Genomic DNA, 72,089 nt, shown 5'->3' on the forward strand with positions numbered 1-72,089 from the left:
ACTCAAAGAGAATGTATGAATTTTCGAAATATAAGAATGGAAGGAGGAACAATTCATGTTATTTATCGAGATGCATGTTTCGTTCTTGAACTCTTGCAAGATGACAGAGAATTCTTGGATATCATTAAAGAAGTAAGCTCGTGGGACACAAGATCATACGTCAGGAGGTTGTTCATCATTCTACTAATATTCAACAATATCTCAAGACTAGAATATGTCTGAGATAGATGTTGACATGAACTCTCAAATATAATTGTATGGACAAAGAACTATGTTGAATATGAGGGGTAAGTTTTTATTAATTGCAATTATAAAATTCTTTTTATTATTGATAATTTTTAAATTGATTGAATTTTTACAATATTGTATAACATGCAGAGTTAATCACTAATAATTTTTAAATTGATTGGATTTTTACAGTATCATATAATATGAAGAGTTAACCATGTCAGATGACGAGATTAAGCTGTTGTGCTTAATGGGTATAGATGAGATCTTATATTTCTATGGTAAAACTCTAAAAAACTATTCTCCTATGTCTTTAGCAACTGAAGTTAATAGTTCTTTGTTAACAAAAAAGATTATTAAGGAAGAACTAAACTTTAATAGAGATGGGTTAAAGAAAAAGACCTCAAACATGTTGGCCACCACAACACTTGAGCAGAAATATACATTTGATAAAATTGCTACAGTTGTGTATTATAAGGAGGGAATTTTTTCTTTGTGTATGGTTATGGGAGTACTGAAAAATTATTTCTTTAGAACCTTACATATGCTGAAATTCACTTAAGGGGAGATATTGTATTAAATGTTGTTTCAAGTAACATTACATCTTTATTCTTTCCCAATAGAAGAACGACACACTTAGTTCAATACAACTGAGGATTCTATATATATACAACGTCAAACTTGGTTCTCCTTAAGCAATGCTGCTGTTGAAAGCCAAACTTATAATTTAGGATTCTCCAATAGTTAGTAAGTACTATTATGAAGCATTTGATAAATACTTGAATGATATCAAAAGATTTTTTTCAACACATAACAAAGATTTGCCTTTTGGAAGAAAAGTGATTATACTAAGTGGAGACTTTAGATAAATTCTTCTTATCATTTCACGAGGGTGGAGACAATATATTGTTCATTCAATCGTGAATTCGTCTTATCTTTAAAAGTTTTGTCAAGTACTTAAACTAATAAAAAATATGAGACTTTTTGTAGGAACAACTACTTTAGATTAAGATGAGACAAAAAAATTTGGTGAGTGATTATTAAAAGTTGGTAACAGTCTAATATGTGACAATATAGATGTGAATCTAAGACATGTCTTTCAGAAGATATTGTTATTCTTTTTTCAAACCAGACATTTGATGAGTTGATTTATTTTTCTTATTCAAATATTTTGAAAAATATGTTTAGGATTTTTTTTAAAGCAAGAACCATATTAAATATGATGCTGGACATTGTTGAAGATGTTAACAACCATTTAATGATTATCATCTTTGGAGAAAAAAATTATATCTTAATTTGAATTTAATTTGTATAGATGATGGAAATATAAAGAGTAAACTAGATCTCTATGGTCCTGAATTATTAAATAGCATAAATTATTCTGGTTTATCTTTACATAAATTAATACTCAAAATGGGTGTTTCAGTGATGAATATTACTGATGAATATTGGCCAATTCAATGGTCTTTGTAATGATATAAAATTACAAATTAGAGAGCGTAAAAATCATGTTAAAGAATGTGAAGTCATAACTGATAAGAATGGTTTAAAAGTTTTACTCATGAATCACGTAGAAATATTTGCAAATTCAATTATCAATGTTGTTTATAAAAAAGTCTTTTTGAAAAGATAAGATCTTAATATAAATATTTTAATTTTATTTTAAATTATGTATTGAAATTAATGAATAATTATTTTATTTCGAAAGAATGTAAAATAATAATTACTCACAATTCTCAAGTTAAAACTTTTAACTTTTTAGTGATGTTGTAAATTTTTTTAGGATAGTAATTGTTTTGTATTTTTTTAAATATTTAAAAATATAAATACTTTATGTATTTTTATGAATTTTTTCATATAGGACGCAAATACATATATTTATATAATTTAAATTAGTAGAGTTAATTTTTGAGTTAATTTTTTTTATTTAATTTTAAATTTTATTATTTTATTCTAAGAAGATTTGACTTACTTTTATGCTGACTTGTTAGAAGTTTATTTAAACACCTTTTGTGAGATAATTTGAACATTTTTTATAAATAAAATTTTTTAGTTATTTTATATACGTTTTTCTATTGTGTCTAAGTGAAGTAAGTGATCTATTTTGTTTATTAGATGAAGAAATTGAAAGATTTAACCTAAAATAATTTTTAATATTGATTCTTTGCATTTTATCCTTTTGGTTTAAGTTATCAAAAATAGATTTTTTAAAGGTTTAATAGAAAAAATTCTTTCAATTATCTAAATTACTAAAAATAAATTTCTTAAAAATTTAATAAATTTTTTTATCATTTTATTTTGTGTTTTTTGTTAGTTGCCTTTTTTTCTTACCAGGTTTACTATGAGTAATTTAATAATTTATTAAAATTTTAGTAATTTATTGATAATTCAAGCTACACATTAATAGGCCAATAGTTTTACCAATTAATACTCAATTCTATTATTTCTTACATTCTTGTGGCTTTTTTTAGTTAGTTTTTTTTTCCTTAAAGAAAAAGTGATGAATATTCAACAAATTAGAAATAATGATATTGTTGATTAATGGAAACAATTGAAATAAACTATTACGATTAAAATACAATAGATATCAGTAAGTGTTTGTTTGCATGTGTTAAATTAATAAAAAAAATTATTAAATAAAAATTTTTTTAATGTGTTTGACAAATTTTTAATAATAAAAATAAAAATATTAAAAAATATATTTTTTTTTGAAAAAGTTACAATTTACGTATTTTTTAAAAAGATATATTTTATGTAATAAATTAACAAAAAATATTTTTATATTGTTATACTCAAATATAATTAATAGATAAAAATTTTTTTTGCATGAGATATCCAAATATAAAAGTATTTTATTTTTATAAAAGATCTTTTTAAAAAAATGATTTGAAAAAGTTATTTTCTTAAGAGCTCACCAAAACAAATCCTACAACTTATGATGCACGGACAATGAGACGGACACAGGACACAACACGACATGAGATACGGGATACAACACAACATGAAACACGCCGACACACGAATTTTAAAATCTTATAAGACAGGTTGATACGCATATATATATATATATATATATATATATATATATATAAAGTATTTTTTAGATAATTTATAATGATATTTTGATATTTTATTAATATTAAAGAGTAATGCTACACATCTAATTTTTTAATGAACAAAGTTCAACTAAGTTAAGCAATAAGACTTGGAATAATGCTAGCCATAACTTATTTTTGTTATGTTAGACTAACATAGTTGGATTTTGTTAATGAAAAAATTTGGATGTGTAGCATTATTTATTATTAAAATATAAATTAAATTTTTAATTATCTTTAATGTATTATTTTAATTATATAAAAAATTTAAAATTTTTTATTTTAATAAATAATAATATATATTATTTCTAAATTTATTTTAAAAATATATTTTTAAAATAAGGTTGGACATCCTGACACGTGATGATATTTAGGTGTATCTAAACATATCTGGAGACGAATTTTTTTATTTTTTGATTAAGACACAGTTGGACATAATAGATACATGTCGAACGAGTGTTAATAAATGTCGTATCCAAAATGTGTCTGACATGCGGGTACGACAATTTAACAAAGTATTCATACTTCATAATTTACAACTATTATTTTGAGAGGAGAATATATTGGATGATTAGTTAAAAAATAGAAATATTTAAGTAAATATAAAATGAAAGAAAATGCTAATTTAAAAGGAATAACCACATCATTACATGAAATTAATAATGTAATTAAATTTTGAATTTTGGATCGTGATAATTATTTAATGGTTGAATTAGTGTTAATTGAATAATATTTTTCATTTATTTTAAGAATAACAGAAAAGAAAAATTTATCAATAAAAAGCTGTAAAATAACTCATCAAAATCTCTTAATGAGTCAAATCTTAATAATCTTAACGGCAAGAGGATTCGACCAGATATGAATATAAAAATAAAAGCTAACTTTTCGAAATAAATAAATAAATGAATAAAAATATTTAAAAATTAAATTTTTTTATCAATATTATATAACATTTTAAGTTAATATTTTATTAAAACTTATAATATAAAATTCAAAATTAAATAATTAAATCTTTATTAATTAAATATTAAATATGAAATAAAAATAATAAATGTTGTTGGTGCAAAGTCCAAACTCAGTCCCGAGTTCTATATAAGAATCCTCGTTGGTTCTTTTGGAACAGTGTTCCCTCTACTCTCTCTCTATTTTACTTGAAGAGCACCCGTTGATCCTTTCTCGTGGTTTTGTCACTTGCTTGTTACCGTTGCCACACGCCCTGAGGTATGAACACGTTGGCATCGATATTTTTATGGTGTTCGTTCTTGTTCGCATTCTTTCTTTCTTCGTGTTCTTAATTTTTCGCGCTTGAGATACGAACACGTTGTCTTCGGTTTTTGGATGGTGTTGGTTCTTGTTCACATTCTTTCTTTCTTCGTGTCCTTGATTCTTAACGGTTCTTGGTTTTTGCACAATGTTTAGTATGTTTCTTGGCTTCTTTAATTTGATATATTGTTCTTATTTGACGTTCTTCTTTTATATCTCGTTCTTCTTCTTTTTTTTTTAACGAGATTAAAAAACATAAAGAAATCCCGAACAGGGGTGCACTGCCTCAGGAGTCAGGAGGCTAATGCCTCAACATGAATAGACTCTTGTTTTTGTTTTTTAATCTCGTTCTTCTTTGCACATTGTTCATTTTACTTTACTTAAAGGTAGATGAAAACATAAAGTTATCTTTTTTGATTGCATGGTTTATTCTTCTGTGCTGATTATATGTTTTCTTTAATTATTTATTATGTGACTAAAAGGTAGCAAGTTTTTAACTTTTAATTGCACTGGATGTATAAAAAGCTACAAAAGTTAATTTCATCTATAAAAGCTTACGCTTTTAACATCTTCGCAAGTAGTGCTCTTATGTCCATTCATTAGCAAAATCCTTGTTTCAATCACCTTGCTTGTGGAGACTGATGTTTTTTTTATCCCTCCTTGTAATTTCAGAAACTAAAATATTTGGCAATGGATGGACGGAATTTTCGCGCGATTGATTCACATTATGTATTTGACAGTTCTGAGGTGCGTTTCAGGCATGCTGGCCCTGTACCACACACAGGTCGGCAAATGTATCGACGCAATAGAAGAGGACTTTCCAGAACAACTCTTGGACAGGGAAATTTTCCTGCTATTGAGTTAGTCCAAGTTGATGTAATATTTCTTGTGTCTGTTAAATAAGTACTTTTTCTATAAAATCATGCTTCTTTCACATTTTTACTTACCTGTATTTTCATTATCTTGACTTAACCGATGCTTGTGTGTGTAGGGTGTCGCGGTGCTTGTTAATCATTATATAGACACGGAATTGCGCGTTGAAGCTATGTCTTATGAGGTAATTAGACAAATTTGATACCATATTTTCCTATCAATAACTATAGATAGAATTCTAGGATATTCAAACTTATGGTAAGTTAAAACTTTTTTTACTCTTTGAAATGTAAACTACAGGGATTGAATGCATTGGGCCAGCAGATTGGCCATGTAAGCACTGGTTTATCAGAGGAAATAATAACCAATCAAATGAAGACAAAAACATATTTAATGGCTGCTAGTGCTGTTAATTTGGAGGAGGCAATTGTGGAAGCTGATGTTTGTATAATATGCCAGGTAATAAACTCTTGTTATGCGCAGCATGTTTCATTCATTCAGCATGAACTCTTCTTTTGGATAATCTTTTGCTATTATTAATTAATTCCAATTTGTTGTGTATAACTTGACAGGATGAATACAAGAACCAAGATATGATTGGAGTTCTTCAATGTGGGCATGAATATCATGCTGATTGTTTAAGGAAATGGTTGCTTGTGAGAAATGTCTGCCCCTTGTGCAAATCAGAAGCATTCATTCCAGGGGTGTAACTCAGAAGGAAATTAGGACTGTACTTCCCAAAATCTCAGCCTGACAAGTTATTGGAGAACACAGAAAAGTAATTTAAAGCAGCTAGTTGAGCTATGCTGACTTCGAAGTACTGCAGTGACTTGAGGTTTCCTATTTCTCTGGGAATGGTTCCAGTGAGCTCATTCATGGAAAGTGTTATGAATACAATGTTTGTAAGATTTGAAATTGCTGAGTGAATTGTACCAGAAAAGTGGTTATCCGAAACTTCTAAATCTATCATTTCTCTCGTGCTTCCAGTCTCTTTAGGAATATTCACTGTTGTATAAACTACCTCCTATATCACTCATCTTTTCAAACATTTATAAAATTAATGAAGGAGTTCAACATCTTTTTTCAAATTATAAGAAACAGGTTCTCATACACTAAGAGTGAAACAAGTTAAAAAAAAAGGATTTGAAAATACAGCACAACTTGTTGAAATAGTAAATTAAGGCTTTGCATATTGCATAATTTACAGAACAAAAGATTAGGATTAGGCATAACCCTCTTTTAGTGTTAGAAAGGGTGATTTGATTACTGGTGGGATCATAGTATCAAATTTATGATTATTCAAAGTGATTCTACAACCCCCTTTAATTGAAATCAGTGATCCTACAACTACATAATATATATCAACATTATAATTATTATTAAAATAGTTTAATGTTGCAGAAACACGGCATAATGCAGAGAGCTACAATTCTCCATTCAATGAGACAGGTAATTAGAACAACAATTCTCCATTCAATTCATACAAATTAATTAAGTCCTAACCAATAAAAAAGTGAACCACAGTAAAGAAGAAACTTACAGCAGGATCCATTGAAATGAAGAGTTCAATATTGAGAAATTTTAAAATCTGCACATTTTCAAATAATTGAAATGAAGAAGTTAGAAGTATACTAATGAAGGAACAAAACAGAACAAATCAACAAAATAGAAAAAACCTAGATAACAAACTCAGGATAAAACTCAGAACTCAGAACCAAGGGCAAGGAGGAGGCTTACCTCAATTGATGAGCTCCGTCAAGCCACCGACGAAAGAAGAAGAGAACCGAAAAAGAGATATATTCCGGCAAGAATATCACTGAGATTTGATTGGTGTACATTACATAAACCACAGAGTCTCTAGCAGCCAATGCAAGAATTTCAGCACATGACACCACCCCAGGGCATTCTTTCTCCACCATGGATTTGATGTCATCAATCACATTGAACCCTCTTGCTGAATTGTTGTTTGCAGCCACCGTCTGCTCTCCTATGAACTTGCTCGTATCGTCCAGCAGTATCGATGCATCACACCCTGATTGCGTCACCATAATGTAGTTTCAGCAACAAGTAACTAAACATTCTTTAGACTAAAGTTTAGGTTGGTTCATCGTGTCGAAGATATAACCATTTATATGACTTTTTCTATTGGCTTTAAATTTTGGGATAAATGGTTTTATGATACAGTATCAGAGCTACTGACATTTATACGAAGCAGTCATGGAAATGAAGGCGGAGTATTGAAGCTCCCATGCGAGCTTCTTTCTGAAGGGCTTTGGTGATTCCGGTCTTGACTATGGCCAGAAGGTTCCGGCAGCCGCAGGAGTAGAAATCTGTACGTAGCTGAGCAGCATTTGCTTCAGAAACTGTAGCTGCAGCAAGAGCAAACAAGAGCAAAAATAAGAAGTAGAAGCCATTTATGTTGAGTTTCTTCAATTTTCTATTGTTGCTTTCTCTTATAGTCACAAATGTTTTGCACCAAAATATAATGATTAATTATTTGGTGAATTATATTGAACCAATTGAATTATTGAAATTACCTTATATCTCCGTATATATTTATTAATATCGTATTTATTTTTAAAGTCAAAATAATATGATTAAAAATTGTAACTTATTAAAACTTCACATTTTATGAAATAATTTTTAAATTTTTAAACTTATAAACTTATGTCATTACAAAAGTTATTAGATCGATTAATATTTCTTGGTAACATGGTGCATCGAAACACCATCATTCAGTATTAGTTAGTATGAAAAGAAACTAATAACAACTTTTGTTATTTAATATATAATTTATTCTATTAAAAAATAAATTAATATTTTTTGAACTGTAAATACATTTCTTTCTAATTTTTTATACTATTTTATTTGATAATATTTATCATTAAAAAATAGTAAATGACTACACTACCATACAATATATATGATGTACAAAGTAATTTTTTATCTTAAAATTAATTCTGATTAATGAGAAAATTTAAAATATTTTTTTATTTTCTTACTCAAATATAAATCTATTCTATCTATCTATCTATCTATCTATCTATCTATTGTATCCATAAAAATCGAGTTTTTTCTATATAATGATAAAACTGACATGGCATACTTTCAAGAGTGTTTCCTGATTTATTTCTTTTAATTTATTAAATACAATTCATTACGATGGATTAATTATATCAACTAATTAATTTGATTAGATATTTAAGTATCATACGATTTAATATTATGTATATTAATTAAATGAATATAATAAATACAAATTAATTTAGTTAGAAGTTCATTGTTTTATAGTCTTTTATATATAGTCTTTTATAATCTTTTATATATATATATATATATATATATATATATATATATATATATATATATATATATATATATATATATATATACATGACAGAATAAAAATTGTAAAAATAATCTTTTTATCACTTTGGATATTTTAACTCTTTTTTCTTTATTTTTTTTCTCTTTACGTGTAAGTTTTTCTGCGTTAACTTTGTTTATTTAATGATTGAAATATACTCATGTTAATTCTATCCTATAATAGTCTATTTTTCTCATATTGTATTTTGATTTGTATAGTTATTATTGATCTTGCAGTGTTTTTTTTGAATTATTTTTTATTTTTTATGACTTGATAATTAAAAATAAAATAAAATAATAATAGCCAAAGACGGAGGCTAAAAGTCTAAAACAGCAACATCATTCTTCAACATTATTATTAATATGAACTTTATTATTTCTTTTCTAACGTTCTTTAATGTGATCTTTATTTCTTATTCTTTATTATTATTAATGTTTTTATTATTTTATAAATCTCTTTGTAATAATTCTTTGATAAAATAGTTTTTTGGTCTATTAAATTTTTTTCTATTTTTTTGTCAAAAATAATATATATTAGAAAAAAAAGATATAAATTAAAATTTAAAATTTAAATTTAAATAAAATATACAAAGGATCATTATTAAATTGAGATCTAGAATTTATTTTAATTATTTTAAAATTAAATAAAAAATTTTAAAACAAATCAAACAACTCTAGTCTTGAAAGAAATATTTTAGTGTATTTAAGATTAACTAATAAGGTATTTTAGTCTTTTAATATAAAATTCAAATATCTACTCTCGAAAAACAACCTTAACCATAAAAGGATATTTTAGTATTTAAAATTGATCCTAAATGGAGTATTTTAATCTTCTAAAATTTACTACAAGAATATTTTAGTATTAAAATCAAATTTGAAATTTTACATTTTTTATTCTTTTAAATACTCATATTAAAAAAAAGTGTATTTTAGTCTTATAAATAAAATCTTACTAAGAGTATTTTAGTTTTTTTTAAGATTAATTAAATTTGTAAACTCGTTATTTTGAAATAAAATTTATACATACTAACAAAATTCAATAAAAAAATTCTAACAGAAAAAGAGTACGTATTCTGTACTCAAAAAAAAATGAAAAAAGAAAAAAGCGGGAAAGTGTTCAAAAGTGATCGGAACCGAATTAAACTGACCAGCTAAATTAAGAAAATAAAAAAAATGTTTTACTGTTTTTATTGTGTAAATCAGAAGCATTCATTCCTGAAGAAAAATCAAATACATATTAATTTACCAAGAGGTGGAAGCTGATGTTTGTGTAATATGTCAGGTAATGAACTCCTGGACGGAAAAATTTTTTTCTCATTGAATTAGTCTAAGTTGATGTAATATTTCTTGTGTCTGTTAAATAACTACTTTTTCTATAGGATCATACTTCTTTCACATTTTTACTTACCTGTATTTTCATTATCTTAACTTAACCGATGCTTGTTTGTATAGGGTACGGTGTCGCGGTGCTTGTTAATCATTATATAGACACGGAATTGCGCGTTGAAGATATGTCTTATGAGGTAATTAGACAAAATTTAATACCATATTTTCTTATCAATAATTATAGATAGAATTTTAGGATATTCAAACGTACAGTAAGACTCTTTGAAATGTAACTACAGGGATTGAATGTATTAAACAGATTGGCCATGTAAACACTGTTTTATCAGAGGAAATAATAACCAATCAAATGAAGACAAAAACATATTTAATGGCTGCTAGTGCTATTAATTTGGAGAAGGCTGATGTTTGTGTAATATGCCAGGTAATGAACTCTTCTTATGCGCAACATGTTTCATTCATTCAGCATGAACTCTTCTCTTGGATGATTTTTGGCTATTAGTAATTCCAATTTGTTGTGTATAACTTAACAGGATGAATATAAGAACCAAGATATGATTGGAGTTCTTCAATGTGGGCATGAATATCATGCTGATTGTTTAAGGAAATGATTGCTTGTGAGAAATGTCTGTGCCCCTTGTGTAAATCAGAAGCATTCATTTTAGGGGTGTAAATCAGAAGAAAATAATTGTTAGAAAGATAAACAGAAGATTGTACTTCACAAAATTTTACTTTTTCGATTCATTTAAATACTAGTATTAATTAAAAAAAGATATATTTTAGTTTTTTAAAAAGAATTTTAAAAAGGGTATTTTAGTCTTCTTAAGATTAATTAAACTTTTAAATTTATTATTTTAAAATCAAATCCAAATTTCTATTCTCTAATACATTAAACAATAGTGGCAGTTTTCATCCATTTAAAATTAAATATAAAGTATTTTAGTCTTTTTAAAACTAAAATTCAATATTTAATTTCCAATACAAATAAAGCATTGAGCAACCTTAATTTTAAAGGGATATTTCAGTCTTTGTATAAATAATTTTAAATGAGTATTTTAGAGCATAATCAAATTTTAATATATGATTTCTAACATAATTAAAGAACATTAATTTTAAAAGAGATATTTTAATCTTCATAAAAATCATAAAGCATGTAAATTAGTAAACAATATTAATCATAAAAAGTTCCGTTAGTCTTTTAAAAAGCAGTTCTTATGCTGTCCTGCTGCTAAGGTTTTTCAAGTTCTACTAGAATTTGCAAAAAATATTTATTTTGTTAGTCAAAATCTCTAGAGTGTCAACGATAATACAATGGCACCTCCTGCTGTCTCATAGGAAACGGGTAGAGGACAAACTAAATTAGAGAAGGAACAGATCATAACTTTAGTAGATGAGGACATCAAAGAAGGATTGGATTTATGTATTAAAAGTTTGATTAAAAGATTACTGGCGGACAGTGCAGCTACATTGGATGCTGCTCTAAACACAATATGGAGACAACCAGAAGGTTTCCAGGATTTAGATCACGGAGGTAACAAATTCCAATTTTTATTCAAGGATGAAATCGAATTGCTCAAGATGGAGAAATGGGCTCCTTGGTTGTTCAAGAATTATATTCTAAATCTGAAAAGATGGAGGGAAGATTCAATTATCAATGATGCAGAATTCTCTCATGTTCCTATATGGGTACAACTGTGGGGTTTACTGGAGCAATATAAAACCAAAGGATTGGAAAAAAGGGTAGGAGAGACGCTGAAAAAGGTGATGGATGTTGCTATATTTTCTATCAAGGAAAAGGAGGAGAGGATTTTAAAAATTCAAATCCTCCCAAACATCACAAAACCATTGAGGAGGAAGATGAGAATCTTGGGAAACAAAAACAAAATTATTGACCTTCAACTCAAATACGAGAGGATTGGTAATTTTGTTATTGTTGTGGGTGCATCGGGCATGAGATCAGGGCATGTTCAGAAAACCCAGCAAATATAGCACAAGGAGGAGAAGAAGAAGCGGAATGGGGAGCATGGCTAAGGGCACGTCAATTTGGTAGGTGAGTGGAGGATCAAAAAGAAAATAACAATCCAAATCAACCCAATGCTACACAGAGAGACATACATAAACAGAAAAAATCAATCCCAGTTAACCTGATAAGAGAATTTGCAAGTCTCTTTGTTCAGGACCAGAACTCACAAATCAAACAAGATGATCAAGAGGTGCAAAGTGGCCGAAAAATACTAATAATGGAAAGGAATAGGGAGAGTTCATAAACAATGGGAAGAAGGAGATAAAGACAGCAACATAGTGGCCCAATCAATAGAGCCAACTCTGCCCAAATTACATGATGGATGCTTCACCTTCAGTGCTGCAGGAGGTAATGGGAGGGGAGGAGAAATTAAGAAACAAAATCTGAAGCAAATAGCAAGGAAAAAGCACAGCTTTCAAGATATCTTAAGTATTAAGAGGAGATCTGGAGGATCGGGGGAGAGTATAGGTGTTAAAAAGCTTTGTCAGGAGGAAGAGGAAGAGCTGAATAAGGGAGAGGGTGCCACCCAACAATTGACACCCAATGAGGGATGAAAGTGATGATGTGGAATTGTCGGGGTTTGGAAAAACCCCTGACAGTTCACAACATCAAAAGGATTTCTAGATCCCATTCCCCCGAGGTATTATTTCAATGTGAGACAAAAAATACTACCTTGATAGTGAAGAGAGTGCTAAGGAGGGAAGGCTACAAATCTGTTTTAACAATTGATCCAATGGGCATGTCCGAAGGATTAGCAGTGGCTTGGAAGGATGAAGTGCGGGTGCACATAGTGGAACATGACCAATTCTTTGTGTACTTTTTCATAGAGGACCAGCAAGCGGATTTAAAATGAAAAATTATAAGAGTTCACTTGCACACAGATGAGACAAATAGAGGGTTTCAATTTGCAAAACTATTGCAGATATTGGAAGGAGGGAGTGAAACGCTAGCAATAATAGGAGACTTCAGTACAATTAAAAATCAAGAGGAAAAGGAGGGAGAAAGACAAAAATCCAGCACTTCAATAAAACAGTTTAGGGATTTCATCAATGAGGAAAGGCTAGTCGACATTAGTTATGAGGGAGATAAATGCACTTGGAGCAATCGTCAATTTGGAGAGAATCATATAAAGAAAAGATTGGACAGAGCTCTTGTTACAAATGAGTGAAAATGTGAATTTCCAGCAACCACTCTTGCACACTTATCCGATTCTGGTTCAGACCATAAGGTCATTCTTCTCAACACGGGTGGTGAAGAAAGGAGGGTAAAAAGGAGGTTCAGATTTTAGGAGCGATGGTGCAAAAATAAAGAGGTGATTAGTTTAATCAAACAGGCATGGATAATAGTTATTCAAGGGTCACCAATATTTAAGCTAGCCGGAAAGCTAAAGTGTTATAGACATTCAATTGTACAATGGCAGCAGCACTCTGAATCTAATTCAAGGAAGAAAATTCAGATTCTCAAGAATCAGATAGAATTTAAAATGAAGAAAGGAGTTCAGGCAGATGGGAACGCTATCCGAATCTTAGAAACGGAACTAGAAGACGCATTGGAGAAAGAAGAGCGGTATTGGATTCGGAGGGAGAAGTCTAGGGTGCAATGGCTCAACTGAGGCGATAGAAATACTAAATTTTTTCATTCCAAGTTTCAACCGAGGAACCGAAAAAATCGAATAAAGGAGTTGGAGGACGAGGAGGGGAATATGGCAAAGGAACCAGCAGAACTAGCGGAAGTTGCACAGAAATACTTTGAAAATCTATTCACAACAAGCTGTCCTAGAGACCCGACTACAGAATTGGATGGAATCCGCCAAAAAATAAATGCAGCCACTAATAGAATGCTGTGTAGGCCAGTGACTAAAGAGAAAATTAAAGCAGTAGTCTTCTCCATCAACCCTTTTTGGCTCCAGGAGATGATGGATTCACAGTAAAATTTAGTAACCGACACGTGAGCTCACGGCCAATAGGATAGAAAATTAAAGCAGCAGTCTTCTCTATCAACCCTTTTTCGGCCAGTGACTGAAGAGGAAAGGCACTCTCCTTCCTTTATGATCCTCCTGGAGATGCGCAACCTAGAGACTAATGTCTGGGTTAGCTACCAGATGTGTCGAGTTCTGACAAAGTAACCGACACGTGAGCTCATGGCCAGTAGGATAAAAATTCATCATATGCATATGTGTGCTTTGCTTGCTATGCATTCATTGGGAATGCCTAATTGATTATATTCTGTTAATTATTGTAATTGCTACTTGAACTACTTGTTTTCTACCTGTGCTTGCCTCATCTGTTTGTTTGTCTATGAATTATCGAAGATGGAGGAATGGAGGAAAGGTGAAACAGTTTAGTGTCTAAATTAAGTTTAAGTTAGGTAGAATAATCCTTAGAGGATCATCTCTTTCTATGGTTGCTGTTCAGTATTTTAAGTTTTATAACCTGAGTGTCGGCATTCTAGAATTGCCTCTGGCATTCCCAGGACCTTATATCTTATGTGCGTGATACCTTTACCATACTGAGAACCTCCGGTTCTCACCCCATACTGTGTTGTTATTTTTCAGATGCAAGTTGAGAGGCTCCTCGGTTGGCGTCCGGACTTCTAAAGCAGAGCTGTTACTGGGTTTTCTTTTAATGTATAGTTCGTGTTTATATATATACTTAACTCTCCGAGCAGCTACTTTATTTTGTACCTCTTAGAGGTTTATGGAGAATTAGGGTTTAACTTTGTATTTTGGATTGTTGGGGTATGTATATATGTATGTAAATATTCTCCGGCCAGCCTTAGCTTCGCAGCTGATTTAGAAGCTTGTTATTTTGTATTCTTAACCCTCTATTCCTACTTTCTGTTTATTTATTATGCATTTGAACCTTAGTTTTTTCACATGCAAGTAATCTTGTTTCCGGAGCATTGCGCTTTTTATTTTACGATTTTTCCTTTATCCGTTTTTCAAGGCTCCTCGTATACTGTATCCTTTTCAATATTATTATATATATTTTTATTTTAGAGGTCGTAGCGTCTCGCCACCTCTGCTTTACATCCTAGGTGTAAAGTTTTGTGTGATAGGGTGTTACAGTCCTAAATTATTGAATAGCATAAATTGTTCTGATTTGTCTTCACATAAATTAATATTCAAGATTGGTATTCCGATGATATAACTGAAGAATATTGACCAATTCAATTATCTTTGTAATGGTACAAGATTACAAATTAGAGAACTTAAAAATCATGTCAAAGAATGTAAAATCGTAACAGGCAAGAGCGGTTCAAAAGTTTTACTCATGAATTACGTAGGAATATTTACAAATTCAACTATCAATATTGTCTATAAAAAAGTCTTTAAAAAGATAGGATCTTAATATAAATATGTTAATTTTATTTTAAATTGTGATTGAAATTAATGAATAATTATTTTACTTTAAAAAATATAAAATGATAATTACTCACCATTCTCAAGTTAAAACTTTAATTTTGTAGTGATTTTGTAAATTTTTTAGGATAGTAATTATTTTGTATGATTTTTCTTAAAATATTTAAACATATAAATACTTCTATATTTTTATAATTTTTTTTGTAGGACACAAATTCTTATGTTTGTATAATTTAAATTAGTAGAGTTAATTTTTGAGTTAATTTTTTTATTTAATTTTAGATTTTATTATTTTATTCTCAAAAGATTTGACTTACTTTTATGTCGATTTGTTTGGGATAAGTCCTATTTGTGTCCCTAACGTTTAAATCGTCCTATTTGTATTTATAACGTTTATAAAAGTGATTCATTGTTATCCTACTATCAATTATACTAACAAATCAGCTTATATTTTTTAATTATTCTCACTTGAATGTATTCATTCTCAATTAGGTCTCACTTGGATGTGTTCGATTTTAATATTATACCCACTATTTGTGTTTAGATTCAATTATGTCCCTAAAAAAGTGAATTATGTAAATGTTGTAGGAATTAGTTTCAACTTTTGATGAGCTATTTTTTGGAGTGGATTATCAATTCTATCCCAGACATTTGTATTCTAACTTCAAGAAGAGATTTTTAAAACTCAAACTAAAGCGTTCATGATGTGTAATTGATAGCAGGATAACATTGAATCACTTTTACAAACGTTAGGGATACAAATAGGACGATTTAAACGTTAGGGACACAAATAGGATTTACCCTAAATGTTGGGGACAAAAATGATACTTTACTCTTAAATATTTTTGTGAGACAATCTGAACACTTTTGATGGATAAAATTTTATAGTTGTTTTATATGCATTTTTCTATTGTGTCTAAGTGAAATAAGTGATCTATTTGGCTAATTTTTTTTGGATATTACAATCGAAAGAGTATAATACATTAATATTACACTAATTTAATGTAATGCACTGATATGAAAATTTTCAATGTCATAAAAAATCGTGATTTACGATTTCAAGAAGAGATAAAAAAATTGTGAAAATGAGATTAACGATTTTAAGTAAGACAAATTTTTTTTTTCAGAATTTCTACAACCATAAAATCGTTACTCTCATTTTCTAAGTTGATTCTAGCCATTGATTGTTGATCCAAAACTTTTTAATTATTGTTCCTCTTCACTCAAATCGTTGGTAACAATTTTAAACAAATCGGCACGATTTCTTTAAAACCAATTATGAGTCTCATAGTTAGGCATTACACACCCAAAATTTCATTTTTACGTATTACACAACTGTAATGTGCATATAAAAAATAATTAGCGGATCTATTTTGTTTATTGGATGAAAAGATTAAAAGATTCAGTCTAAGGTAATTCTTAATGTTAGTTATCTGCGTTTTATCCTTTTGGACTAAGTTATCAAGAATAGATTTTTTAAAGGTCTAATACAAAAAAATCTTCCAATAACCTAAATTGCTAAGAATAAATTTTTTAAAAGTCTAATAAAAATTTCTTTTCTCTCCTTTTGTTTTTGTGTACCTTTCATTAGTTGTTTTTCTTTTTTATAAGGTTTACTATAAGTAATTTAATAATTTATTGAAATTTTAGTAATTTATTAATATTTCAAAGATTTAATTCTTCTACAAATTTCTATATTTTTATTAAATTTTAATAGGTCAAATAATTTTAGCAATTAGTACTCAATTTCATTATTTCTGACATTCTTGTGGTTTTCTTAAGTTAGTGATATTGTTATGAATATTCAACAAATTAGAAATAGCGATATTGTTGATTGATAAAACAATTGAAATAAACCATTATAATCAAAATATAATAGATATCAGTAAGTGTTTGTTTGAGTATTATTAAATTAATAAAAAAATTAACAAAAAAAATTTAATATGTTTGACAAATTTTTAGTAATAATAATAAAAATATTAAAATTTTTTTTGAAAAAGCTATAATTTTACATTTTTTTTAAAAAGATATTTTTTATATAATAAATCAACAAAAAGTACTCTTATTATATTATTATATATTACTCACTTAGAAGTTGTGGGTTCGAGTCTCTCTATCTTTAGTAAAAAAAAATACTTTTATATTATTATATTCAAATATAATTAATAAATATAAAATTTTTTGTATGAGATATCAAAATATAAAATTACTTTTATTTTTTAAAAGATATTTTTTAAAAAATAATTCAAAAAATTTTTTTTTAGAAACTCATCCAAAACAAGTCCGGCAACTTATTATACACAGATATTGATACGGATACAGAACACAATACTACATAAGACACGGTATACAACATGACATGGAATATACTGAATCTATAAATTTTAAAATCTTGTAATTTTAGAAACTAAATTATAAAAATAAAATATTCTATGCTATATGAATCGAGCGACTGGTTTATTCGTGCTGATTCCTTTGTCCCTTCTAGAGGTCTCAACATTGTGCAGCCTAGTATCGGAACAATGACGACATCTTCTTTGAATTCATCTAATATTGATTCACATTATGTACTTGATGCTTGTGACAATATTATGATTATGAATAGGATGATACCATCCGGTCAGACTCAACGTTAACATGATTTCACTATAGATTTTTACCTATCTTATATTATGATGGGAATCCTTCGTTTAGTACCAGTATATTACCTCTGCCTTAAAATTACGGTGTATCTGGTCACTTATCAAAATTTTCAGATACATCTTAATATATGTTATAAAAATTGATTAGATCTTGAAATAGAAATTAAAAAATTATTAGTCTTTTAATATCTCATCTTGTTTTGTAGTGATTAGTTTATAATTGACTTTTAAGGAATAATTTTAAAGAGTAGGAAAAAATTATTTTTAAACAGACATTTTAATATTTAGAATTTATCTTAAACGAAATATTTTAATCTTCTAAAAATTTACTACAAGAATATTTTAGTATTAAAATCAAATTTAAAATTTGACTTTTTTTATTCTTTTAAATACTAGTATTAAAAAAAAAGTGTATTTTAATCTTTTAAAAAGAATTTTAAGAAGAGTATTTTAGTCTTTTTAACATTAATTAAACTTGTAAAGTCGTTATTTTAAAATGAATTCTAAATTTTTATATTGTCAACAAAAATCAATAAAAAAATTCTAATAGAAAAAGAGTATATATTCTATACTCAGGACAAATAAGAGAAGAAGAGAGTGAGAGAGTGAGAGAGTGTTCAAAATCGATACGGACCAAACTAAATTGACTAACTGAACCGAACAAATAAAAAACCGAACATACCAAAAACCAAAAAAACAAAAAAATGTTTTGCTATTTTTACTGTGGTTTGGTTTGATTTTCGGTTCTGATAATAAAAATTTTAACTGAATTGAACCGAACTGGTATTATATAAAATTCTAAAAAATTATATCAAATTTTGTAATTAAATTCCTATCATGACAAAAATATTAGAATAATTAACAGAATATTCCGTAAAATAAAACGAATATACTTAACATTTGACTTAATATTCTGCATAGTTTAATAAAATATTCTATTAATTTTAACATTTTTATCACACTAGAAACTTAATTATAAAATATAAATGATATAATGACCCAATTAAAAAAAAATATAAAAACCTAATTAAAAATTTAATAAAATTATAGAGATGTACGCAATAATTAAATCTTATTTTATTTTTGACAATTTTATTGTGGAAATGAAAGTATCCCTTAGTGCATTAGACAAACTTGATAGAGATAACAATAAAACAAGAATTAAATGAATAAGTGAAAAAAAAAAATTATAGTACCACTTTGACAGATCAAAGCTTAACACAATAAAACTCAAAAAAATACGTGTACAAATACGGAACACATATTTATTATGACCAATAAACAATACCCAGCCATTTCGGAGAAATTAAGGTAGAAACAAAATACATTGAAAGGGAAAAATAATAAACATGCTGTTCCCTTATCATTGTCATCTAATAATCAATCTCGAATTCGAATGAAACATATTTTTGTATGATGGAAGCATTAAATGCATCTTCAGGAAGTGGAAGATTTGATCACCATGAAGAAAAAGGGATATTTGAATACTTTGGTTGGGTTTACCATCTGGGTGTTCATTCTATGGGCTCTGATTATCACCATCTCCGATTTTTATTTGTTAAGGGAAAATGTGTTGCCATGTACAAGCGTGATCCCCATGAAAATCCAGGCATTGTATGTTTTTTAAATTCTTTTTCTATTTTTTTATTAGCTTCTATGATCTTGATCAAGATCATTCTACTTTCATTTTTTTTCTATTAAAATTTTGCATTAAATTTTCCATCAAATTCAATTATACAAAGACTCAACTATATAGAAAGAAATTTCAAGCCCTTTCATATTTGAAATGCTTATAATGTAACTTAAAAGAAGGAACCCTAACGTCTAAGATTGAAAAAAGAATACAATCTAACTTCACCTGAGCATGCAATTAATTTGGTCATTTGTAAAAAAAAAGTTTTAACAGATCTTTTACAAATATGTTCAATGTTTTGTTTATTTATTTGGATGCATATAAAAGAAATCGTTTTTAACTAGATACTCCATAAATAAGCATTCAATTGAATGTGAAACTTTATTTCCCATCTCTTCCCCCAACTTTAAGTAATCTTGGAACTTCCTACTTATTATTCAAACATTGAACATTATGAAATGGCATATAGTTTAGTTTCGTTTTTAGCCCTTAAATGGTTTTATTTTCAGAAATCATCATCACATTTCAAAGTGTAAATCTTGAAATATACTTTTATACAATTACAAATCACATTATGATCTTTAATGATTATTATTATTCCATATACAATGTTCAATAATACGATGATCATCATGTTATGTTTTCTGTTTATCTATATCTTTATATAAAGCAAATATATTGAAATTATCCATTCCCATTTTATTATAACTCCCTTTGTCAATCCCATAAAGTTAAAAGTCTTACATTAGCTTTTTTGACAACCACCCACTCTTTTCTCTATCTCATAATTAGGAAAAAGAAATTAAAGTTGAAAAAAAAAAATTCACTTTACACTATCTTTAGAGAATTGACACTAGTTTTTATTGTAAAACATAAAAACATTTTAGATAAAAAACTATCCGTAGTATATATATATTTTTTCTAACAAAAATAATTTTAAAAATTTGAGAAAACAAATATAATAAAGAAAATATAAAGTTTTAGTATAAAATTATTTGAAAATGAAAATATATTAAAAATATAAAATATTAAAGTGTGTCTTGTCACACACTATGACTCTGGTATTTTTTATGAAAAAATTTGAAAATTAGTAAGTTTATCTTATATTAGTCAACACTTTTAATTATTAGTCTAATATTTTTAGTTTAGCAACTCAATAATATAATTTTAGACGATATTTTTAAATATTATTAACTAATTGCTAAATAAAAAAAATAAATTGTGCTAGTATTATCCTTTTAATGTGATGTCCGAAACTTTCTGTTGTAACCATATTTCTATTTATGTCTTTTTCTTTCTCTTTGTTTTTGTGGTTGTGGTGCAGAAACCTATAAGACTAGGGGTTGTAGGTCCCACACTAATGGTGGAGAATCTTGGGCAACGAAGGATTGCTAATATGGTGATCCACTAGCTAGTAAAATTTATGTTTTTCTTTTTTTTTTTTAATGTGCTCAATTGAATTGATCATACAATGGATGTGATTATAGATTATATATTTCAATTTTAAGCTAAATATTTCTATTCCTTTGTGTTCAGGATCTTTACGTAATAAGGATTTCCAATCGCTTAGACGATTCGAAAAAAGGAGATGTAAGTTATAGTTTGAAGTTATTTTTTCTATTATTATTGTTGATTTTGCTATTAGGGTTCATGAAGGTAGGAGAAGGGAATTTGGCACATTTTAGCTTTTGATCTTAAATATCTCAAAAAGAATATACGAAAACCTATTATAGCAGGAACGAATCTAGAAGGCTAAATTAGATGTATAAGAAAACGAAGTCCAATATGATAAAACATTCACAAAACACCCAACATATCAAAGTGCGAAAACATTCCAACGAAGTTGCAGAAAGAGAACATAGCATATGAAAATAAATTTACATCAAACAACACATGTCTTGTAATGACTATCATGCCCTTAGAATAAGGAAAATACTAAGGTATCTTGTATATGCATAAAAAACGAGACAAAATAAGAGAATCCTTGATGAGATAAAACTTGAGGTAGACCCCCCAAACATGAGTAAATATAATTTCTAGGCGTACCTTAAACTGAAATAATCTTCCAATTGAAAGGAGAGGTTACGTTGTACATTTAGCCATGCAGCAATATTTACATAAAATAAAGTCACTGTTGATTTTAGTAGATATAATGTTACATGCAGTTATGACAGAAAAAACTATGCTAGAAGCACTATATATGCATGACCTAATTTCTTGTGTCACAGGTGAAAGCTAACTAAAAGCAAAAACCATAATAGAAATTAAACAATAACAGAATAACTACCTGAATTAAATAGCAACAAATCAAAATAAAATTGCTTGCTTAGTCTCTCTCTCAATCTTTTTTTTTTTTTGGTGACAATCTCTTTCTCAATCTCTATCTCTCAATTTTTATTTTTTAGTTTCATTTTCTCTTCTAAATGTTACCTAAATGATCATTCTTAATAATATAGTCCTATTTTTAATATCATGCATGACAAAGTATTTACTCTATATTAAAGAGCTTATTAGTTTAAAATGTTACGTTTTCATGGATAAATTTTACATTTTTATTGAACATAAATGAATTTTTATTTATTTATTAACATATATATTTCATTGAAGATCGCTTGTGCTACAGCGACAGAAGCTCAGAGATGGATGGAAGCATTTAATCATGCCAAGCAACAGGTATAATATATCATAGTTGGATAATGCTACGCGTATATAAAAAAAATTAGTCACAAAATTTATTTGTATAAAATTTATGTTAAAATATAAAATGTATATTAAAAATAAATTAAATAACATGTCTATTTATATATAAATACATAATAACTTATTTGATATCTAATTTTTAGTGGGTACATAATATTTTTTATAATAGTTATAAGGTTACAATAATATAATTTGTAAGATTAATTGATAATTATTTAAAAAAAGTTACTAATTACAAAATCTTTGGTTTTTAAATACTGATTGTATGGAAGTTTATAATATTTAGCTTTACGTTATATTGATTGTCATCATCATAAGTGAAAAATATGGACTAGTTCTTTGAATTAATTTGAGTGTCACGGATACATGGTTGTGAAAATCACTTAGTATTTGTTCTTTTTCAGGCTGAAAATGACTTGTCAAGCGGAGGCGATCCTAGAGAGAAACTAAATCAAGAGGAGTATGCATTTTATTTTTCCAATTATATACACACTTTGTTATTTTAGTCCTTAACATTTGACAAATTAGTCTTTTTTTTATTTTTTAGAAAATAATATAATTAAAGTATTAAAATATAATTATGGTAGGTGTATAATAAAATCAGCTATTAAAATTTATTATTAATATAAAATATATGTTAAAATATAAAATATATATTAAAAATAAATTAAATAACATATATTTGTACATAAATACATGATGACTATTTTAATAATTAAATTTGATACACAAATACTATTTTTTTATTAACATATATATATATATATATATCTAGAAGTTTAAAAAGTAAGAAGCTCATTTGTTTATTTATTTTAACAATAAGTGAATAACTGGATATGTTGTCTTTCCTTATTAGTACGCTTTTGATGATTTAATCCCAATCAGTTATTAGATAATAGATATGTTACTTTTGATTTCATCCTATTTTCAGAAGAGGTTATCATAAGTTGACATGTCATTTTGTCTTTATATTTGTATAAGGCTCGATCTCGATCATCGCAATCGACATAGTGTGAAGCGATTTGGCTCTGGATTAAGAAAGCTTATAAGAATTGGACAAGGTAAAAAGAAAAAGAAAAGGCATTCCTTGATTTAATATATATAAAATATATAAAAAAAATATTGTTTCCTATTTCTAACACTTCAACGTTCAACCCAACAACTCTCTTTAAAAGTGAAAAGTAATAACTATTTTGATTAATCTTACATTTATTATCATGTATATATTTAAACTTTAGAATTTAAGATTAACTGATAGAATAATATTAGAGAATTAATTCTTTTATAAAACATTTGCTATTTTTTTAAAAAATTATTTTATTTATTTTAAATTTTAAATCCTAAATCATAAATTTTTAATCTTTTGCACCCTAAATTATAAACTCTAGATGCTAAAATTGACTAATCTATACTTTCTCTAATTGATATCAAATACGCTAATAAAAGTAATGCTAAAAGAAATAAATTAATGTTCAAATATACACTTGTAAATGAGAATTTTCGGGCAATCTTTTTCTTTTTCTTTCTAAAAGCGAAAGAAAATAGTATGCAAATCAAAATTTGTTTTTTTATACGGGGTGCGAAGAAAAGAGAGGGTCAAAATTGCAAGAAAAGAATAAATTGGAATAATGGGTTTGAGAGACATGATGGATTAGTGTTATTAATTACATTTGCTTTTATAAACAAGTAGGTTAAACATTTGATTCAGGTGTATGATTACGTTATGCTTTCGTTATATATTAGAATTTGCATAGTACTCAACCTGTTATCCCCATCAAATTGTGAAGGTGAGTTTAATTTCTAAATAAATATCTATTACATTTTTACAAAGAATCATAAACGTAAGTTCTACTTTTCTATATGCTAATATTGTTATACTATCTTTTTTAATTTATTTTATATGTCTTTGTTAATAAATATAATAGTTGACTTAATTTTCCCCTTTTTCATGCGAAAGGCCCAGAGATACTTTCACGACAATCATCAAGAACAAGAACAAGAAGTTTTAGTTTTGACGGATTTGATAAGGATCAAGATGTATTTGAAGAACATCAATGGAAGTGTGTTCGTACCATGTCCGGTACTATTTGTTTTATTAGGAAAATATATACAGTGCTTGTTTGAATTTCCTTAAGTGAGATAAGCTCCACCTTATTCTATGATATTGGTGAGTTGAACTGATTTAGTTATTACGTTTTAATTGTAAAAATTTAATTTTTTAAATTTAAAAAATGTATTAATATAATTTTTTATGTATTTTTTATTACTAAAACTCAATGCCGTTAGTAATGTAACTCAAATCTTGCCACACTTAATATATTAAAATGATTCTGGAAGCATTTTGACGCTAAAAAAAATATTAAACAATGTCGTTTGAGGGTTATGACAAGGAATTTGTTTATGACAAGATTGTTTGAACCCTCAAATGACGTAGTTTAATATTTTCTTTAGCGTCAAAATGCATATGACGTCGTTTTAATATGTCCAGCATGACAAGATTTGAGTTACGTCACTAACGGCGTTGAGTTTTTGTGACGGAAAATACACGAGAGACTATATTAATGCACCTTTTTTTAAATTTGGAAAACTAAATTGTAACAATTAAAAAATTAAGGACTAAATCAATGCAATTCGTCAATCACATAGATCAAAGTGAAACTTAATTCTCATTAAATTGATAAAAAATATCTTTTTTTAATAAAAAAAATCTTTTTACTCTTCTATTTTTTGGGTTACACTTCTTTCTTTTTGTTGGCCAGGACTGAACTTTCATTTATTTATTAATTAATTTTATTTCAGGCGTTAGAATTTTTGAGGACCTCACGAATTACAAGGTATCCATGTTTCTAAATTTTTGTGGTAAAAGACGGTATTGAAGCTATATATATCTTAAAAATCCACTTGCTTTGAATTTAATTGTCCTGGCTATTCTGAAAAGATTTGTAAAAGGAATGATTCCAGGTTGTTTTAGAATTTTATCTCTTTTGTTAGAAATACAATGAAATTAATTATGAAAAAAATTATTTCATTTTAATTTTATCTCATTTTATGTTGAACATATCAATAAAGAGAATAGAGATTAACACAGTTATATATTTTTGATCAGCTTTTAAGTGTATTGAGACTTATATTTGGTCTTCACCACAAATTATAGTAAAATTTTCACTATAATTAAATTAGTTGCAGTCTCTAATTCAACAAATTAAATAATTAATTCTAATATAAATCATCAAGAACTTCAGAGTTCAAACCATGCTCACAAACGTCTAAATTTCTAATACAACTTAAAAAACAGAGAATTGAAGTTTAGTAATTTTTTAAGTACTAACCTAACTTAAAAAAGGAGAACTACATGAATTAATCCAAAATTCACGCCTTTGAATGACACCGTTACAAAGAAATAGAATTATGATTTTTCTCAACTTATCTCGCTTTTTTTCACACCCTGTTTTTTCTACAATTCCTCACATAAATATTAAAGCAGTCTTTTGCTTTATATATATATATATATATGTTATATTTATTCTCATTTTTCTTGTTCAAATATTTGAATGATAATACGAAAATATTTGAAAAATAATAAAAATTAATTTAAATTAGTTCAAAGTTAGCTTATTTTACATTTATTAATTATTTTTTAAATAAATACATAATACTCATAACTCAATCAATTAGTTTATGATTGTCAATTATTATTAATTTTAGTTCTAAACTCAAAATATTGAACTCAATTTTGATTTATTATTTTTATCTTTGTGATTAGATAGTTCTTTCTCGTTATTTATTTTGTAGATTCATGACAATGTTAGTTTAATTATTTTGAACTTCTTTTATTTGCTATACATTATTGAAAAACAATTATAGGTAAATTTGTTTTCCTCAGTTAAATTAATTGTCAACATATTAAGGTTGTTTTTTTTTTCTTTTTAAAATATTACATTTTCTCATAGACATTGACATAACTAGTTTCCACAAATAGATATGATGTTATAATTTCGTATTATTAGTAAAAAGACACTTCGAATGTATTATAATCATCTATTTGTAACACTGAGTGTATTAATTTATTATGATATGATAGGTAATTATATTCTTCTTTGGCATTCTTTTTATATTTTGTAGATTAATAAAAGTGTCTTAGCAAAGTCGGTTGCTGTCATTGATACAAGTGCAGAAACTGTGTTAGAAGTGTTTCTAAGCATTGAACGAGAGAAAAGATATGAGTAAGTTAGTTACACGTAACATAAGGTACTTGAAGAATAATATTCTATGAGATCTAATCAATATAACTTTTTTTTTTTTTGAAGGTGGGATATGTTGATGTGTGACATAGAGTTGGTTGAATCTTTTGATGGACATTATGATGTTCTTTACGGAACATATGATCCTAAGTATCTTACTCGGTAATTTATGCATGATAAGAAACTATTTCAATTTAATTTCCAAATACTTTATTTGAAACTTATAATTTTAATAATATGAATTAGTTGGTAAATTTTTATTGAATATATACTAATATTTGTAATTCATATAGCTGATTTTATTTGATGGGATAAAATTTTGTTGTTTTTTTAATAATATAATTTTTTTTTTTACAAAAGTTCTCAATCGAAGAAAATTAAACTAAGAGTTTGCACTATAATACATGTAATAATTACTAGAGAACATGAGAATCATCATATTATAGACAAAGATAATGTGAAAATTACAAATTCTAATAGAACTATACATTTTCCATTTTAATTTTACCAAACTTAATTTGGTGTTTTAAATTTTCTCCTTAAACACACACCGATTCAGTTTGGATAGACAGTTTAATTAAGTTCTTTTTAAAAAAATAGCTTAAACAATAAATGATTATATTAAAAATAGCTTATAAATAAATTATTTTATATTTAAATTTTTAGTTCTAAAAATACTTATTTTATAGAAATGTGATAAAAAGTAGTAGTATTATGAGAGAAGTCATTTTTTTTAACTTCTCTATAAATTTCTAAATGACTTCTTAGAAAGCCATAATTTAATTTTAAAATTGTACCAAACATTAATACTACTACTTTTCATAAGTCAAAAGCTCAAAAAAATTACTTTTAAAGCTTCCCAAACTACCATAATATAGTGCATTTCTTATTTCTGTACTTAAAGTGTTAATTGTTAAATTTGGTAAAATTTTGTCTACACTGCTATTTACATGATTTCAACTTGACTCGTATTAGACATTTTGCTATTTAAGATTTGTTTTATTTGTGTTTTTTTGTCCCATCTTTTGTATATAAAATGAAGTTGTAGCTAATTAATTAATTAAAGGTTAGTTGAGTTATGACGACTTAATCCGTACGAACAAGAAAATATAATTTGAAATGTTATATTTCAATTTCGGACAATGTTATGTAATTAATGATTTTTTTGAACAATATGAACAACTATCAATTAAATAAAAATACATTATATTTTTAAATTATCTATCTAAATCTTAGTAAAATGAATATCCAATATATTCATTGTTCACATTATTTTAATATTTTTATTGTTTACCTATACTTTTTCATTTCAAAAAATGTAGGTGGAATTCAAAGCGAGATTTTATCTTCTCTAGGCAATGGTTTCGTGGACAAGATGGCAATTACAGTAAGTATATTTATGAAAGTGAAAGTTGGTTGTGTAATTTTACATAGTATTGATATATAAAAATTTTTCACGTTTGATTATTTCAGCAATCTTGCAGTTGCCAGCTACTCATAAGAAAAAGCCTCCAAGATCAGGGTATCGGCGTACAAAAATTAATCGTAAGAGGATATCTTATTTCAATTAGTTTTTCTTTCTAAAAATTGTTTGTGTTCACTTGCTTTACATTTTTAACATCCTAAAATTTAAGTGATTTGAAAATAATCATCATCATTTTCTTCTGGGATCCAATTCTCCCACTCTCCTTTCCCCATGTTTTGAATGATTTCAGGCCCAATCAACCACTTTTGTTTCAACTACCCTCTCATCGTACATCCTACCATTCATTCTCCATAAATACTCTATCTAATGATTCGTCCTCACTCCCTCTTGCTTCTCTTACCACCAACCTTGATTCTAAGTCACGCGATGCACATGACAACTCCCACTATTCTCCTCACCATTCCTCTTCTTATTCACATCTTTTTTTTGGGATCCAATTCTCTCTCTTGCACCCACCCTTCTCTCATTTAATTCATTAATGTTGCAACTCACATTCTTTCCTATACCATGCACATGCAGTATATAGTTTTACATTTAGTGTTTTGGTAGTGAATATGAACCTATGGAGCTTTTTATTTTAGGTTTTTGAATGTGTTTCAAGTTTTCATGTACATTATATAGGTTTCTGAATCCTGCGCTTACCAATGAGAAAAAATAGAATTAAAGTTTTAAAATTTGAATAAGGGTAGATTTAAAAAAAATGTTATTAAAATTTTAATTTTTATTTTAAAAATTTTAAGTATCATGTGTTTTCACTTTCTAAAAATATCAAAGAAATTAAAACTTTAAATCTCAAAAATATAATATTAAATCTTAATTTTTTAATCTCAATTCTAGTATTTACAAACAAACGTAGTTTTAATGTATTGAAAATTTAAAAAGGACAATTGATTTTTTTATTTGACTAATTTTCTTTCTTCTTATTATTATTATTATTTTTTTCTTTTTGTAGCATCTACATGGGAGATTAGAAATTTGAACACTCCAATGGGAGTAGATAGACAAAAATGTTTAGTCACCCATACATTAGAGATACACTCTGTATCTTGGTTTCATTGGAAGAACAACAACCAAAACTCCAAATTCGAGAGAAGTATTCCTTATGCTTTACTGTGCCAAGTAGCAGGTAAAGTAATTCAACTTATATTTATTTTTTATTTCTTAATTTAAAAAAAAACAACCTAAACTAAATACAGCTTAATATTTATTTATTTTTTAAAATGGTAGGTCTGAAGGAATATATTGGAGCGAATCCATCAATCCAACAAAAGAATGCGACGAGTGCTCGTCATGCCAATATCGCAAAATCTCCTGTTTCTAGTGCTAAGTATGAAGATGATGAGGTGCAGGATGAGTTCTACGATGCAATTACTGCATATTCATCAGATGAAGAAACTTATGATCACCAGGTTTCTTTAAATTTCAATTTATTATGCCTGCTTGGTTTAAATATTTGCATTTTAGAGTTTGATACCTTGCTTATTATGTTAGGAGCGCAAAGCCAAACCAAACAATGCTTCACCACACACAGCTTCAAATAAAATTTCAGGTAATTTTTTCATTGCCCTTTATTTATTGTGTTTTCTAATGGTAATTAATAAAGGCCATAAGGCATTATAGTTTTTTTTTTTTCTTACACATTTCTATTTTTTATTTTTTTTTTTTATGTTTCAATCTTCCAGTCCATCAACTACTTTAAGCTAATGAAAAAGATGTCAAATTTGATGTGCAATTTCCACATAAATGAGACTTATATATATGTTTATTCCACACAAATTTAGATTCTAAAATACTTGTTTATGTATTGTGCTAGTTCCAGCTGCAGAGATAATGAGAGAATTGGATACTAGTTTAGATCCTATCCCACTTGATGTGAGTGGTGTTCATGGTTCTTTACGAAAAGGGAATGATGAGAAGGACACTGACTGTTGGACTTGTCCCAGTTGTGAAGGATTTAAGATTAGAGGAAAGAATTATTTAAAAGATAATACAAAGGTTAGTTCACTACATAACTACATAATTATGTGAAACTCGCCTTTATCTTAAGGCGTATTCCATGTTCAAGTTGCTGAAATTTTGAAGCATAAAGTGTCATTTTCGTTTTAAATATTTTGGATAAGAACTAATCTTGTTTTTATTTTTATTTTTTATTTAATTTGCGACTATAACATTTTAAAAATAATTTAATATATTCCAATGTTAATCTATCAAAAAATATTGATGAAGATAGTGGCATATATAGCTGATGAAAAGTGATGATAAATATTGAGTTACTTTTGAAATATTTGGAATACGAATATATATGACAAAAAATAAAATAACATTACAGACACTATTAATATTTACCTATATATTTGGAATAAAAATCATATGTTTTTATAATTATTTAGAGACGTGGATTTGTAATCTAGCTGTAAATGAGAAGAAATAAAAGTATTTATATATCTGTTTTTATATATACTGAATTCATTAACTATCTAATCAGAATTAATGGTGTGGTGCTTCTATCTTCTTTAGTTTACCCATTATTTTTGTTTCTCCAATAAAGAAACAATAGGGGATACATTTCTCAATTTAGCACAAGTGGCATATTGTTAAAGTGACCAACCTATATTATTTTAGATATATTGACATTTATATGAAATTTCTGATGCAGATAGTTGGTGGGGATCCGCTTCTCAAGCTCATAGCTGTTGATTGGTTAAAAGTTGACAAAGCTATGGATAGAGTTGCATTGCACCCTAAATGCTTAGTTCAGGTTTGCTTGAGCATTTTGATTGGAGATTTAAAAAAAAAAAACTTTAATTATCTCAAGCTTGTGATTTATATAAATCTTAGGAAATTTATTAAATTTGTCTCTACTCTTTGATATGTACGTTCATTCAATTCTTAATATATATGAAAGCTTTTAGAACTCGTCATTGCATTTATTACTGGCTTCCATGTTTATGAGATTGAATAAAAGTATATATACAGAGAGAGAGAGAGTAGTTTAATAAATTTTTAATAAATTGTAATTGGTATGAAAGTACGATTTAAAGCATAAAATTCATATAAGATAATTTATTGAATTTAAGTTTCATTTAAGAATTAGATTCCAGCGAATTAATTTTTAGTCTGTCAGAATTAAAAAATATCATGGACACAAGAAAAATCTATATAAATTATCTGATATGGATTCTTTACCCTTAAATCTTATTTCATACGAGCTATAATTTCATGACAATATATTTGTTTAATTTGTTCCTTTTTTCATGGGAACTATGTTAATTGTCAAAACATATGTTTATGGCTCTTTTCATGTTATATACTATATTTTTCATTCCAATGTATAATAATCCCATAGAAATTAGTTTAGTGTTTAATGTTTATCGTTATAGCTTTTCTACAAACTTTTACAATAGAGTTTACTTCACTTGAAGTTTTTGTGTTGTGTTGTTGAGAATGTCATAGTATTTATATTTATGTATGTTGTTTTGCACATCTTTGAATAAAATGATAAACTAATAAAATAATCAAACTTCTCACAATCAAATAATAAAATATTTTGTAGTACATTATCATATTTTTATATTTTTATTTTGATTATATTATTTACAAAACTTTATTTTATTTTTTTAATAAAGTTTGATTATAAATATATACATATATCATTATTTTGTATTTTTCAATAATATAGCATGGTTAGTTTTTCTTACCAGGTTATTATCGAAACCTTTTATTTGAATATGTGAGGTTGTTGATTCTTTTCACTATAAATCATCATATTTTAATCCTTTTTTTTCTTGAATTGCAGTTAGAAGAAGGAAAAAAGCTTCCTTTTATTCTTGTATTCAATCTACAGGTATGAATAAGTATTTGATTAATGAAGTTAATTCTTATGAAGAAGAGTTTTTATTTTGTGATAATCGAATGTCAGGTTCCAGCAAAACCAAACTACAGTTTGGTTCTATATTACGCATCCGATAGGCCAATAAAAGAAGATTCTCTATTGGCTAAGTTTGTGGATGGAAGTGATGCATTTCGTGATTCAAGATTCAAACTAATTCCAAGTATAGTTGAGGTATGTAATTTTTAATGAATGAATTAAAGCATTTATTTGATAAATAATGGTTTTCTTTTTATACAGGGATACTGGATGGTAAAGCGAGCTGTAGGAACAAAAGCTTGCTTGTTGGGCAAAGCTGTCACATGTAAATACCATCGACAAGATAATTTTTTAGAGGTAATTATTCAAACTTAAGAAAATTTATGTTCCTTCTAACATATATTGGGGATCTTGTAGTATTTTCTAAAAAATGTTTGAAAGATAATAAAAAATTAACATAAAATTAAATATTTTATATTTTTTTAATTATTTTCAAAATAATTAAACCATATTAAATATATATAATTACAAATATTATATATATAAAATTAAATAAAATAAATTTAAATTATTATTTTTCTAACATTACCGCTATCGCGTTATTGGAAATATACTACACCAAAAATGTCAATAATTTAGCATTAATTGTGGATTTATATATGTTAATAAGTCCTAATCCGTATTAACAACTAGCCATTCATTATGAAGCAGTACTATTGTCTTGTATTCTCCCGTTATTAAAGATACGCAATTAATTAGGATATTGTGTGTAGTAGTTTTCAATTTGATAGGAATTTTGTTTTTGCATGCAGATAGATTTGGATATTGGATCCTCTTCAGTAGCTAGGCGTGTGATTGGACTTGTCATGGGATATGTCACAAGCCTAGTGGTTGACCTTGCCATTTTGATAGAGGTTTCTTCCTTTAATAATACTTCTAATTATATTTAATGATAAATATTTCCATGCTCCCTTCGTTTAAACTAGCACGTTATTTTAAGTACTAATGGTAAAATTAACTTAAGTAAAAGCGTCATTTTAAAGGCTGTAAATTTCAGATTTAGATCGACTATCATAATATATTTTGATTATGATAAAATTAAATTTAAGATAGATTTTTCTTTTTTTTTTTTTTCCTTCTTTCAGACATTTATCATAGTAAACTTTATTTTCTCTTTGTGTCGGTAAGATAAAAATTAAAAAAATATCCTGTAAAATATACAGAAAAAAATGTTTTTGTATGTGTTTTCTCTTTTAATCTAATGTGTCTATCAAATACTAGTAATAGTATTAAGGAATAAAATTAAATCATTAATAATTTATAAATAATTATAATTAAACTATAATAAAAATTTATATTACAATAAAGTTCCAACACTAATGTGACAATTAGGATGTGCAACTTGATACTCACCATTTCCATAATTGTAGGCAAAAGAGGAGGACGAATTACCAGAATACATTCTTGGAGCTGTTCGATTAAATCGCCTAAGCATTGATTCTGCTGTATCATGGGAATCTTGAGGCCTTTGCCAAAATTAATAAACAATTTGATTCTAGCTAGTTAATTTTTTGGCTCAAATGCTTACAATTACATTGAAGAATCAAATTATAATGAAAGTATAGTCTTTTATTTTTTTTCTCTTAATGCATATATCCTTTTAGTTCCTTTTGCCACTTACTCATTTACCATTTATAGTTTCACTAGCTCTTTCTTTTGATTAAGTTTTCTGTTGTGTTTTTTATTTTTTATTTTTGTTTGTTTCAATGATTGAAATCCAATTAACATTTTTTATACAGAAACTTTATCAAAATATTGCTTGATAAATTGCTGAGACTATAAGAGATTAATAGTTCCATTCTAATTGAACACAAGTTATAATTATAATTGGTTGAATGATTTTTAAGGGCCAAATTTAAAACAAGACTTTAATGTAGAAAAACCAGAATTTAGTTTATCATATCAATAACTTTGAATGTGTACAACTCCTTGTTGTGAAATGATATTAAGTTGCAATCAATTGGAAATGACAACCTTGCATACCTAGTCTATCTAGTTCAAATTTCATATTGGTTTAAGCTTTAAGAAATGAATTATAAAATTAGGAGAAGTTATGTTTATTGATTTTCAAAACAGGATTCTACAGGAATAGAACCAACTTTCAAAGTAGAATAGAGTAATTTGTAAATGGAAGCCACCAAGATTAAAATAAGGGTTAAGAGTATACGAAGATCGGATCGAATCGGATCGGATCGAAATTTCAATCCAATCAACACTAAACTCATTTCATAGGACATCTACATTTTTTATGCTCGGATCTGATTCGCATATTTGCAAATAAAATCAAATCGGCATCAAACATAATTGCAAAAAATATATATTAAAATATTTATTTTTATAAAAAAAATCAATAAAACATCTTTCGCCTTTTTTTAATCTGTTTAGCAACCATTCATTCCTCACGCAGCAGGCAACAACACCTCAAAACACAACTCAACATGTAAAATTATTGAAATTTTTTTTTTTTAAAGATTTAAACTCCTGCAGGCAAGAACTGAAAAACAAATAGCATTTAGAACTAACTTTTTGTATATCAAAGTAAATTGAACTAGTAATTAATTTTTTGCAGTATAACACTTTTTATATCTAAATTTAAAGAAAAAAAAAAATGAAGCACTGCAGGCAAAAATATAAGACCAAAATTGAGCCACCACGCAACACTATAGGAGGAGAACAAAAGACGCCTAGCAACTTCGGAGATCTGACAGTAGCAGCGGTGGCAATGCGACAATACCAAATAGGTGATGCGGCTAGATCACAAGCACAATTTGGCAAGGAACGGCACTGTGATGGAAGAGAGAGGAACCATGGCGACGGATGAGGCAATGAAGAACAGAGGAAGGGATGAACGAAAAAGTGTCGTCGAAGCAGTGGCGGAGCTTAAGTCAGACAAGGGGCCATGCCTCCAAACTTTTTATAAAAAAATTAGTAGTAGTTCTTCAAAAAATAAAAAGTAGTTCAGCTGGCTTAGATGTTTTATTATAACTTAAAGTATCCAGAATTTCCATCTCATACTTTTGTTGCATATTAATTTTTTGTAAGTGGGTTTTGTTGACTTCACAACATATTAAAATTTTAAGATAAAAATAAAAAAAATCATTACCCACGTGTGTATAACTTATTATCCCGTCTCTATTTCAATTTTGATTTTGTTACACGCTAGAACACTTCAATTTCGATTTTTCTCTTTTTCTTGTGGATAGTTTGGTTATTTACATTGAAAAAGAAATTGTTGAAAATTTTAGTTCTGATTCAATTATTGAAGATTTTAAATCATTAAAAACTCGAAGAGTACCATTATAAACTATTTTATATTTTTCATCTGTAGAATTATTTATTTATTATCTTATTAGTAACAAACTTAAAGAATTATTATATTTATAAATTTTATTTTGATATAAATATTATTATAAAATTTTTATGTTAAATTTACGGCCCCCCAAAATTTTGTTTCAACCTCCGCCACTGCGTCGAAGCCAAGAAGGACGTCGACAAAGAGGAACCATGCACGGTGAACTGAGAGCAGGAATGGTGAGAAGTCTTCGGCATGGATGAGATCAGGTCTGAGAAGAGGGTTGGAGTGAGGTGAAGTTCTGGGTAAGGTTGAGTCTATGAGGGGTGCTTTAAAGCGTGTCGATAGCTCAAAAAAACGTGACGAAAAGCTATTGTTACTTTTTTTTTTTTTACTTTTTGACACGCTTTAAAAATATGGCAAAAGGCTGATTTTGTTGTAGTATTTTGTGTTAAGAGAGGTATTAGAGAAATTAGGTTTTGTGAGGTTAATATAATATATATATTTTATTTTTTTATTTACTAGATGTGGATTTACATATCTTCGATTTGGATCCGCAGATGCAGCTGTAATATCCACGATCAGATCCTACTAGAGTGAGGATCAGATCAGATCCAATTCGATCATCTTGTAGATTGGATAATATCCGCAAATTATGAATTTTATAAACACTTCTAGTCGGGTTAAGTCTTGCTTTTGTAAAAACTTTTAATATCCTACATGCACATGTCTCCTAATATTAATTTGGTTTTAAAATATTTTTTTCTTTTGAGTACCTGATCAAAATTAAAAGTAAGTTAAACTAATTTGTAAGTTAGTTTAAATTTGACTCATTAACAATTATGAGCATGTGTTAAGTAAAATTGATCTGATATATTAAATGAGTAACTTAAGTATAGATATACTTAATTCATTAACTTGTAAGTTGGTTATATATATATATATATATATATATATATATATATATAAAACCACGATAAACCTGTTTATTTTAAATTTGTAGCAGCAGTGACAATTTTAATGCAACTGAGACAGCAGTAGCAGTACCAATTTTGATTACGCTCGTAACAACAATAATTTTGATAGTTCCAATAGAATGTAACAATAAGGATTATGAATGGAGGTTCAGTGTCAAAACGAAGAAGATGGTGTAGTCACTTTTCTCTTCCAGTGAAAAGCTCCAGTAGTAAAGACGGCGGCAACCAAGGTTTTTGGTGATAGCGGCGTGATGAGCGGATAATTTATACGCTTTTTGTCATTATTTTTAGTATGTTTTTAGTATGTTTTAGTTAGTTTTTATTATATTTTTATTAGTTTTTAGTTAAAATTTACTTTTCTGGATTTTACTATGAGTTTGTGTGTTTTTCTGTGATTTCAGGTATTTTCTGGCTGAAATTGAGGGACCTGAGCAAAAATCTGATTCAGAGGCTGAAAAGGACTGCAGATGCTGTTGGATTCTGACCTTCCTGCACTCGAAGTAGATTTTCTGGAGCTATAGAAGCCCAATTGGCGCGCTCTCAATTACGTTGGAAAGTAGACATCCTGGGCTTTCCAGCAATGTATAATAGTCTATACTTTGCCTGAGATTTGATGGCCCAAACAGGCGTTCCAAGTCAGCTCAAGAATTCTGGTGTTAAACGCCGGAACTGGCACAAGAATGAGAGTTAAACGCCCAAACTGGCACAAAAGCTGGCGTTTAACTCCAAGAAAAGTCTCTACACATGAAAGCTTCAATGCTCAGCCCAAGCACACACCAAGTAGGCCCGGAAGTGGATTTTTATGTCATTTACTCATCTTTGTAAACCCTAAGCTACTAGTTCTCTACAAATAGGATCTTTTGCTATTGTATTAAAGAATCTTTGGATCATGTTTTTATGATTGAACCCTCTTTGGGAGGCTGGCTGGTGGACGAAATTGTGATCCTCTTTGTATTTGCATGAGATTTAAAAATTGGCTCTATTGGAATTTATGATCACAACTTCATTCAACTTAACCAGCAAGTGTACTGGGTCATCCAAGTAATACCTTACGTGAGTAAGGGTCGATCCCACAGAAATTGTTGGTATGAAGCAAGCTATGGTTACCTTGTAAATCTCAGTCAGGAGGATAAAATTATGGAATTTAGAAAATCAAATATGATTAATAAAAATAAACAGAAAATAAAATAGGATAGAAATACTTATGTAAATCAATAGTGGAATTTCAGATAGGCGTGTGGAGATGCTAGAATCCTTTCGAATCTCTACTTTCTTATTGCTTTCATCCAATCCTTCTTACTCCTTTCCATGGCAAGCCGTATGTAGGGCATCACCATCATCAATGACTACTTTTAATCCTCTCGGGAAAATGGTCCTATGCGTTGTCACTGCACGGCTAATCGTCTGGAGGCATCACCCTTGTTGATAGCTACATCCCATCCTCTCAGTGAAAATGGTCCAAATGCTCTGTCACAGCACGGCTAATCATCTGTCGGTTCTCAATTAGGTTGGAGTAGAATTCCTTGATTCTTTTGCGTTTGTCATCACGCCCAGCCTTCAGGAGTTTGAAGCTTGTCACAGTCATTCAATACCGGAATCCTACTCGGAATACCACAGACAAGGTTAGACTTTCCGGATTCTCGGGAATGCCGCCATCTATCTAGCTTATACCACGAAGATTCTATTGGGGAATCTAAGAGATATGCGCCCGGCCTAAGGTAGAACGGAAGTGGTTGTCAGTCACGCGCATTCATAGGTGAGAATGATGATGAGTGTCACGGATCATCACATTCATCAAAGTGTTGTGCAACGTATATTTTGGAATAAGAATAAAAGAGAATTGAATAGAAAGTAATAGTAATTGTATTGAAACTTGAGGTACAGCAGAGCTCCACACCCTTAATCTATGGTGTGCAGAAACTCCACCGTTGAAAATACATAAGTGAAAGGTTCAGGCATGGCCGAATGGCCAGCCCCCTAAAACGTGATCAATGGCCTCCTAAGATGAAGAATAATACAAAACTGAGACCAAAGATGAAACGTGGTCAAAAGACGTCTAATACAATAGTAAATTATCCTATTTATACTAGACTAGCTACTAGGGTTTACATGAGTAAGTAATTGATGCATAAATCCACTTCCGGGGCCCACTTGGTGTATGCTTGGGCTGAGCTTGATCTATCCACGAGCTGAGGCTTTTCTTGGAGTTGAACGCCGAGTTATAACGTGTTTTGGGCGTTCAACTCCGGATCATGACGTGTTTCTGGCGTTTAACTCCAGACAACAGCATGTACTTGGCGTTCAACGCCAAGTTACGTCGTCAATTTCCGAATAAAGTATGAACTATTATATATTTCTGGAAAGCTTTGGATGTCTACTTTCCAACGTCATTGAGAGCGCGCCATTTGGAGTTCTGTAGCTCCAGAAAATCCATTTTGAGTGCAGGGAGATCAGATTCCAACAGCATCAACAGTCCTTTTGTCAGCCTTTTTCAGAGTTTTGCTCAAGTCCCTCAATTTCAGCCAGAAATTACCTGAAATTACAGAAAAATACACAAACTCATAGTAAAGTCCAGAAATATGAATTTAACATAAAAACTAATGAAAACATCCCTAAAAGTAGCTTGAACTTACTAAAAACTACCTAAAAACAATGCCAAAAAGCGTATAAATTATCCGCTCATCACAACACCAAACTTAAATTGTTGCTTGTCCCCAAGTAACTAAAAATCAAATAGGATAAAAAGAAGAGAATATACTATAAATTCCAAAATATCAATGAATATTAATTCTAATTAGATGAGCGGGACTTGTAGCTTTTTGCTTCTGAATAGTTTTGGCATCTCACTTTTTCCTTTGAAGTTTAGAGTGATTGGCGTCTCTAGGAACTCAGAGTTCAGATAGTGTTATTGACTTTCCTAGTTAAGCATGTTGATTCTTGAACACAGCTACTTATGAGTCTTGGCCGTGGCCCTAAGCACTTTGTTTTCCAGTATTACCATCGGATACATAAATGCCACAGACACATGACTGGGTGAACCTTTTCAGATTGTGACTCAGCTTTGCTAGAGTCCCCAGTTAGAGGTGTCCAGAGCTCTTAAGCACACTCTTTTTGCTTTGGATCACGACTTTAACCACTCAGTCTCAAGCTTTTCACTTGGACCTTCATGACACAAGCACATGGTTAGGGACAGCTTGATTTAGCTGCTTAGGCCTGGATTTTATTTCCTTGGGCCCTCCTATCCATTGATGCTCAAAGCCTTGGATCCTTTTTACCCTTGCCTTTTGGTTTTAAGGGCTATTGGCTTTTTCTGCTTGCTTTTTCTTTTTCTTTCTAAAATTTTTTTTCGCCATTTTTTTTTCGCAAGCTTTTTACTTTTCACTGCTTTTTCTTGCTTCAAGAATCAATTATGAGCATGTGTTAAGTAAAATTGATCTGATATATTAAATGAGCATAACTTAAGTATAGATATACTTAGTTCATTAACTTGTAAGTTGGTTATATATATATATATATATATATATATATATATATATATATATATATAACCACGATAAATTTGTTTATTTTAAATTTGTAGCAGCAGTGACAATTTTAATGCAACTAAGATAGCGGTAGCAGTATCAATTTTGATTATGCTCGCAACAACAATAATTTTGATAGTTCCAATAGAATGCAACAATAAGGATTATGAATAGAGGTTCAGTGTCAAAACGAAGAAGATGGTGTAGTCACTTTTCTCCCCTAGTAAAAAGCTCCAGCAGTAAAGACGGCGGCAACAAGGTTTTCGGTGACAGCGGCGATAGAAGAATAGCTCCTCCCTGTTTACGTCACTTTTTCTCGCGCATCCATTTCTCCCTTTCCGTGACAGCATCGGTGGCGACCTCCTTTCCCTATTCAGCTCCTCCTTGGTAGCAGCAACAAATCCTAATGGCATCAAGAACGGGGTGCAATAGCGACGGCTTTGAACCCAATCCATGGGAGTGGCAGTGGTTAGTTAGACGGTGCGAGAACAGACCTTGTCCTTCTCCTCTGCGTTCATTGACTTCTGCTTCTCCTTCACTCTTTGTCGTCGTTCTCCTTCTACTTTCAAGTTCTCGTTCTCCCTCTCCTCCTTGCAACAGCGACGGCGATGGCGACTCCTATCCCTGTCGGCGTCGTCTTCTTCCCCATTCCTTATCTTCTTTCTCTTTTCCGTCACTCTCTCCCTTTTCTTATCCTATGTGCGTGTGTGGTGTTTAAATTTTGGAAAGGGGATGGCGGTTGGGGTAAAGGGGTTAGGGTTAAGGTTTTCAATTTGAAAATTAGGGTAAAATTAGGATTTTTATCTGGAAATAAAAATAGAATAGATATTTTGATAAAATTGAATAGTAGAATAATAATTTTAAAATCAAATTTACTCCATTAAAAATATTTAAGAACACTATTTATTAATATATCACTGAAATCAAATAATTATTTCAAATTTTATTTATAAAATAAATATATTAATCATATTTTATAAAATACAATTTAAACCTAAAATATTAATTATTCAAATTAAATGATATAACTTTTTATTATTTTTTCTATTAGCAGAATTTTAATTTTAAATTATATAAAATAATCAATTATAATAAAATTACACACAAATAAAACTCAAAATATTCATAAAATCAATTTAATTATTCTTAATAAATTTTTTGAAAATAAGGAGCTCAAATTAATGAAATAAATTATAACTTTTTTAATTAAATTTTCAAAAATACGGGTCGTTATATTCTACCCGCCGTACAAAAATTTTCGTTCTTGAAAATTGTTATAAGATGGAAGAAATTTGAACTAACTTTACTTTTGAACACGTTAGGAAAAACGAAAAAAAAAATTAGCATACATAATTTTCAAATATGAAGAACTCGTATGATTTGAATATAAGAGAAAAATGTGATGTGAAGTAGAAGCTACAAGATAATTCGATGACCGTTTTGTTGTGCTAGAATAGGTTCAAGGTCATATCAAAGAGTACAAGATTCGTGAAAAGAAAAGTATAAACAACATCAAAGAGAGATAGTCTAGGAGATTCAAGCAGATATTTACAAACAAGGTCAAGCAAGGATACATTTGAATAAAGGAATATGATTGGAAAAAAAAATAAGCAAATCACTTTCCATGAAAGAAATCTGAACAAAAGACTTCAATGTAATTATAAAAGGACAGACAGTGTACTAAGTCACAGGATACAAACAGAAATTGTGATTCAAGACTGAGTTAATCATGAAAAATAACCTCTAACGTTTCTAAATCCCGTGATTCGCATCATCTATTAATTCTATTTCACCTATTACAATTCGTTAGTGTTTTTGTATACACAAAGTATCAGTATTAAGTCGATCAGACCTAATACCATGAGAGGTGCAACGGTCGACTAACAGTGTTAATCAATAGGCAATCATGCATTTGAAACTCAAACTCTTGTCACTAGGACAAGTTCTACTGCATGACAGACACTCAGAGTATGCAGTGAAGCATTGTCAGTCCATTCCCAATGTTCTAACAGGAACAAACTGCTTTGATATAACACCCTAATTTTTAGCACCTCATGATCGCACTAAAAATTCAGGCGTTACCTACCTCTAACCTTTTTATTTAGTACTACATTTATCTAATATTGTGTCTTTGCGAAATACAACCAAATTTTTAATTAAGAAATAAAAAATTCTTGACTTAATCACATAAGTATATATTCACATAACATTATATATATAGATTTATTCAAAAATTTTCAAATACAAGTCCTACTCCTCTAAAAACCAAAATAATAAACGACGGGGAAAAAATTAAATCTAAGGCTCAACCAAATACAGAAAATACGAATACATATATACATAAACTTCTGTAGTTCGGTCGCGACTTCGCGCCAAGGATTCCTGAACTTGTCGCTGAAAAAGAAAATCTGTAGGGGGTGAGAACATTGTCCTCGCAAGTTCTCAGTAGGAAAAGTGAATGCCGTGAGAGTAAAGAAATAAAATGCAAATAATTATTTTATAACTTTAAAATAAATACCTTTATTTAACCTTTAGAATTCTTTAAGACTTACTTTAAATACTTTAGTCAATTTCTTCGAGTTATGTTACTTTGAGCAAATTTTAGTCACGTTACTCAGTTTTGAGTTATATTAATCAATTTTCAATTACAGAAATCAGTTCATAGTCACCTCAAATTCATTAGCTATTCTTCAATTAAACAAATCAGATAGTTCACACATCAATTTTCAGTTACCTTAATGCTTGACATATTTAGGAACTAACAAACACAAGCAGACACACAATATAAACATACAAATAATTCACACATGAATGAATCGCAAGGAATTCAAAAATAACACAACACAGTAACACATGAACACTCAAGCAATTTACACAAATGCATATGATGAATTCCTTTCTTATGCAGGCCATGAGCTCATGTGTCGGTTGTCTACCCGCAAACCGATGTTATCCAGGGCGAACCCCGAATATGATTTCTCCATTGAATTAGTCAGCAGGGGTATCACATGGGCGGACCCATGTCAGTCAGATACCAAAGCCACATGGGTTTACCCGTTTCAGTCAGGCTAAAATCATAATCGTATAATCGCTATAGCGTATATTCATTCAGTGAGAAACAAAATATCACATAGGCGAATCCATATCAGTCAGATACCTCTTGCCTTTAAAGTGGGCGTCCCCACTTAGCAATTGGCACAAAGTCCCAATCAAACAACCAATTCTCATATATAATTATCAGTTTTCAGTCATTTATTCATCACTCACAGTTTTTCAATTATCTTTCTCAATCATCGTTTCTCATTCCTTTTTGTTTACTCATACCTCTGCATCACCAAATAATCAATCATACTTCTGTCATTACCACATAATTATTCACACCTCCACATCACCACATAATCATTCACACCTCCGCATCACCAGAAAGGTAAACTTTTAGCCATTTATCAATAATAACATCAAAATGTTTAGTTTATAACCATTCAATTTTCTTTAACATTTAATCAAAATAAAATTCCTTTTCTTAATAAATCAAACTCAAATCATAATTCTTTTCTTAATAAATCAAACTCAATACAAAATCTTTTTCTCAATAGATTAAACTCAAAACATAATATTTTCTTAAGAAATCAAACTCAAAACATAATTCTTTTCTCAATAAATCAAACTGAAAACATGACTATTTTTGTAATAAATCGAAATCAAATAATATGATTCTTAAATCAAGTTTTCTTTTAAATAACGCTTCAGACAAAGTCTTAGAGTTTTATAAAATTTTCAGCAACATCTCCTCTAAAATTCGGACTTAAACCACCCTTACGGGTTCCCTCTTTCTCAACAATTCACCAGTCTGGTTCCAACAAATATCAAAACAGCATAATTCTCAATAATCAATCTATCTTAATTCAGTTTAATAACCAATGTAATATTGTCAACATAACTGTTCCGAGGGTTACCTGAAACTGAAGGTCGATCTCGGACGAGATCTTCTGATGGGGTCGGAGCTGCTGAATCCGACTTGCTGGATCTAGAGGCGCTGTTGATCCTTGATCACCAGAGGGTGATGGTACCTACAAGAGACTCTGATGCTTAAGTTAGCACGTGCTTTAGGCAAGATTTTGTGTAGAATCATAGTATGAGTTATACCTGGGTGCTCCAGTGTATTTATAGTAGTGTGGAGTGACCTTTAAGATAAGTTAGTTATCTTATCTTATCTTTGAGAGAAGTCTCCTTATCTTTTTTAGGCCAGCCGCCTTCAGGGTGAGCTGCGTCCTTTTGTTTGGGCCTACTTGGGCCTCTGCGGCGATTTGGCCGAGCTCTTTAAGAAGAGGTTGGTCGCTCCTTCTTTGATCATCCCGGACCGTATAGCTCGACCTTTCCCTTGAAGTGTGTCTTTAGACTTCGACCCCTTTGAGGAAGTCGTGCTCGAGCATTCACCTCTGGTCATCTCTTGTAGAATTCCTGTTGGGATTGCCTTTGCTTGAATGCGAAGCATTGCTTTCTTTCTTTAATTGTAGCGCACGCTGCGCTTTCTTGGGAATGCGCGATGGTTTTAAAGGTTCATTTAATTTCCTTTTACCATTTTTTCTTTTCCCTCTTTGCATTTCATTTTGAAATTAAAGAGGGTTTTACTCTCACTTTCAGTTTCTTCCTCCTTTTTCTCTTTTTCGCTCTTTGTTTGTTTTTCTAATTTTACGCCCCCAAGCCTCCTACCTCCATTGCTCAAAGAGGCGCTCATTGGTGCATGTTTGTCGTTGCTTTTGTCTGAGCAGTTATCGCTCTTGCTCTTTCTTCTCTGCAGGTTGGTATCTCTTTTTCCTTCTTATGCTTTGATAGTCGCTTTTATGTATGCTTTTACTGTTATATGCTTGCAAAGTTTTTATTTTTTTTGAGTTTGCCTTGAGAAGCTTGATTCTTTCTGCAAAAAGATTGCGCCTTTGTTTTTTATCGACGTTGTGATTTTCCCTGCTGCTCTTATGTGCGCCTTTTAGGTTTCTGTTGCTATTGGAAGTTTTGCTTTTGTTACTGAATGTATGAAGAAATGCTGGTGCTTAGGTTGAGCTCCTTGCATGTTTGAGAGGATTTAGGCTGGTTAAGGGTTTTGATTATCGCGTCATCTTCTTTTCTGGGTTCTTGTTCTGTTGTTGCCTCCAAAGGGTGCCCCTGGGTTTTGCTGAATACTCCTTGTTTTCGTAGTCCCTGGGGTGCCCTTTTTGGTTGCCCCACCTCTGTGTTGATTGGTTGTTCCTTCTCTTTTTTGATTTTGTCCGAGTTGTTTAGTAGTGACCCTTGTTATCTTCCTTTGTTGTAGGTGTAGTTTGTCGTAAGTCTTCCCGAAAAAATATTGTTGAGATGTCTACCAAGATCCCTGCTGGCATGGCCGACTGGCTGGACTCTATAGTTCTTATGTGTGTTACTGTGGCCGATCCAGAGTATTGTGAGAGGCTTAGGAGATTCCATAGGATCTGTAGCAATAGGGACGATGAAAAGAATTATAAGCTATTAACTCAGGGAGAACACCCGTTCTTTTATGCTTATGACTATTTCTTTAGTCTGCTGAATATCACCATCCCCTTTTCTACTTTCGAGACCGACCTCTTATGGACTTACAACGTAGCTCCTTCCCAGCTTCATCCGAATTCTTGGGCCTTCATTAAGATTTTTCAGCTGTTGTGTCAGGAATTAGGTGTCCGACCTACCGTGTCTCTCTTCCTTTATCTGTTTGTGTTAACCAAGCCTGGAGTAGCCAAGAAGAAAGTATCTTAGATTTCCTTCCGAGCTACCCAGGGAAAAAAGTTTTTCAATGTTTGACGAGTCCTTTTGAGATTTTAAGAAGTATTACTTTAAGGTCCGAGCTATCGAGAATGCCCGACCTTTCTTTTTAGAGGAAAACGGCAAGCCGACCTTCCCTTTGTGTTGGCAAAAAGATATAGTAGCTACTAAGTATTCTTGGGAGAGTTTAGATGAGGTTGAACAAGCTTTTGTGGGTGTTTTAGAGGAGCACTGAGGGGAGCCTCCTCATTTGGACACAAAGAGGTTTCTAAGAGATCCCTCCCTCCTTCATGCCGAGCTAGGTAGCGTTCGACTTCTTTGCTGGTAGTTTTCTTCTATTATAGCTAATTTTTATCCTTTTCTGTTATTGTAACTTGTTTTCCTGGCTTCTTTTTTAGAGATGGTGAAATCTTCCGATTTCATGAAGGCCTTCCGTAAGTCCAAGAAGGCGACGGCTGCCCAAAATTTGTCGTCGAAGACCTCCGCTGAAGGGTCTTCTCAGGTGCCCACGAAGAAGCCGACTTCTGATTTTTCAGGCCCGAGGAAGATCATTCTGACACGACAAGTTCGGACGATTCCTTCTGACCCTGTTCAACCGACCTCCGGTGCTGCCTTCTCTCCTACTGCTACTGGTCCTCCTCCCAAGCGACAAAAAACTATTGGTACTTATGATTTGAATAGCAAAGATTTTGATGGCGTGGGTTTTGCTATCGAAGTGATAGCTCCTCACGGCAGAATTCCGTTGGATGACGTGTTTATCTTTCATAATCTGGATTTTATTACCAGCAATAGTGTTCAGATGGCCAACATGGGTGCGGCCTTATCTCGCGTAGTCCGGGATTCTCCGGTTCATGCGACTAAGGCCTTTATGAAAGATGCTAAGTCTGAATTTGATAGAATCAAGGGTTTGAAGGATGAGCTTGATGCTAAGGTGGCTAAGTTGGAGTTAGATGTGGAGAGGGAGAAATCTCGAGCTATTACTGCTAAGGCATATGCTAATTTAGCTGAGGAGATGGCCAAGAAGTCCAAAGAGAGCTACATCTGCACATATGCCGAGTTGTTGGAGACTAGGGAGAGACTTCAGTCTGCCCAAGCTGATTATGCCGAGCTCCAAGGTCATCTGGTGGACCATGTGATCGATGCGTATGAAAACTTGAAAGCCCAGGTCCGGGTTCTTGCCTATGAGCTTGATCTTACCCTATTCAGCTTGGACAATGTGGTGGAGGATGGCAGGATTGTGCCTGCTCCTGACGATGATGATGAAGGTCCTCTCCTTGTGCCACCGGGCAAAGTTGCTGCAGCTTCAACCTCCTCAGCTCCTTCTGGCGAGGTGGTACCTCCCGAGCATGACGTGGAGATACTAAATGGGGCGGATGGAGTTGTTAATGCCACCCTGATCTCAACCATACCTCCTCCTCCTCCTCCGAAGGATGATGCTACTGGAGCGGCTTTGGATCCTTTATGATGTTATTTTCTTTATATATTCGTATAGTCCGACCTGTGGACTTTGTTTGAACTTGTTGGTTTGTAAGTCCTTTTGTGGATAGTTTCCTTGACACTCAATTGCTCCTTAGCAACTTTTTATTTTGAAAAACAAACACTTTAAACTCTTGGGCTGCCTTTTAGGTGGCCTTTTGAGTCTTTAATGTTTTATGTTTTACTGATATGTTTGATCATACCTTTAAGGCTTTATCTTTGCAATCTTTTCAGATTTTATAGAGGGTTGGTACTTCCTTATCCAACCTCTTTTGCAGTGTGTTTTCCACCCTCGCCTTTGGGATCTCGCCTTGCTTTGAGTTGGTACTTGTTAACCCTTTGCTTTTGGCAAACATTATCCTTTGCGGCTTGGTGTCCGAGCTTTAAGTGATTCATCCGACAACTTTTTAGTGTTATGTAGAACCTTTTTAGTTAGTTCGAACGATTTCTTTGTAGCCCTATTTTGAGATTGTTCCTTTGTTGAATGGAGTTGTTTCCCTTTTGGCTGAGCACGTTTGAGCCTTAAGTGTTGTTTTTAACCTCTTTGGTTCATATTATTTCCTCGAGGTCGTGCTTGCTTTGCGGGGTCGCTCCCTTAGTTGATGTTGACGTGAGCTTTTTAGTCATATTCCAACAACTTTTTAGGTAGTGTTCCAAGGGGAACCTTTTCTTTATAGTTTGTTTGGATGACTTTTTAGCTCCGTTTTCGCTTTGTGCGTTTGCTTTTTAAGTAGTGTCTTTTTAAGACATCGTACCTTTCAACAAAGCATTCCTGGTCTTTCTTTGGCCTTTGCGAGATGTCTTTGTCCCTTTTTAGCGATCCTTTCATTGGTCCGACTTCTCTGTCGGGCCTTCTTAACTTATTTTTAGTAATCCATTTTTAGTTAGACCTCGTCAGGTTGCTTTCTATGGATTACTTTTTATAACTTCTTGCATTAATCTGCTTCTATCGCTTTCACCTTGCCGACCTCTCTGTAATCGAGCGATGAATTTGGTTTTCACCTTGCCGACCTCTTGGTAATCGGGCGATGAATTTTTGCATTTTATGAGCTTAGATTAATGCGTCTTGGTAGGTGTTCATAAATTGGTTTGAGCTATAAAGGAACGGGTTGGCCGACCTCTTAGAAGGTTAGGCCATGACCGACCTCTTAGCAGGCTGGCCCATGACTGACCTCTTGGAAAGCTGGTCCATTACCAACCTCTTTTCAAAGAGCTCGGCCAAATCACCATAAGAGGCCCAAGCAGGCCCAAACGAAGGGACACAGCCCAAATCTTAAGGCGGCAAAGCCTAAAGAAAGATATGGCGGTTCCCCTTAAAGATAAGATGACTTCACTCAAAGATAAGATAAGATAACTATCTTATCTCTAGAAAGGACACTCCACACTATTATAAATACACTGGAGCACCCAGGTATAACTCATACTCTAATTCTACTAAAAACCTGCTTAATACCCTTGCTAACTTAAGCATCGGAATCCCTTGCAGGTACCACCACCCTCCGGTGACGAAGGATCAACACCACCACCAAGTCCAATAAGTCGGACACGGCGGCTTTGGCCACCATCATCAAGTCGGACTCAACAGCGCCGACCAATACAGAAGATCTCGTCCGAGATCGACCTACAGTTTCAGGTAACCCTCAGAACATTGGCACCGTTGCCGGGGAACCTGGAAGTCATCCCATCATCATGACGGACAACCTTGACAACGGCCACAACTCAGATATAGAAAATAGAACAGCGCAGAAGGACGCGGATACTACACCAAAGGAAATGTCTCAACCCAACAAAAACAAGAATTCACCAAGCAAAGAAATCATGGAGGCACTTCAAGCTCAATAGGATCGCCTCAAACAGCTCGAAAAGAGGCGGAGCATCAACGAGAAGCCGAAAGGGACCTTTGAAGATAAACTAGGCAACGCCGAGAGTTAGAGGACAAGCTCCCAAAGCTCAAAGCCGACCTCAAAACAAAAACCATCCAGCCTGATCCCGAAGATAGTTCCCACGAAATCAAGATTCATTCACCAAAGAGATCCTGAAAGCTAAAGTCCCAAAGGACTTCAAAGCTCCCGACATGACCCCGTACGATGGCACATCGGATCCAAGCCATCACCTCAGCAAATTCAGAAGCAGAATGTATCTCACTGACGCCTCAGACGCCATTTGATGCAAAGCCTTCCCGACTATCCTAACGAAGACAGCAATAAAGTGGTTTGACAGTTTGCCTCCAAGATCTATTACAAGTTTCGACGACCTTGCTAAAAAGTTCCTCACCAGTTTGCCTCCAGGCTTGCTAGGGATCAAGCAACGAGATCGGAAAAGTCTTCGCAAGTACATAGAAAGATTCAACAAAGCATGTCTGGATATAAAAAGTCTACCAACTGAAGCAGCCGTTATGGGACTCATCAATGGCCTAAGAAAAGAACATTTCAGCCACTCAATATCCAAAAGTACCCAACATCTCTAATCGAGGTTCAAAGAAAGGGCGGAAAAATATATCAATATGGAGGAGAACTCCCGATTGGGAGACAGCTCAAAAACCAAATTCTCCTAACCCACCAAGGGACAAGGATAAATAGTCCAAGAATAAAGAAGATCAACCCGGTGAGAAGCCTAAAAAATACCATAATTACACCCACCCCTTCGGGTGTCTCTTGTGGATGTCTACCAAGAAATATGCCACACTGAGAAGATTCCACCACCTCGCCCAATCAAAAGCAAAAAGGAGGAGAAAATCGGACAGAATATTGCAAGTACCACCGAATCTACGGACATCCTACTAACGAGTGTTTCGACCTAAAGAATGTCATAGAGAAATTGGCAAGAGAAGGGCGATTAGATTGGTACTTAGCCAATAAAGCGAATGAACCAAGAAAAAAAAGAAGGGACGAAGAGGTCGGACGAGCTGAAGGTCCATCTCAAACCAGAGAGGTCAGATGAGTTGAAGGTCTACCTCACACCGAAGAGGTCAGACGAGCTGAAGGTCTACCTCACACCAAAGAGGTCGAACGAGTTGAAGGTCCACCTCACATCGAAGAGGTCGGACGAGCTGAAGGTCCACCTCACACCAACGAGGTCAGACAACTTGAAGGTCCACCTCACGCCAAAGAGGTCGGACGAGTTGAAGGTCCACCTCACACCGAAGAGGTCAGATGAGCTGAAGGTCCACCTCACACCAAAAAGGTCAGACGAGTTGAAGGTCCACCCCACGCCGAAGAGGTCGGACGAGCTGAAGGTCCACCTCACGCTGAAGAGGTCGGATGACTTGAAGGTCCACCTCACGCCGAAGAGGTCGGACGAGTTGAACATCCACCCCACACCGAAGAGGTCGGATGAGTTGAACGTCCACCTCACACTCCTGAGACACATGTTCATGGAGGATTCGCAGGAGGAGGGATCTCTAAATCATCTCGCAAAAAACACCTCAAAGAGGGATATTAAGGAAGGGAGAGAGGTTCGAATAAGACAACGGGGTGCAAACAAGCTTTCCGAGATTTCAAAATTCTTGGGGCAACCACCCATTCTTACTCGACCAAGGAAAAGTGAAGAACTCATATTATACCACGCAGTGGGAAGTCGGACAATAGCCTCAGCACTAGTCAAAGAAGACGAAAGTGGGCAACAACCCGTCTACTTCATCAGCAAAGCTCTACAAGGGGCCGAACTAAACTATCAAAACATAGAAAAAGTTCGCATATGCCCTCATACTCGCCTCTCGACGACTCCACCCATACTTTTAAGACTCACACTATCAGAGTTCGGACCAACCAGCCCATAGAAGGCATCCTACAGAAAACAGACTTAGCAGGAAGAATCCTACAGTGGGCAGTCAAGTTATCTAAATTCGATCTTCGACATAAAGCTTGGACAGTCATCAAATCACAGTATCCGCCCGACTTCATTACAGAGTACACTGACACCCCGGGAACTCCCAAAAAATGGAATCTCTACGTGGACGACTCTTCAAACAAAATCGGGAGTGGTGCAGGTGTAATCATAGAAAGCGATTAGGAAACCCAAATTGAGCTAAGCAACCAAGCTGAATATGAGGCTCTACTGGCTGGTTTAAAGGCTGGCTAAGAAGGTAGGAGCTTACCATGTCCAGTGATTTACAAGTAGTCACCTCACAAATTGAAGGGAGCTACCAAGCTAAGTATCCCACCATGAAAAAATACCTCGGGTAATTTGGGGAACCCTGGACAAAACCAGAAAATGGTTTAGACAATTTGGGGATATGAGGTCCGACATATATCTCGGGAACAGAATGCCCGAGCTGATGCATTTTCAAAACAAGTCAGCACCAACAGCTCGGACAATTCGGGGGATATGAGGTCCGACATATATCTCGAGAACAGAATGCCCGAGCTGATGTACTTTCAAACTAGCCAACACCAAACCAGGGGGCAAAAATAGAAGCCTCATCCAAGAAACACTGCAAAATCCATCAACCTCGGAGGAAGAAAAGGTCCTAACCATATCAGGTCAGGGTCGTTACCCCGGAGTCAAGAAAGGAAAACAAGCCCTCTCCTCAGGGTCCGGCGACACCAACTCATAATTCTTCTCCTCATCCATATCCCTACAAATTCTATGGAACCTCCTAAGTTGCACACAGTACTCAGAGTTAGCCACAGTAACACACATTAAAACTATGGAATTCAGCCAGTCAGACATGCTGTCTAGGATCTTAGTAGACATCTCAGCAATATTTTTGCGGAAAGACATAGGTCAAATAGTTCTACAGTAAGAAAAAGAAAATGGGGTTACTACAAAAAAACTCAGGCAAATAAGGAAACAACTCGGACAATAACAGCAGAACATCAAGTGTCAGATACAGCAGTAAAAGGGAAACCCCAGGACTCACACGAAAGTCCAGGGGCACCCTTTGGAGGCAACAACAGAGCAAAAACCCAAATACAAAGTCAAAGCTTCACATCAAAAGCATTCTAACTTCCACATTGTCACACCAGAGGAGCTCATTAGTGTAACATCACCTTGACCGTTTACAAAGTAGGGACTCGACCTCCTCGGACCCTTTCCTCAAGGATCGGGACAAGTCAAGTTCCTCATTATAAGGGAGGATTACTTTACAAAATGGATTGAGGCAGAGCTCCTAGCTAATGCCACTGCTCAAAGAAGTCAGAAATGCTTGTACAGAAACATTGTTACAAGGTGTGCGGTTTCTTACTCCATCACCACAGACAATAGCACTCAATTCACAGACACAGGCTTTAGAAAGTTGGTAGCTGACTTGAAGATAAAGCACCAATTCACATCCGTAGAACACCCACAGGCTAATGGACAAGCAGAAGCTGCCAATAAAGTTATACTAGCCTGGTTAAAACGGAAGCTACAAGATGCAAAAGGAGCCTGGGACGAAGAGCTCCCACCAGTCCTATGGGCATATCGGACAACTCCACATTCCACCAAAAAGGAATAACCGTTCCAATTGGCTTATGGAATGGAGGAAATGATACCGGTAGAAGTCGAAGAAGGATCTCCCAGAACGATCCTCTATAGTGGAGAAGCCAACTCCCAACTTTAAAGGGAAGAGCTCAACCTACTCCCAGAAGACCGAGAAAGAGCTCAGATCAAAGAAGAAGTGTTAAAACGTCGCATGGCCTCAAGGTACAATCGAAAGGTAGTGCAGTGAAGCTTCGCCAAAAATAACCTCATCCTAATCCGAAACGATATCGGAACAAGTCAACCTAGAGAAGGAAAGCTAGAAGCCAAAGGACCATACCAAGTTGTTCAAAAATACTAGAGAAAGGTCACCACAAAGTGTCTGACCTCGAGGGGCGAGAGCTACCAAGATCATGGCATGCCTGCAATCTAAGAAGGATGCCAGGTCGAGATCTAAAAGATTGCCTAACCTAGAAGGATTCCCTAAAAAAGTTTTTTCTACCAAGACGCATTAATCTGAACGCGAAAATTCATCGTCCGATTTCTACAAGGTCGGCAAGGTGAAAACCAAATTCACCGCCCGATCACTACATAGCTACAGGTTGGCAAGGTGAAACCAAAATTCATTGCCCGATCACTACAGAGCTATAGGTCGGCAAGGTGAAAACAAATTCACCGCCCGACCATGATGAAAATCAAATTCATCATCCAAATTTCGACAAAGTCGGCCAAGTGAGGACCAAACTCACCGCCCGACTTCTACAAAATCGGCAAGATAAAAAGTGACAGAATAATACAAGAAGTTATAAAAAGCAATCCATGAATAGAGACCTGACGAGGTCTGAAACAAAAAAATGGATTGCTAGAAATAACTCAGAATGGAACGACATAAAAGAAGTTGGACCAGATCAAAGCGACAAAAAGTTATAAAAAGTAATCCCTAAAAAGAGGCCTGGCCAGCCCTAGAAAGAGGAGTACTAGAAGTAACTTAGAAGAGACCGACCTGATGAAGTCGGCCCGACAAAGCTACAAAAAGTTATAAAAGTAATCCATAAAAAGAGACCTGATAAGGTCCAAATAAAATGAATTACTAGAAATAACTTGGGAAGGGACCGACATCTAGAAGTCGACCCAAGCCAATTAAAGCGACAGAGTTATAAAAATTAAATCCATAAAAAAGAGATCCAACGAGGTCCAAATAAAAAAGGATTACTAAAAGTAACTCGAGGAAGGATCGACAAGAGAAGTCAGACCAACGAAAGGCGTGTGCTAGAAGGGACACAGTTCTACCCAAAAAGCCACGACTCCACGACAAGGCTATCAAAATTGTTTAGTCTAACTAAAAAGGGTTCTACGAGAACACTAAAAAGTTGTCGGACAAATTAGCCCCAAGGATCATCTCGACAAACAAAAAGAGGTCGGACAACAAAAGTACCAACACTCTACAAAAGATCCACAAAAGGGACAAAGACATCTCGCAACGGCCAGAGGAAGGCCAGGAATGCTTCGCTGAAAAGTACGAAGTCTTGAAAAAAAGACACAACTTAAAAAAAAAAAGCCAAAAACACGGCCTCAAAGACGGAGCTAAAAAGTCACCCAAACAAAAAGGTTCCCCATCGGAACACTACTTAAAAAGTTGTTGGATTATGACTAAAAAGCCCGAACAGTGAAGACAAACAACTCGGAAAAAGGCTGAAAAATCCCCTCAACAAACTAAAAGGGGCAATACCAGACTTGCACAAGGAAAAACTACTCAAGAATCGACCAAAGTCAGGATGCTTGAGCACGACTTCCTCAAAGAGATCGATGCTCTGAAAGCACGATCTCACGAAAAGGTCCAAACTCAAGCAAGGGCACTGTTCATATATCGGTTAGAGCTATAAAGGACCGGGTTGGCCGACCTCTTAAAGGGTTGGCCGACCTCTTAGAAGGTTGGGCCATGACCAACCTCTTAGCAGGCTGGCCCATGACTAACCTCTTGGAAAGCTGGCCCATTACCGACCTCTTCTCGAAGAGCTCGGCCAAATCACCATAAGAGGCCCAAGCAGGCCCAAACGAAGGGACCCAACCCAAATCTAAAGGCGGCAAAGCCTAAAGAAAGATAAGGCGGTTCCCCTTAAAGATAAGATGACTTCACTCAAAGATAAGATATGATAACTATCTTATCTCCAGAAAGATCACTCCACACTATTATAAATACACTGCAGTACCCAGGTATAACTCATACTCTGATTCTACTAAAAACCTACTTAATACCATTGCTAACTTAAGCATCGGAGTCCCTTGCAGGTACCACCACCCTCTGGTGACGAAGGATCAGCACTACCACCAAGTCCAACAAGTCAGACATGGCGGCTCCGGCCACCATTATCAAGTCGGACTCAACAGCGCCGACCAGTACAGAAGATCTCGTCCGAGATCGACCTACAGTTTCAGGTAACACTCGGAACAGTAGGAAACTTTTTAAGGAATCGATAACTTTTATTCAAATGATAATAAAAATATAAAATTATGAATATACAAGTGCTTACCCTTCTAGGTCGGGTAACGTGGTAGATCTTGGCCTGGCGCCTCGTTAAAAAACCTTTTCAGAAAAAAGAGTGCACCTTGACCTAAAATCTTTATTACTTTCTAACTATAGTACCTTCTTAGGTTACAGGCATGCCATGACCTTGGCAGCTTTCGTCCCTCAAGGTCGGACACCTTGTAGTAACCTTTTCCCAATACTTCTACAACTCGGTAAGGTTCTTTCCAGTTAGTTGCTAGCTTCCCTTCTCCTGATCGACCTGCTCCAATGTCGTTTCGGATTAAGATGAGATCGTTGGTGGCAAAACTTCGTTGGACTACCTTCTGATTATATCTTAATGCCATTCGACGCTTTAGTGCTTCCTCTCTAATCCGAGCTCTTTCTCGGACTTCTGGAAGTAGGTCGAGCTCCTCCTTTTGAATTTGGAAGTTGGCCTCTTCATTGTAAAGGATTACTCTGGGAGATCCTTCTTCTATTTCCACTGGAATCATTGCTTCCATTCCATAAGCAAGTTGAAAGGGTGATTCTCCTGTGGTTGAATGTGGTGTTGTCCGATATGTCCATAGGACTTGTGGGAGTTCTTTTGCCCAAGCTCCCTTTGCATCATGTAGCCTTCGTTTTAACCTAGCCAATATGACTTTATTGCCAGATTCTGCCTGTCCGTTGGCTTGTGGGTGTTCTACAGATGTAAATTGGTGCTTTATTTTCAGGTCATCTACCAAGTTTCTGAAACCTGCATCCGAAAATTGAGTGCCATTATCTGTGGTAATGGAGTAAGGAACCCCAAACCTTGTGATAATATTTTTATATAGGAATTTCCGACTTCTTTGGGCGGTAGCAGTAGCTAGTGGCTCTGCTTCAATCCACTTTGTGAAGTAATTTACGCCTACAATGATAAACTTGACTTGCCCTAAACCCTGGGGGAAGGGTCCGAGGAGGTCAAGTCCCCACTTTGTGAATGGCCAGAGTGATGTAACACAAATGAGTTCTTCAGGTGGAGCTATGTGAAAGTTTGCATGCTTCTGGCATGGTGGGAATTTCTTGACGAACTCTGTTGCTTCCTTTTATAAGGTCAGCCAGTAGAAACCAGCTCGAAGTACCTTTTATGAAAGTGCTCGTGCTCCCAGGTGGTTGGCGCACATGCCACTGTGTACTTCTTCCAAGACTTCCCTTGTATCGGAGGCCAGCACACATTTTAGGAGGGGTGTTGAAATCCCTCTCCTGTATAGGATGTTGCCCACTATGGTGTAGTACTGTGCTTCTCGTACTAGCCTTTTCGCCTACTTTTTATCTGTGGGAAGTGTCTCAGACTTGAGGTAGTTGATTATGGGGGTCATCCATCCTTGAGCCTGACCTGATATGGTTTGGACCTTTTCTTCCTTCGAGATTGATGGACTTTGCAATATTTCTTGGATGAGGCTTCTATTATTGCCCCCTGGTTTGGTGTTGGCTAGTTTTGAAAGTGTATCAGCTCGGGCATTTTGTTCCCGAGGTATATGTCGCACCTTATATCCCCCAAACTGTTCGAGCTGTACTCTGGTTTTTTCCAAGTATTTTTTCATGGTGGGATCCTTAGCTTGGTAGCTCCCTTCTATCTGTGAGGTAACTACTTGTGAATCACTGAAGATGGTAAGCCTTTGGACTCCTACCTCCATAGCCAGCCTTAAACCAGCCAGTAGTGCCTCATATTCAGCCTGATTATTTGAGGCATGGAATTTGAACTTTAGTGATAGCTCAATTTGGGTTCCCTGATCACTTTTGATAATTACACATGCGCCACTCCCGGTTTTGTTTGAGGAGCCGTCTATGTAGAGATTCCATTTTTAGGAGTTTCCGGTGTATCAATGTACTCGACAATGAAGTCGGCTAGATATTGTGATTTGATGGTTGTCCGAGCTTCATATTGCAGATCGAATTCGGATAACTCAACTACCCACTGTAGAATTTTTCCAGCTAAATTTGTTTTCTGTAGGATGCCTTTTATGGACTGGTTGGTTCGAACTCTGAAAGTGTGAGCTTGAAAGTATGGGTAGAGTCGTCGAGAAGTGAGTATGAGGGCATAGGCGAACCTCTCTATCTTTTGATAGTTTAGTTCGGCCCCTTATAGAGCCCTGCTGATGAAGTAGATAGGTTGTTGCCCACTTTTGTCTTCTCTGACTAGTGTTGAGGCTATTGCCTGACTTTCCATTGCGAGGTATAATATGAGTTCTTCACTTTCCCATGGTCGGGTGAGAATGGGTGGTTGCCCCAAGAATTTTTTGAAATCTTGGAAAGCTTGTTCGCACTCCGTTGTCCATTCAAACATCTTTCCCTTTCTTAATATTGCGTAAAAGGGGAGAGATCTTATGGCTGATCTGACTAGAAATCTGGACAGGGCTGCTAGTCTTTCGTTGAGCTGTTGTACCTCTTTGACGTAGGTCGGACTTTTCATGTGGAGTATAGCCTGGAATTTATCTGGGTTCACCTCGATTCCTCTTTGGGTGAGCATGAAGCCCAAGAATTTGCCAACTTCCACCGTGAAGGTGCACTTTGCGGGGTTAAGTCGCATACCATGCTTTCTTATAGTGTCGAACTCTTTGGTGAGGTCGGATAACAATGATTCCTCACTTTGTTTTTTTACTAGCATGTCGTCTACATAAACCTCCATTAGCTTTCTGATGTGGTCGGCAAAGAATTTGTTCATCGGTCTTTGGTATGTAGCCCCTGTATTTTTGAGTCCAAATGGCATGACTATGTAGCAATAATTTGCCATTGGGGTTAGGAATGAGGTCTTCTCTTGGTCGGGCGGGTACATTGGGATTTGGTTGTATCCTGAATAAGCATCCATGAAGGAGAGGTACTTGTATCCAGAAGAGGTGTCCACTAGAGTGTCTATATTCGGGAGCGGGTAGGGATCTTTTGGACAGGCCTTATTGAGGTCGGTGTAGTCGGTATACATTCTCCACTTGCCATTTGACTTCTTCACCAAGACAACGTTGGCTAGCCATAATGGGTACTTGACCTCCCTTATGAACCCTACCTCCAGTAAGGCTTGTACCTGCTCTTTCACAGCTTGGGACCTTTCTGGGCCAAGCTTCCTGCGCTTCTGTTGCACTGGCTGAGATCCGGGATATACCACCAGCTTATGGCACATTAACTTGGGATCTATGCCGAACATGTCCGCGGCCTTCCACGCAAAGAGATCAACATTATTCTTTAAGAACTGTATCAGTGTCTCCTTTAAGTCTCCCCTTAAGGTTGCCTCTCTATATTTGTTGTTTTATCCTGAGCATCCCCGATTTGGATTTCTTCAGTCTCACCTTCATGTGGTGGACGAAGTTCTTTGCGAACTCGAACTCCCCCAAGTTCAATGGTGTTGATTTCCTCTCCTCTGGGGTTGCCTTTAAGGTTCAGAATTTTGTTGTATCAGTGACGCACAAGCTTTTGGTCTCCTTTTATCGTGGCGATCCTTTCTGGAGTCGGAAACTTCATACACAGATGTGGAGTGGAGACTACTGCGCAGAGATGGTTCAAGGTTGTCCGACCTATTAGGGCGTTATAAGCTGAGCTCATGTTTACTACAATGTAGTCTATGTTTAATGTCCTTTTCCAAAGGTTATATGCAGTGAGATGTATCCTAGTGGTTGAATTGGGGTGTCTCCGAGTCCGAACAAGCTATTCAGATATGCTCTGAGCTCTTTTTCTTGTAGGCCGAGTTTGTCGAAGGTGAATTTGAACAAGATATCTGCGGAGCTCCCTTGGTCTACCAATGTTCGGTGGAGATTAGCATTGGCGAGTATGACGGTAATGACCATAGGATCATCATGCCCTGGGATGACGCCTGTTGCGTCTTCTTGGGTAAAGGTAATAGTGGGGAGGTCGGGTGACCTGTCCCCTTCTCTGACATGATATACCTCTTTAAGGTATCTTTTGCGAGATGATTTAGAGATCCCTCCCCCTGGGACGTTCAACTCATCCGACCTCTTTATCCCTTCTTTTCTTTCTCGATTCATCCACTTTATTAGCTAAGAACCGATCTAGTCGCCCTTCTCGTGCCAACTTCTCTATGACATTCTTTAGGTCGAAGCACTCGTTGGTAGAATGTCCATAGATTCGGTGGTATTCACAGTACTCTGTCCGACTTCCTCCTCTTTTGTGTTGTATCGGCCGAGGCGGTGGAATTTTCTCAATGTTGCATATTTCTCGGTAGACATCCACAATAGACACCCGAAGAGGGGTGTAGTTGTGGTATTTTCTAGGTTTCTCAGTGGGTTTGTCTTCTTTCTACCTGGATTCTTTATCCTTGTCCCGAGGTGGGTAGAAGAATCCGTCTTTTGAGCTATTTCCCAATTGAGAGTTCTCCTCCATGTTGATGTATTTTTTTGTCCTTTCTTGAACCTCATTTAGAGATGTTGGGTGTTTTTTGGATATTGAATGGCTAAAAGGTCCTTCTCGTAGGCCATTGATGAGACCCGTTATGGCTGCTTCTGTTGGCAGACTTTATATATCCATACATGCCTTGTTGAATCTTTCCATGTAGTTGTGGAGGCTTTCCCGATCTCCTTGCTTAATCCCTAACAGGTTAGGGGGAATCTTGGCTTTGTCTTTTTGGATGGAGAATTTAGCTAGGATCTTCTTGGCGAGGTCATCAAAGCTTGCTATGGACCTTGGCGGCAAACTGTCAAACCACTTTATTGCTGTCTTGGTCAGAGTAGTTGGGAAAATTTTGCACCGAATGGCATCCGAGGCGTCAGTGAGATACATCCTGCTTCTGAAATTGCTGAGATGATGGGTTGGATCAGATGTACCATCGTACGGGGTCATGTCAGGAGCTTTGAAGTCCTTTGGGACTTTAGCTTTCATGATTTTTTTCATGAATGGATCTTGGTCCTTGTGGGGGCTATTTTCGCGACCGGATCGAGCGGTTTTACCTTTGAGGTTCACCTCGAGCTTTAGGAGCTTGTCCTCCAGCTCTCGGCGCTGTCTTGTTTCTCTCCGGAGGTCTCTTTCTGCTTCCCGCTGATGCTCAGCCTTTTTTTCGAGCTGTTGGAGACGATCCCGCTGTTCTCAGAGAGCATCTAGTATTTCTGTATTTGGGGGTTGCTTATCCTCCCCGTTTTAAGGTGTATCTTTGGAGGTGATGTCTGCATTTTTGTTTGGAGTTTTGTCCACCAAACGAGAGTTGTGGTCGTTGTCATGGTCGTCCGTCATGTTGATGGGATGACTTCCAGATTCTCCGGCAACGGCGCCAATGTTCTGAGGGTTACCTGAAACTGAAGGTCGATCTCAGACGAGATCTTCTGATGGGGTCGGAGCTGCTGAATCCGAGTTGCTGGATCTAGAGGCGTTGCTAATCCTTGATCACCAGAGGATGGTGGTACCTGCAAGAGACTCCGATGCTTAAGTTAGCACGTGCTTTAGGCAGGATTTTACGTAGAATCAGAGTATGAGTTATACCTGGGTGCTTCAGTGTATTTATAGTAGCGTGGAGTGACCTTTAAGATAAGTTAGTTATCTTATCTTATCTTTGAGAGAAGCCTCCTTATCTTTTTTAGGCCAGCCGCCTTCAGGGTGGGCTACGTCCTTTTGTTTGGACCTACTTGGGACTTGATAAACCACTATTTTATGGTTTATGTTGTGCTTAATTGAGTGGATTTTATCAACTCTTTACCCACTTATTCATACTATTTGCATGGTTTTACATTTGCCTTCCTAATTATGTGCTTTGATTGAAAACATGCTTCTTTGGCCTTAAGTTCCCTATGTTTAATCCTCTCTTATTACCATTAGATGCCTTGATATGTGTGTTAAGTGTTTTCAGATATTATAGGGCAGGAATGGCTTGGAGGATGGAAAGGAAGCATGTAAAAGTGGAAGGAATACAAGAAGTTGAAGAAGTTGTTAAGCTGTCCAGCCTGACCGCTTCGCATTCAAACGGCTATAACTTTAGCTACAGAAGTTCAAACGACGCGGTTCTAGTTGCGTTGAAAAGCTAACGTCCGGGGCTTCGCAACGATATATAATTTGCCATAGCTGCTCTAAAGCCAGACAATGCGAACGCGTGGATCACGCGGCCGCGTGACCTGGCAGGAACACAACCCACGCTAACGCGTGGACGACGCCTCTGCGTCACTCTTCCGTGACCTGTACGGACCAGAAAGTGCTGGAAGTGACTTCTGGGCTGTCTCTGACCCAGTTTTTGGCCCAGAACACACAGATTAGAGGCTATAAAGTGGGGGGAATGCATCCATTCATAAGCAGGCTTTCATAATTCACTTTTCATGTTTTAGATGTAGTTTTTAGAGAGAGAGGTTCTCTCCTCTCTCTTAGGATTTAGGTAGAGTTTTTAGAAATTAGGATTTAGGACTTCTCTTAGTTTTAGGAGTGACTCTCGATCCCAGGTTCAATGTTCTTTTACTTTACATTTATTTCTTATTTTCAGACACTTGAATGCTTATATTAGTTATGTTGCCTATTTGGCTTATGCCACATTCATGATGATTTTCCTATTTAATGATATTTGCGATATTTCAGTTTAATATTGCTTTCTTTTGTCTATGCTATTGATTATTCCCAATATGAAGATATTTTATTCCAATAGATTTAATTTCTTTTCTTTCTGGTTTTGGTTAAGAAATTAGTAACTCAGGAGTTATCTTAGCTCAATATAATTGATAACTGTTATCTTGCTAATTGAACTGAACTTCAATAATCCCAACCTTTTCTTAGGAAATAAATAGGATTCGAAGGTCTAACTGATTAGTCGCTTGACTTTCCTTTGCTTTAGCAAAGGTTAACTAAGTGGAATTAAGATTCAACTTTCATTATTAGTGATAAGAATAACTAAGTTTGGACTTCCAATTTCTCGTACCTTGCCAAAAGTTTGCTTTACAATATTTATTTATTTTAATTGCCATTTAAATTACTTGTCATACTTCTTCCTTAATTCCAAAACCCCCAATTTTACCTTTTTCATAGCCAATAATAAGAACATACCTCCCTGCAATTCCTTGAGAAGATGACCCGAGGTTTAAATACTCGGTTATCAATTTTAAAGGGGTTTGTTACTTGTGACAACCAAAACGTTTGCATGAAGGGATTTTTGTTGGTTTAGAATCTATATCTACAACGCGACTATTTTTGTAAAATTCTTTACTAGCAAAAATCATAACGTCATAAATGGCGCCGTTGCTGGGGAATTGCAAACGTGTGCCTCATTATTGGTTATTGTAAATATTTAAAAAAATATTTTTCTTTTACTTGTTTATTTGTTTCTCCTTTTTCCCCTTATTACTGATAACTACTATGAATTCTCACCCCTCTCGCTTTGAGTTTGGTTCTAACTTTGTTGAAGAAAATAGAAACCACAGCAGAAATATGCATCAAGGTCAGACCAATCAAGGATGGATGGAGTCAAGAAGATCTAATCAACCCTTTAGGCAACAACACCCTCCAAGATATCATGGACAACGACCATTCTACAATGCATACCCAGCTGAGAGATATGGTGGACAACCTTGTAACTACCAACAAGCCCCACCCCGTGCCTATAGACCATCCTCTCAACATAACCTCGAACCACCACACTCACAAGCTTCTTTTCACCATTCGCCACCATACGATCCTTATCCACCCTAACACCAATCCAATTACTCCTAAGAACCACCACTCCCCTATACACCATACCCATATCCATCAAAGCCAGAATCACAGGTTCGCCTTGAAGAATCAATAAAACAATTGACTGCAACCCTTCATCAACTGGAGCAAGCAATAAATCAATTATCTTCCAGACGTTCAGCCCTTCAATAGACTCCCATGGCTTTATGTGGAGAATCCAATGAAGAACGCAGTACAAAGAAGACGCTAGAAACTCCAGTGAACAGCATAGAGCATAACTTCGTACTGGAACACGTAGAGGAAGCTGTCATTGCAGAAGAAGAAGAGTTGGTTGAAGATTTTGGAGACGCCGAACCGCCACCTGAATCCAGAGTTATGGAGAATTCTGTCAAGGATGTTACAATTGATGCCGAGGAGGATTTTGCTCTGCCTCCACTGCAAATATCTTATGAAGAACTGAACGGAATAACCCAGGACGCAGGCTTCCTTGATGATGATGATCGTGAGTCCTGTTCTCTTAGTGACGAACTTGCATCCGCAAGTGAATTCTTTGAGACAGAAGAATCTTCCCCGAGTGAATATGAAGATGATGCCAAGTTAGATTTTTCTCAACCTCCAATATATGACTTGAGCGATGATAAGGGAGAAATTGAAGACTCTGATCAAGATATGGTTGAAGTGGAAGAATTCACAGAAGATTATAAAGGAGTAGAACTTACAGAACTATTGGAAACACCTATCCCACGGCCATTACCACCAATTACAAACTACAAGTGGGTAACACCTTTGCCTTTTATCTTTACTTTTCCACTTGAATATGGTTTACTTGAAACAGATGGCCAGCTTAGAGCTCTCTGCGGTTTTAAGAGGAAAAGGGATATGACTCGCACTCAGCGCTGGTATGCAAGATTCAATAAGGTTTCGCACTTCAACTTGAGGTGCAAGAATTGGTGTCAAGCTCAATTTAGAGGATCTCGGAAGCTGTTTGGTCACTGCAGTGAGAATTCAGATTACTCATCACTCGACTGGACCAATGTAGATCAAGACAAAGATGGGTGTAGAAGAAAAGTTTGGGATCCTAGAGTCTATTCTGACATTCAATACTCCGGAAGCCTACAAGCCTGCTTGAACTCACACAAGGGCTTTACGTACTTTGTTTGGGGCCCCGGAGGCTATTGGCATCCAAGCATTGGTGAAAATTTCTGGATGAATTTAAACATAAGCCGCCATAACAGGAAGCTCAACCAATGTCCAACTTAAGGACTTTAACTAAAAGTGCTAGGTGGGAGACAACCCACCATGGTATGATCGTTTCTTTTTCATTTTTATCTAGTTTTATTTGTTTTCGAGTTTTATTTTATTTTATTGTATTGAACCTGGAATTTTGCATAACATTCATATTAGCATTGCATTCTGCATACTGCATTATAAAAAAAAGCACGCACGCGACACGGCAGCGTCGCTGACGCGTCCGCGTCACATGTGCGTTGTGAAGAAGAGAAATCGAACAGAGAGTCACGCAAGAGCGTGGCTGGAGGCGTGCCAGTGGCACAAATCAACCCACGCGACTGCGTCGCTGATGCGTCCGCGTCACATGGGAATAATGGCCTCCCACGCGACCGCGTGACCCACGCGGCCGCGTGCCCTGATTTTCGACGTACAAAGGGTGCACAACGAATTATTGTGCGAGAGTGGTGCTGGATTGGTGCTGGACGCACAATCTCTATCACGCGACCGCGTCGCCGACGCGTCCGCGTCATTCCCTTCTAAAGCCCACTCACGCGATCGCATGCCCCACGCGATCGCGTCACCCCAAATTTGGCAAATAAAATAATTCGAACAGAGAGTTGCGCGAGCGCGAGGTTGCCCTCGCGCCAGTAGCATAAAACGTGTCACGCGACCGCGTCGATTAACTTCAAACGCAAGTCATGCGACCGGGTGCTCCACGCGTCTGCGTCGCTTGCGCCGCACAGCTCAATCCTAATTTGCCAAATATCTTATCTTTTCTTCCCCCAATCCTAATTTTTCCCTCCCTCCTCTCTTACTCACTTCTTTCCCTTCTCATTCTTCTTATCTTTCATTTTATTTATTTGCATATTTCATTCATTGCATTTTAAATTAGTGCATATTTTTTTTTCTTTTCTAAATTTTTTATTTTTCCTTTGGTGTTGATTTTCTTATTTAACTGTTGCATCTTTTCTGGTATAATTTTTAGTGACTTGTTTTACAATGTTGGGTGATGCTATTTTTCTGTCAATGTCAATCTTTTATGATACCTGTATTCCTTTTGCATTGACATGAACTTACATTGTCTTTCATTACCCACTCTCTTCCCCATTGTTGTACATTTTGTACCACTGGCATGCCATGGCTTCTATTGTTTTCTCACGTATATGTTGAAGCTTCCATGTAAATGAGACCCTTATCATTTGGCATTAACCCATCCATACTTCATTTATTTTCTTATCCTTATTTCTGTGATACTTTTCTTCCCTTTTTCTTTCAAGATGGCCACCCGGAGGGAAACCGGAAGACGTTTACATGGGGAGACAAGACAAGTCCATCTGCCCAATTTTTGGAGAGAAGCATCAGTTGGAACAACCCCTGCCCACCTGTACATCTCAGCATGCACCGAGGACGGTGCAACCTTTAAGTGTGGGGAGGTCGATACCGATCTCTACAGGTTAGTTAGTCCTTTCTCAACACCAATTTTTGTTTTTCATTGTTGCATTTGCATGTTTGTTTCTTTTTGTGCATATTTTACCACTTGGTTAAAGTAATATTTTCTTTTTCAAGAAATTTTTATAATATTTCACTAATTTGAATAAAACTTTTTGAAAAACTTGTTTGAAGAAATCTAATTTTGGAACATAGTTTAGAGCTTGAACACACAAAACCAGTGAGATTTTGAGCCTATTTGATTGGTTGCATTTTATCAACCAATATTTTATTTTTGGTGTGTTTTTCTCTCTCTAAAATTGTGATCTTTGTCTTGCTTAATTCTATATTTCCATTATTTGATGTATGCATGCACTTATATGATTGAGGCCTTGTTTCACTGAGCTTACATACCCTTATGGCCTTACCTTTTATTATCCTTTGCAAACCCATGTTGAGCCTATTTTACCCCTTGTTCTTTACTTTAGCTCATCACTAACTCTAAGCGAAAAACAATAATGTCCCTAATTTGAATCCTTGATTAGCTTAGATTAGTGAGAATGCTCATGAATTAAATGTGGGGAAAAGTGGGTTTGGAAACGTTTAGTTTGGGAATTGAGTATGTTAGACTTTGTGTGAAAATATGAAAAATGTTAAGAACATGTTTATGCATTCAAAACCTTAATCATATGCATTGAGAAGAATAAAAAAATAAAAAAGCAAGTAATAAAAGGGGACAAAATGCCCTAAAGTAAGTGTTGGTATCAATGCATATGTACTAAACTCAATTTTAGTATGCATGAACATGTAGTAAACACAGTTAATGGGAAGTTAGATTTTGTATTTTAATTAAATGAATTGTCTTAAGTTAGGTGGAAAGTTTATGTTGATTAAGGATTCAGATTTTAGTCCACTTCGCCAAATACAATCCTACATTGACCCTAACCCCATTACAACCCTTAAAAGACCTCTTGATTTGTGTATTGGTGCATTAAATTTCTGTTGATTGTTAGATGAAGAGCAAGTTATAGAAAGCAAGATTAGTAGAGAATTGAGAGAATTGACCCTAAACACTTGAGAGATTAGAGTGATATACACTACCAGTGAGGGTTTAGTGCTTAATTCTATGTTCCCTGCTTTCATGAGCTATCTTCTTACGAGTTTACTTGTCTTTATTTTATATGATTTGAATTAGTGAAATCTGATTTATGTTTGTCTTGGAGAACTTATTTATTTTTAACCAAGTAGGTAGAAACATTTTTGCATGTAGTTGCATTCATATAGATAGGTTGCATTTCATACATCCTACCATTCCTCTTCATCTTTATAGTTTCTCTTGAGCTTAGCATGAGGACATGCTATTGTTTAAGTGTGGGGAGGTTGATAAACCACTATTTTATGGTTTATCTTGTGCTTAATTGAGTGAATTTTATCAACTCTTTACCCACTTATTCATACTATTTGCATGGTTTTACATTTGCCTTCCTAATTATGTGCTTTGATTGAAAATATGCTTCTTTGGCCTTAAGTTCCCTATGTTTAATCCTCTCTTATTACCATTAGATGCCTTGATATGTGTGTTAAGTGTTTTCAGATATTATAGGGCAGGAATGGCTTGGAGGATGGAAAGGAAGCATGTAAAAGTGGAAGGAATACAAGAAGTTGAAGAAGTTGTTAAGCTGTCCAGCCTGACCGCTTCGCATTCAAACGGCTATAACTTTAGCTACAGAAGTTCAAACGACGCGGTTCTAGTTGCGTTGAAAAGCTAACGTCCGGGGCTTCGCAACGATAAATAATTTGCCATAGCTGCCCCGACGCCAGGCGACGCAAACTTGTGGATCACGCAGCCGCGTGACCTGGCAGGAACACAACCCACGCTAACGCGTGGACGACGCCTCCGCATCACTCTTCCGCGACCTGTACGGACCAGAAAGCGCTGGAAGTGACTTCTGGGCTGTCTCTGACCCAGTTTTTGGCCCAGAACACACATATTAGAGGCTATAAAGTGGGGGAATGCATCCATTCATAAGCAGGCTTTCATAATTCACTTTTCATGTTTTAGATGTAGTTTTTAGAGAGAGAGGTTCTCTCCTCTCTCTTAGGATTTAGGTAGAGTTTTTAGAAAGAATTTAGGACTTCTCTTAGTTTTAGGAGTGACTCTCGATCACAGGTTCAATGTTCTTTTACTTTACATTTATTTCTTATTTTCAGACACTTGAATGCTTATATTAGTTATGTTGCCTATTTGGCTTATGCCACATTCATGATGATTTTCCTATTTAATGATATTTGAGATATTTTAGTTTAATATTGCTTTCTTTTGTCTATGCTATTGATTATTCCCAATCTGAAGATATTTTATTCCAATAGATTTAATTTCTTTTCTTTTTGGTCTTGGTTAAGAAATCAGTAACTCAGGAGTTATCTTAACTCAATATAATTAATAACCGTTATCTTGCTAATTGAACTGAACTTCAATAATCCCAACCTTTTCTTAGGAAATAAATAGGATTCGAAGGTCTAACTGATTAGTCGCTTGACTTTCCTTTGCTTTAGCAAAGGTTAACTAAGTGGAATTAAGATTCAACTTTCATTATTAGTGATAAGAATAACTAAGTTTGGACTTCCAATTTCTCGTACCTTGCCAAAAGTTTGCTTTACAGTATTTATTTATTTTAATTGCCATTTAAATTACTTGTCATACTTCTTCCTTAATTCCAAACCCCCCAATTTTACCTTTTTCATAGCCAATAATAAGAACATACCTCCCTGCAATTCTTTGAGAAGACGACCCGAGGTTTAAATACTCGGTTATCAATTTTAAAGGGGTTTGTTACTTGTGACAACAAAAACTTTTGTACGAAGGGATTTCTGTTAGTTTAGAAGCTATATCTACAACGCGAATATTTTTATAAAATTCTTTACTAGCAAAAATCTTAACGTCAGGCCTCTACGGCGATTTGGCCTAGCTCTTTAAGAAGAGATCGATGGAGATCGTCCTTAAGAGGTCGGTTGCTCCTTCTTTGATCATCCCGGACTGTATAACTCGACCCAGGGTATGAACAATAACCAAGAAGAATCAGAATTTTCAAGAAATTAGTTCATCAAGTAAACTTTAATTCGTTCAACAATTTTTAATTTCAATCTCGGTTCATCCAAATTCACTTCAACACTCAACACAATATTATCCAATCAAATTAGCATATCCAGTAAACAACAATTTCCAAACCAGCTTGCAACAATATCCACCATCATCAAATAAATCTTAAATCAACAACCAAATCAAGAATTCAACATAACCAGAAATTTCAGCAACAACCATAGTCTCAACCAAAATTAATCTCACCAGTTAATCACTCACAACAATGAAACCAGTCACAACCATAGCCATAATCTAAACTCAATTCATCACTTAATATACAACACTTATAAATTATTTGCAATTACTCAATAAGCTTTTTGGGCATTCTTAATTAAATTAAAAACTTTTAATTTTAAAACGAATCCCCTACCTCGATTTAGTCGAATCCATAGGAATTAACCGCGATAAACTTGTTTATTTTGAATTCGCAGCAGCAACGACAATTTCAATACAACTGGGACGACGACAGCAACACCAACTCTGATTACGTTCACAGCAACAACAATTTCGACAATTCCAGCAGAACACAATAGTAAGGATTATGAATGGAGGTTCAATGTCAAAACGAAGTGGATGGTGCAGTCGCTTCCCTCCCCCGGTGAAGAGCTCCAGTAGTAAAGACGGCGGTAACTCAGGTTTCCAGTGACAGTGGCGGCAGAGGAACAGCTCCTCCTCGGTTACGTCACTTTCTCTCGCGCATCCGTTTCTCCCTTTCTGCGACAGCATCTACGGCGACCTCCTCTCCCTATTCGACTCCTCCCAGCGGCGGCTCTATCAATGGCAACAACAACAAACCCTAATGGTGACGGCTTTGACCCCAATCGATGGCAGTGGCGGCGGCAGAGCAGGACGGTGCGAGAACAGACCTTGTCCTTCTCCTCTGCATTCATCATCTTTTGCTTCTCCTTCACTCTTCATCGTTCTTCTCCTTCTCCTTTCAAGTTCTCGTTCTCCCTCTTTTCTTTGAAACAGCGACGACAACGGTGGCTCTTAACCCTATCGGCGTTGTCTTCTTCCCCCTTCTTTCTCTTCTTTCGCTGTTCCATCACTCTCTCGCTTTTCTTTTCCTGTGTGCGTGTGGTGTGTTTAAATTTTAGAAAGGGGATGGCGGTTGGAATAAAGGGTTAGGGTTAGGGTTTTTAATTTGGGAATTAAGGTTTTTGATTTAGGAATTATGGTAAAATTAGAATTTTTATCAGGAAATAACGATAGAATGGATATTTTAATAAAATTGAATAGTAGAATAATAATTTTAAAATCAAATTTACTCTGTTAAAAATATTTAAGAACACTATTTATTAATATATCAATGAGTTTAAATAATTATTTTAAATTTAATTTATAAAATAAACATATTAATCACATTTTATAAAATACAGTTTAAACCTAATATATTTGTTATTTAAATTAAATGATATAATTTTTATTATTTTTTTATTAGCTAAATTTTAGTTTCAAATTATATAAAATAATTAATTATAATAGAATTACAAAAAAAATAAAATTTAAAGTATTCATAAAATTAATTTAATTATTTTTAAAAATAAAAAAACTCAAATTAATAAAATAAATTATAATTTTTTTTATTTAAATTTTTAAAAATGCGGATGGTCCTATGACTAAACCACCAGGAGTAATAATACATGGGTAGTACCTCCAACGAATCTTTACATCATGTGCTGTATTATTATGGTTTGTTTGGATGAATGTTTTAAAAAAAAAATTTGAGTTATCTTTTTTTTAAAAGATTTTATGAAAAAGTAAAAATAATTTTATATTTAGATATTTTATGTAAAAAAATTTTTTATTTATCAATTATATTTAGGTATAATAATATAAAAATATTTTTTTGTTTATTTATTATGTAAAAAATATTTTTTTTAAAAAAAAGAATTTTTTTAAAAAAAGATGTAAATTGTAACTTTTTAAAAAAATATTTTTTTTTTATTTTTTTAATATTTTTATTTTTATTATTAAAAATTTATTAAATACATTAAAAAACAAAAAAGATATTTTTTATTAAAAATAATTTTTTTATCAAAATAATACATCCAAACAAGCAATTAAGAATGACAACTTTAAATTAAATTTACAGCATTTAACACCCGAACACTAGTAGCAGCAACCTACCACACTGGCATAAAATAACCAAGTCATATTTAAACAAAATTATAAATAATAAAATATTTGAAAGAGAAAAAATGCTCCAATCCGAGACACTATAATTGGTTCCTAAAATGCATACTTTTTTTGCAAACTAACAAGCAAGAAACAATGTAAAAAATTGACAATATATCAACAATCAAATTATTATCAATCTGATAGCACTACGTGTTTATGCACTACGTAGTAAATCAAAATCATTTATGCACTACGTATCCATAGTTGGCAACATATTTCGTTGTTAAAATAGCTTTTCTCATATACTAATATATCTCACTTGCTTATTAATAAGTGAGCGTGTGTCCTCAGATTAGCACAATAGCACGCCTTTTAAGAAAGAAGAAAAAGCAGAATTCATAGCAAGACTAGATTCCCTCTTGGGTCAAAAGAGTGGGAGCTCATGCATCTTATTTTGATCAAATCTCTCAAATCATGCACACTGGAATTATTAAGCAGATAATTGCGAGACTATAGTGAGCGCCTCTTTTTCTGTCGATGAGTGGGGTATCTTATTAGGCAAGCCGCAAAGCATCTAACGATAGTTAATTGTTGCATGCATTATCAAGTATGTGAATATAGCAACTCCAAAAAAGGATGGTTTGTATTCAAGTATTGCTTCACGTAATACATATTTATATTATAAGATTACCTTTTTTTTATTAATTCAAGTTGCGCTCTGTTGAAATGCCTATTTATAAGTTCTGTGGTGCTGATTCCCTTTATCAGCATGATATGTTTACAAGTCGTGTAAGCATGAGCAAACAACACGTGTATTGAAATGTGAAGAAATGGTGTTGAGGGAATGGCGCTAAGGATTGATGCGTCTTTTTGGTCTTCATTTTTTATAAAATAAAAGATGTATAATTACTTAATTAAAAAGATGTATAATTACTTAATTAGTTGTTAATAGGGTTGTTTAAAGAAAATAATAGGTGGACCGCATGAATGAATGAGACAACTATTTTGTACGATTCCATCAAAAGATAATATTGGGCTCCTATATACGTGGCCCTAATTGGAAGAACACGGGAATATAAAATTTATTTGACGTAAAAAAAAAGGAAAAACAATTGTTCATGTATATTCTAGTTTTTATTTTAATATAAATATTAATATATGATTTTTTATTAAAATTTTTTATTTTTCTAAAATTTGTTTAAGTTCCGAAATTGGACCTAAACTATACTAATTTTGATTTATTAACATTAAATTTTATTGTGAAAAAAAAATTAAAACTTTTAACTCTATAAAAACTTTCAATTCCATAATTTCTTTTTAACTTCTTGAATAATCCAAGTCTTTTTAGAAACCATCTCACTTGATCTCTCTCCATAATAATAACAATCACTATATTAATATTATTGCTATATTATTTT

The 72,089-nt window shown here is 33.4% G+C and overlaps 2 protein-coding genes across 2 annotated transcripts; both read left to right on the forward strand.

The window, feature by feature from the left end:
- Positions 1 to 5,276: 5,276 nt before the first annotated feature.
- Positions 5,277 to 6,246, forward strand: LOC130965898 (probable E3 ubiquitin-protein ligase ZFP1). The gene is made up of 4 exons (XM_057890657.1): positions 5,277 to 5,462; positions 5,578 to 5,643; positions 5,760 to 5,918; positions 6,032 to 6,246. Exons 1-4 carry the CDS (start codon positions 5,277 to 5,279, stop codon positions 6,167 to 6,169), a joined length of 549 nt encoding a protein of 182 aa, XP_057746640.1. The 3' UTR covers positions 6,170 to 6,246.
- Positions 6,247 to 19,611: 13,365 nt separating this feature from the next.
- On the forward strand, positions 19,612 to 33,646 carry LOC130965900 (protein ENHANCED DISEASE RESISTANCE 2-like). Its single transcript, XM_057890659.1, has 22 exons — positions 19,612 to 19,809; positions 21,153 to 21,227; positions 21,365 to 21,418; positions 22,436 to 22,501; positions 22,933 to 22,988; positions 23,510 to 23,589; positions 24,486 to 24,608; positions 25,328 to 25,362; positions 26,651 to 26,751; positions 26,836 to 26,931; positions 28,092 to 28,156; positions 28,243 to 28,314; positions 29,208 to 29,381; positions 29,483 to 29,664; positions 29,747 to 29,804; positions 30,069 to 30,254; positions 30,916 to 31,013; positions 32,052 to 32,099; positions 32,175 to 32,318; positions 32,385 to 32,480; positions 32,936 to 33,037; positions 33,554 to 33,646. Exons 1-22 carry the CDS (start codon positions 19,612 to 19,614, stop codon positions 33,644 to 33,646), a joined length of 2,202 nt encoding a protein of 733 aa, XP_057746642.1.
- Positions 33,647 to 72,089: the final 38,443 nt, after the last annotated feature.

Source organism: Arachis stenosperma, chromosome 3 (genome assembly GCF_014773155.1).
Source record: "Arachis stenosperma cultivar V10309 chromosome 3, arast.V10309.gnm1.PFL2, whole genome shotgun sequence".
Lineage (NCBI taxonomy): Eukaryota > Viridiplantae > Streptophyta > Magnoliopsida > Fabales > Fabaceae > Arachis > Arachis stenosperma.

What these genes read in the sequence shown, in the direction of transcription:
- LOC130965898 (XM_057890657.1), top strand. Translation starts at nt 5,277, where the DNA reads ATGGATGGACGGAATTTTCGCGCGATTGATTCACATTATGTATTTGAC. An exon ending in TTGAAGCTATGTCTTATGAG is followed by an intron (nt 5,644 to 5,759) that starts GTAATTAGACAA and finishes TGTAAACTACAG; the next exon opens with GGATTGAATGCATTGGGCCA. An exon ending in ATGTTTGTATAATATGCCAG is followed by an intron (nt 5,919 to 6,031) that starts GTAATAAACTCT and finishes ATAACTTGACAG; the next exon opens with GATGAATACAAGAACCAAGA.
- LOC130965900 (XM_057890659.1), top strand. Translation starts at nt 19,612, where the DNA reads ATGGAAGCATTAAATGCATCTTCAGGAAGTGGAAGATTTGATCACCAT. An exon ending in AGCTTCAAATAAAATTTCAG is followed by an intron (nt 29,805 to 30,068) that starts GTAATTTTTTCA and finishes GTATTGTGCTAG; the next exon opens with TTCCAGCTGCAGAGATAATG. An exon ending in TAATTCCAAGTATAGTTGAG is followed by an intron (nt 32,319 to 32,384) that starts GTATGTAATTTT and finishes CTTTTTATACAG; the next exon opens with GGATACTGGATGGTAAAGCG.